Here is a 62,379-nt window from a genome sequence, read left to right as displayed (position 1 = left end):
CAGTACAGAGTGTTACCCTCACATATAAACATAAAACATGAAAGAGGAAAATGAAAGCGCTTTAAAGGCGGAAACAAGAGTGAGAAGGTTGACGCTGCCCCCTCACCTGAATCATCGGCAGCTTGTCTCATTGAATGTTGAATGTTAGTCTTTGAATGTTGAAGATTGTTTTTGATCTCATAATTCTGTAATTTGTTCTTTGTTTTATGTCTGGAACCGTGTTATTTGTGCTGCTGCCTGTCTTGGCCAGGACACTCTTGAAGTCAGAACATGTATCCTTGGTGTTTGCTCTGACTCCATGACTCGTGCCTTAAAGTGCCACTAAACTTTATCAGAACTGCTTGTCGGATGGTTGAACAGCTTCAGAAACCCCCCTCCCACACAACTTTACTTCAAGCATGCATGAACAGATTCATGTGATGACAGCGGAAAAGTACATTTGAAACTAGTCGGTTGATCACACACAGTTTTCCCTCTGAGCTCCACTGCCGTAACGGATGACACATAAACCTCTAAAAATGTGAAACATCATGAGTCATCAGCGATGAAGTCTCTCTTTTCTTTGCATTACTGCTTCCTTCAAGCACTGTTGACTTTGTTATTTGGTATCTGTGTCATCTTTGTTTTGTCTTATGGGCAGAAATTCATTCTCACAGCCTTGACACGGAAACACAATAGTTCGTGACTATTGTCGGAGATAAATAGAGACGTAGCAGCTGAAAACTTAAAGTTAATCAAAAAGTACTTACAGCTCACTGTCGATCTTACTGGGTGCTTCTCGTGAAGAGAAGTGAGCTGAGATAGTAAAGCCTACATGAGTGTTGGGATGTTTGGAGACTTTGTTTTAGGATTATGGGACAGCCGAGCAGCTCCCACGGGTTACATAGCTTTTGTTCTTCACTGTAAGACGGACGTAACTTCAGCTTTTAACTGTAAAGAGTCACAATAAAATAAACTTAGATATAATAAACACAGATGTGTGATTTAGACTAAATAACCTAAAGTTCTCTACAGCACAGTACAATACAGTCCAGTCTTTACAACCTTATCTCCTCAGACAGCGCCTCCCCAGACTACCGACACCCACAAACTGTAGTGTGAAGTGTGAAGTACAGTAGTTAAATTCTCCCAAAGCTGAACCTGCTAAATGTTCAAACATTGATTTCAGTTAACTTACTGTGATTGTACTTGAAAAAGTAAAACATCCTTATTATTGCTCACTTCTAGACCTAAAGAGACTCTAGGGGAAGTTGTTCTGCCGTCTTTCTTACATCAATAATTCACTGATAATAATCAGCCCGCTGTGTTCAGCCTCACAGAGCTGCTGGCAGGGCCGTGGTGTTGAATTTAAAGGCCCTGTACGTCTCCACAGGTGCTTTTAGAGCTGCTCAGGTGAAGGTGGGCAGAGCTGTGCTGGGATGTATGTGACGTAACCAGATTCCTTTAACTCATAAGAATCATAAATATTGAATTAGTCTCACACAAACAGATGCAACAACGCTACCAGGAGACTGAGGGAAGTCTGTAAACCATCAGCAGACATACATGAAATCACAACCAGGTGAGGCGTGTGGGGCCTTTAAGAAAGTAGAACTTTATTATTTTATTATTATTATACTATATCATATTATTATTTATCTATTTTGAATTTTTCTTCTTTAATGTATTATTCGCCCCTTCCCTGCATCTCAACTCCACCTCCACCTCATCACGCAAAAAACAAACAAACAAACAAACAAACAAAATATAATAAGAAACTATCCCTCCCCACGTGAACAGGCTCTCTGGGTCGGGGGGGGCAGGATGTGACCTCCAGCTTCCTCTCAAGGGCCTGTGAGCAGCTCCGAAAGGGAAACCTCTGAGTAGAGTAAGGATAAGAATATCATACCATGACTGGCCACCCTCCAATGTTTTTATTTTCTTTCATTAAACCACTCCCCCCTACTGCTCCCCCTACTGTTTCAATTCATTTTCAGTCCCCACCGTTTTCTTGATGTCTGCACTCAGTGCTCCTGTGACTCAGTTCCTCTGCAGATTTTTGGTCTTTTCTTCTCTCTGTGGCTAAAAAAAACCCCAAAGTGGACTCAAGAATCGTTCATAAAGTGAAGGTTTATTAAAACAAACTGGAACAAACCGCCTTGTTCTCCGTCTCACAGCTCTGCAAACATCTTTGGTTGAACACCAGACCTCAGATAAACTCCATATTACAAGAGGAGTCTTGGCTTATTATGTGATGTCATGAGATCAAACTGCTAACAAACAGTTTATATTTAACATCCGGTCATTCGGTCATAGGCACAATGTGACAACACAAAACTACATACAACATCAGAATGCCTCTGTGTGTGTTGTGCACATAGACTGTATCTAATATAATAACATATCTTTATATACAGTCTATGGTCGTGCAGTGTTGTAGAGAACAGTAACAGCACACAGTATACAGCACATGGAGGGTATTACACATGATGAAACCCACGTTTTTAATACTAGAACATTTATTATTTAAGAATGAAAGTGTCGGGAAACTATTAAAAGGGTATATAAAATAAGAACCTGAACTCACAGTAAAATATGTATGAGATGAAAATTATGAAAAAAAAAAAAAAAAATATGCAGCATATAACAAATAAGAAACATTTGGCACTGCATCTATTCAACATCACTGATACTGCAATGTAATTTGTGAGGTGATTCTGAGCTCTAAACTGTCTCCAGATCAGATTTGGGGAGGACCAGTCAGCCATGTGTCTCCTAACTAAGTTCTGGATCTGTATCAAAGCCTGAAACATCTTCTTCCTCTGTGCCATAGAGCTCCATTGCCCCAGATGTTTCCTCATCCACCCGGGGAGAAACCTGTTATGATCACAATGATATTGTTGTCAAATAGTGTTCATATCATATTGTCAACGAAACCCATGAAAAGTCCAAAACGAACACAATACCAAGAAGTATTAGTGCAGAGCCTGAAACTATGTATATGGGAGGTGTGTTTTCAGTAGGAACCAATGGGCTGCGAGCTGAGACACACAGACAGGAAGAAGAACTGAAGAGTCAGGAAGACTCGTTTCAAGCTGCACTAATCAATACTTCCATTTTAACAATGGATCGGATGACGTCTTGTATGTAAATGAGGTTGCTCGCAGACACAAACCAACATCAAAGTTCCTCTTAGCTGTACACGCCGTTTTACTGTCTTTTGGTCATTGTTTTGGTTTTAAAGCACTTTTACTGTTTGGATTCGATCTCAGACTCAAACTCTGATGAACTCGCTGTACACGAGCTGCTCAGCACCAAACAGTTAGAGACGAGCTGGTGAAGAGAGCGGAACACTTAGCAGCTAAAGAGACAGATGTTTAAGGCATCTGCAGTCTTATTCCTCTGTATGCTCCATCATGTCCTTCATGCTGGTTATTCAACAGTCCCTAGTTTTAACAAAGAATATTTGGGGGTACAGTCTTTGTTCATTTTGCTCAGTAACATTCTCACCTGTGTGTGTTTCTACATGTGAGGTCTCATATTTGTGTGTCTGATCCAAACTAATGATAATGTCTCTCTGCTGATGTTTTAATTGTTTTAATTGTTAACACACTTACTTAATAAGATCACATGTTGTCTTTGTAGCGTCTTCTGCTGCCCCCAAGTGGCCAAAAAATAAATAATTACAGCTTTAAACCTGCATTATTTTTATTTTACAACTTGGGGGCAGCAAACTGCAGAGTCCATGATAATCTGTCACTTGTGCGTGACATCTCTCAGATTACAAATAGCTATTTCATCAATTGATAAGGGCAGCGTAAAAAACATATCCTTTATGATCACAGCCGATGATGCATGAAAAGTCATGATGAATTTGCAGCTCTGACAAGTGAAAAAGGTGATTTCAGCACATTAAACTTTAAAAAGTTTTTATTTACACCCCATCACATGTACACACAGCAGTCACTTCTCCGTGGTGTGGCTCTTCATGTGAAGTCTCACGTACGTCTTTCGGTGGAAGCCTTTCCCGCAGACCTCACAGCGGTGTGGTTTCTCTCCGGTGTGCGTGCTGCTGTGCTGTTTCAGAGTGGAGTGGTCGCTGAAACACCTGCCGCAGATGTTGCACAGGTAGGGCTTCTCTCCCGTGTGGGTCCTAATGTGTCGCATCATGTTGTGTCGGCAGTTGAAGGATTTGCCGCACTCGCTGCAGAGAAACGGCTTCTCCCCAGTGTGGATCCTCATGTGCATCTCCAGGTTTCCCTGACTGTCAAAACACTTTCCGCACACTTCACAAACTTTCCCGTTTTTGTGAGTTTTCAGGTGAAGTTTTAAGTCTTCCTCAGAGTCAAAATGCGTCCCGCAGACGCCGCAGAGGTCTGTGGCGTGACTTTTGGCGTGATTCACCAGAGAAACCATGGAGTGAAACATTTTCCCGCACACTTCACATATGGTCCGAGTCTGCTGCTTTTTTGGTGACGATGCCTTCATCTTCTTCTCGTCGTCGTTGCCGTTTTCATTCTCGTTTGCAGATGTATTGTTTGGGTCAAGGTTCTTCTTGTGCACATGGACCAGCAGGTGGCGTTTCAGCGTGGAGTAGTCATTGAAGCATTTGCCACAGACGGTGCAAGGATACGGTTTCTCCCCTGTGTGTATCCTGATGTGTCGCATCATGTTGTGGCGACAGTTGAAGGATTTTCCACATTCGCTGCAGTTAAACGGCTTCTCTCCCGTGTGGATCCTCATGTGCGTCTCCAAAGAGCTGGAGGCCCCAAAACATTTCCCGCAAACGCTGCAGATTTCGGCTTTCACGTGTGTTTTCAGGTGAACTTGAAAGTTCTCCTCAGTCTCGAAACGTTCCCCGCACACGCCGCAGACGTCCTTGGGGTGAACTTCCATGTGATTCACCAAAGACACGTTGGCGTGAAAGGCTTTCCCACAGACTTTACAGCAGATTCGTGATTTAGATTTCTTAGTCGGGTGTAGTTTTGGGGCCATCGGCAGCCGAGGCCCCTTCATCTTCTTCCACTTGCGGTTGCTGTCGCTGTCGTCGCTCTCGGAGCCCGCGCTGCCCCTCCACTCCTCGTCGCTGTCGTCGTGTTCGGCCGCAGAACAGCTGGAGGAAGCTCCGTCATCGCCCTCAGCCTTCGTGTGGTCCTGCTCAGCTGAAGTGCTCGGCAGAGGATCTCCTTCTCCTTTAGCGCTCTGATAACCGGACTGAAGCTGGTCGAGCTCGTCCTTCACGTACGGAGGAGTGAAGATGAACCTGATGGTGCTGTCCTCCTCCAGCTCCTGAAGGTGCTCCGCCTCCTGGCTGCTGGGGAGGTCCTCCTGGCTCTTTTCAGTTTGTGGAGGCTCCTGGTCGTCCTGGTCCAGACCGGAGCTCCACTCCTGAGCACAGTGTTCCTGCTGCTGCTGCTGCTGCTGATTGGAGGGGAAGTCCTCCTCCCAGACAGAGAGAGCCAGCTGTGGTTGGTCTGCAAATAAACAGATAAAAGAAACTTTAATAAAAGAGAATATAGAAAATAGGGTGCATTTAAGAGCTACAGTATAATTTATAATCTACATACAGCCAGTAGGACTGTTGATCTCTTCCAACTGAGGCAGCTAACACTTATTTTCATTACTGGTTAATCTGCCTATTTTTCAATTAATCGTCAATTCATTTGTCAACAAAATCCATTTTTTTCTTCATATTTCTTTTTCTTTTTTCACACATCTTTTAGCACAACATCACTGTGTATTTCACTGCTCGACATTTATCTGACTAACAGCCCCAAACTCTCCTGTCCTCCTGCATTCTCTGCAACATGGGAAAAATATAGCAGTTCATTATTTTTCTGATTCGAATTTTGATCGCAATCCATGAGTAGCAGTTAGACTACATTTGACCATTATTATCTGACCAACATTTACAAACTGGCCCCAATAACACTGTAGTTAGTGAGCACTTTGTACAACATATATCAATTGGCCACCACCGCCGTCTGCTGATCATTATTATATTGGACTTGGCTGTCACACCCTTCAATGTGACAAATGAATATTACTTTATTTAACCTACCATCTAACATTGTCAGTTTAAGTCATGAAAATCAGCTTATTCCAAATCATTCGGATGAAATCTCTAATTCGGCTTAGATAAAACTTTCCAACCGACACACATTAATATATGTTTTGTGTATGCATTCACCAACGGGACAGTTGTCTTTCATCAAAATAAGTTACCGCTGGTGGTGATCAGATACAATAAAAGTTTATTTTTATCTAAATTTAGAGCTGCTTCGTGAAACACTTGTATGCCGAATGTAAAAGTATATCTTTGTAATCAACAATATATCTTAACTCGTGGCCTATCATGATATGCATTTGCAGATACATAAGCAAATATTGCTTTTTCGGATTGTCCAAAGGAGTTTGGCGTCTTGACATTCTTTCCTTTAGGCAGGTATCATCTTACCCCGGAAGGGCCTGGGTAATATGAGGCATGTTAACCTGGTAATGAACCTGCTTTAGCATTACTCAAATTTAGCCAATGTATTTATGATTGAAAGAAATTAAAGGATACCAGAGGACACAGCTAAGCTAGCTAAACTCGCTAAATACTTCTGACACCACTTATTTTCTCCAGAAAAGTGGGCGTTGACGAGGCTCATGGTGATAGCGATTCAGTGCATAGTCAGAGCCCGGCATTTGAGCAGACATGTTGAAAGAATGAATGCATGCCAATAATTCACAAACCTGAGAGTTTGTTTATCTTTATTTCAGGTTTTAAAACTGTCTGCAGCATCCTGCGCTGCCGGCGGATCTCCCGTTTGGAGAGCAGGATCTCCTCCTCGTAGCCCGCGATGGTTTTTTTAACCGCCTCGAAGATCTCTTCCGCGGCCGCAGACAGCCGCTCGTTAACGAGCACTCTGAGCAGCTGAATGCTGGACATGATGCGAGCGGACAGCCTGACAGATATTCAGTGTTTTTATTCGCTGCTTTTGTTGTGAAAAGGCAGCTCGACATGCAGCGTTGGGTTCTTGTCAAGTTCGCGCTCGTGTTCAGCTGCCACGAAGTATTTCCGGTTTGGGCTTATTCTTTTCAAAATAAAAACAATGGAGGAGTTAAAAACTGACTTCAATTTCTACTTAAAATCAAATGTTAAATATTAAAAATGAAAACACAGATTTTAGACAGGGGGAAATTACACCTTGAATTATATTTGCTGAGGTCAAATGTATGTATATTTTTATTTGTTTGCCTATATATTGATTTTTCTCATCTCTGCTTTGTTTTGATGTATTCCAGCTGTGCCTTGGTGAGAGCACTTTTCTCAATTTGTCATGTATTTGTTGAAAAATGCACAGTATACAGTTCGTCTTTCACTGCTGTATATTTTCCTCTGTAAATATAATATAGTTTCTTCCTATTACTATGTTTCTTACTTATACTACCTTTTTGTATTCTATTTGTCGTACAATTACATTTGACACGTTTGAAATAGTATGTTGAAATCCAGAGACCTGTTATTTTACACAAACAATTTAGTGTTATTAAGAATACAAAATAAAGACATTTAAATTATACATAGATACTTTACATCTGACAAGAACACTTTACTTGATATCTGCTCAAACTAGATGTTGGCTCTACTGTGGACAAACACTGGGACAGTTGTTTTGATGTTGATGAGCAACATGAGTCTTCGGTGTGTTTCTGTCGAGAAGAGAGATGAGATGTGGTGTTTCCAGTAGATGGCAGCCTTCCCACAACAACACCAAAATCCTTTAAAGCAGCAGTCCAACAAAAAGAATCAGCAGACATCTTGACTCCAACATTCAATAGTTTTATTGTGAAAAAGTCTTTCTCTTCATACGCTTGCCTTGAAACTGTACAATCAATAATTTAAAAAAAGAAACATGTTCAGCTAGGTGTTTGAAGAACATTCTCACACACACTCACACTCACACACTCGCTTCAGATTACTCAGCAGCTTTAGCCAAAAACCAGAGTAGTGTTTTACAGGTGTTTTTTTTTCTTTTTGTGTCGTCATCATTACCACAACAGTCTGCTCCTTTTTACAAACACAAACAGGCAATATCAGAGGGCATCCCTGAATCTCCCACCACCCTCTACAAACATTTCCATCTTTTAAAAATGTCCATGAAAATCCAAAATGGAACTCAGTTCAGGAGAAACATAATTTTGCAAAGGGTCAACAAACACTGAGGAAGTCAGTACAAAAACAAAGGGACACGTAGAACCAAAGCATGGAGGAAACTGGTTGTTGTCACATAACACAGAGGATGGATGTACAATATAACACAAAACAATATCATTATACCCAGTGAGGGTCATTATGCTCTGTGAGTCAGCAGCAGCAACAACAACAATAAAAGCCTTTCCCTGTTCATCAGAGAGGGAAACCTCTTCTAAAAATCTTGGCAACAAGCTTGAGTCAAATTCCTTTTCGGCTCGTTCTACAGACGACGAGGAAACTAACGCTAACACACAATACAAACTGCCTGATGTGTGTCAGCTGTATCTGAATCACTATCTCACCCTTAAACTGAGAGACACATGGAGGCTGGGCCAGGAATAAAATGGTCTACTGGTCAGGTACCAGTTCATTTTTACCCTCTTTAAAAAAGGACCAAACCGTTTCTACAGATTTACTACAAATCATATCAATCTTCATTTCTAAATGTGTTCTTCCAAACTTCTTGTAGCTAATCTGACTCTGGATCAGTGGAAATCTGCCCTAAAGCGAGGAGGCTTCACCGCGTGAGTCAAGACATCTTAAAAGTCTGGAGGCAAAGACAACTCCCTGAGATAAGACAGAAGGGGGGGGGGGTGAAGAGGACGAAGAGTCCACCAACACTCACAATAAACTATACACTGGGTTTAGGAGGGCAAACCCACTAAACACCTGAGCAGCAGGTTCATTCTTTATATGACAGAGACAGGAAACGAGACAGAAGGCAGCTGCTGAGGAGGACAAAGACGAAGAAATAAACCACGCTGAGCTTCCTATGGAGGATGAAAGAGCAGCGAGGTAGAGACGGAGTGGGGCGTACTGATGAAGCCCTACAGAGATCTATGAAAAGAGCATCTATTATTCAGCAGCTATGAATCATGGGACAGCATGCGGAGGCGGTGGTGCAGATCACAGGGAGAGAGAGAAGGAGGCATGCTGCATTCAGTCCTGTGGGAGATCCAGTCGGAGCGCTTTGGTGTTTAAAAAGCAGCGACTCTGAAGAGTTCACATGTTCGAACCTGGTTCAGCCCGATCACACATGAAGCGAGCCACTGACAAACTGGAGCCGATGTTTTCTTTAACAGCAAAACAGCAGATGTTCCCTTGTTGTTGAACAATATTTGCAACCCGTCCACCTGCGTCTGTCTTTCCCACTGGACATGAATGCAGCACAGAGTGACAACATGAGGGGGAAACATGTGGCCGCTAATATTTCAAAACCTGTAAACAGTTTTCTCATGATCGCAGTTTAATTATATTATCTCGAGGTGATTTACGAATGAAAAGTCGAGAACTAACACACAACTGTGTATCCAGAGCCTGATATATCTGTGTGTTGCAAACCAAAAACCCCAAATTATTCCATTTACTATAATTTATAATAATAAAATCTGCAAAGTGAGTTTAATTTACAATTAATTGAAAATCAAAATATTATTTCTCTGTCAATCTATTACAAATTGTTTCAGCTCTAAATTACACGGCTGACCAAAATAAAAAGGATCAAATGTTCGCTGCCAGTTTGGTCCTTTAAGTTAATACTGTGGGAAACGAGGAGCGAGTGACATTCAGAGAAAACTGATAAACAAAGGTCACTGTTTACTATCAACACCTGAAATATTCCACTTTACCTCACAACTTCTGCCTCTGCATTACACGATCCTGTCCAGCTACTCTGTTTCTGTTTACACTCATCAGGTCTTTCACCGTCGCTCTCGCCATCATCACCAGGAGCTACTCTTTCCACACAGCCTCAATATCTGAGCTTCCTTTCTCTCCAGGTTCATGCTCCTGCTCCATGTCTAACACTGAAACGAATGTATGGAAAACACATTAGTGCATACCATGGATGGGAGGGATGGGGGATCCGTGCGGACTCCACATACTATAGAAAAACTGGACCTGGGTGATCTAACAGTGTGTATTATATTTACTGGTTTTACAATTTGGCAGAGGACAGTTAAACGCTAACCCTCTGTAGGCTCAAAAGAAAAAGAAGAAAAATGTTTTATACGTCCACAGAAACGTGGATCTGTCCATCTGGATCTTTAGTCTATAAACTGTCAGAAAATAGTGAAAAATGTCCATCACAATTCTCCAGAGCCCAAAACGTCTCGTCTTCAAACAACTTGTTTTTTCCAAAAAGATATTCAGTTTAAAATAATAAAGAACAGAGAAAAGCAACAAAGCCTCACATCGGAAAAGCTAGAAACAGAAAATATTAACATTTTTCCTTGAAATTATTATTAAAACTGAATATTTGTTTGTTGACTGATTCATTCTTTTTTTTTTAATAATTAATAACAATTAGAGGTTATTTGGATCATACTTAGCGCACAGAGGGAAACTTGAATTTGAGTGGAGCATCACTGTGAGGGAGCAGACAGAGTTAAGTGTGTGTGTGTTATATAAATGAGCCTGGACTGGTGGAGGTGTGCGCATGTTCCTGCTGCATGTAACAGGTGTGACCTGACAGGTGAGGGAAATCTGGAAACATGAAGAGTAGGAGTCCCTAAACATGTGGCAGAGAGGGAAAAGAGAAAGGAAGAGGAGGAGGAAGAGGAGGAGGGAGTGCCTATAAAATGAATCTCTGCCTAGATCCAGACAGCAGCTGGATGAAGCAGATGTGAAGCTTTCCTTCTCCATCTCATCTCCAGACTACAACTCCCAGAAGCTCTTGGGCCAAAAAGAAAACATCAATATGACAAAGATCTCCAGCCTGATCTGATCCACACTCTGTTTTTACTTCACTCTTTTCTTTTTGTTTTACTTTGTTGGAAACTTTCAAGGTAACAAGTTAAAAATACATTTCACAAAAGCTGGAGAGATCTTAAATAGGCTACTATTTTTTTTGAAATAGCGTTAAGATGTATCCATGGCAACAAGCATCATTGGATCCCTTGTCAAAGTAGGTGGCAGTGTAAACCACAGAATTCTAATAAACCTAAAGCTTTGATGTATGAACTGGTTACTGGGGACTTGGACTTGTTGAAGTGGTTCATTAAGAATGCAGCATGTCTTTGCTGATGTGTACACTTTGTTTATATTGACACGAGAAACCCCTACAGGAAAACTCACAATTGACTTAGACTCAAGGCACACTAGCAAGTCTAGACCTGAGATCTGGTTCAGGTTGCGTCTTTCGGGATTTTAGGGGGTCAGGTTTGCCTGAAGACCTTCACTTCAACAACAACAAAACCAGATGGGAACCTTCACTCATCTTGTCACCAAGATTTCCCCTCAGCAAGTGTTCATCAAATAAAACATCTGAACTTCCAAAGCACAATGAGTGTTACAGCCAGCTGAGGATAAACAGAGATCAATAAAGGGCCGGCTGCTTACTAGTGTCTTGATCATTAGCTTATTGGTCATTAAAATAGCAAATAAACCGAGATGTGGACAGAAAAAGACGGCATTATAACCAGACAGACAGAAGAAAGAAAGACATGTGAGACATGAAAGTGAGTATTGATCTTGAGGTCATTTCTGTGATGCACACACACAATGAGTGGCGTGCGTCATGTAGAGTAACTAAATATGGTTGCTTGAGTTGGTGAAGGGTTTCTGTACATGTAGTTACACTCCAGCTGACAAGAGCGAATCTGGAGTCTCTTTCTCTCATTTTAGCAGTTGGTAGTAGTGAGAATCAGGTCTGTGTCGTCGTTCTCCTCTGATATCTTGAGGCACCATTCGAGCTCATATTCTTTAACATGATCTCGTGAAGGTGAGAAGGAGCGCTCACTCATCCCTTTGTCCATCATTCTTGCTCTTCAGCTCTTCAGGTTCAGGGATGTGCTCTTTTCCTCCAACTAACAACATCCTGTACATCCGTCTCCTGATCCCATGCTGTCGGTCATTCATCGTCTCCCGCGGACCCCCAAGGAAGCCCTTGATTAGGAGATTTTACAGTTGTTGCGGGTGCAGTTCTGCGGTGGGCTCTGCGGCGGACGGATGGACTTGGAGCGCTTCAAGCTGTTGCCTTTGGAGCCGCCGGCCGGGTTGGCCAGCGAGTAAGAGCGTCCGTGCATCATGACGGCGTTCATGCCGTTGGCCATGGAGAAGGACTTGAGGTGGGACTTGATGGCGACGGGCAGCGGGAGCTTGTCGATGAGGTGGACCGGCGTGCACGACACGATGGCTCTGCAGCAGAGGTCCTGGAGGGTGAACACTGCAGAGAGGGACGGAGGAGGTTAACAGTTAAAGTGAGCTCGTGACATTCTGATTTCCAGCTGTTAAAGGGGAAGCCGGACCTCAGTCTGAAGTGTTCACTTCAGTGTCAACAGGACAAGCCCCGAAGACATAAATAAAATCCAGAGCGAGCTTCGACGCAGTCAGTTCATCATTAATTCTGTGGAGGTTTGCAGGACATCACTTCCACCTGCTTTCCTGAGTAATTACAGACGAGGCAGACAAAAGGATGACGGGAGTGAGGGAGAATTAATTAGCAAATGAGGGAGTGTGTCATCCATCTGGTGACTATTTTGGTACATTAGCACAGAATGTCTCAAATTCTGCCTGCAGCACAGATTTATTACTGTGCCCTCTGGACTACTGAACATCCAATTGAAACTGAAGTGTAATTTAAACAAACAGCATACATTTTTATAAACAAATCCCTTCTATGTGTAATTTCTGTAGAAAACTACCGTAAACTGTGAACTAGTGGCCTGTACTGTACCTGTTTATACATTCAGAATAACGTACAGTTGCTCTGAGTTTTTCTTTTGAACAGTAATAATGGGTTTATTATTATTTGAATGTTGGCCTTTATATGAGAATTGACTGAAGCTTCGTGAACCCCTTTTGTCTATAAGTTACTGCACAGTGTTAAAGCATCCTTCTGTAATCACAGCAGTTGTGTTGTTCAGTTCATTCCAGGAATTGTTCTGACTGTTTTGTACCCACTGCCCCCCCCCCCGTCCACTCACCTCTGTTGGGCTTCCAGAACTTCTCCATGCCGTGCCTCATCAGGACGATGCGTGACAGCTCTGTGAAGGACTCGATGACGTTGAAGTTGCACAGAGGGCTCACCTCGAAGAAGGTCATGCCGTTCTTCTCTGCGTACGCCCTCGCCTGCTCAGTGGGAACTTGCCGTTTGAAGGCCAGATGTAGACGGTTACCAACGAGGATTCGAGGCACGCCTGGAGCATGCTGGGAAGGCAAAATCAAACAGAGGACAGAATTAAACTTGCTGATAGCTGCACAGCTAATATTTGTTGTGACATTCAGACCTGTTTTGTATCAAAACACTTATTCCTCTCTGTAACTTGAAGAGCATTCTCAATAACTGTTCTCTGCCCGTCTCTGCTTGCTCTCACTGAATTTTGTCTTTATTTATTAACTCTGTGTCTCTTGTGTCTATTATTCTACTGTAAATGTCATTACGCTGGATTTATAGTTGAAGCAAGAGGTTAACAGTTTTTTATTTATAGTTTATAGTTGATATCAGCACTCCAACACTAGGCACATGTATCGTATGTGATCAGGCTTTAACTGTATTTCCCACAGTAACTCTGTTAACATCCAGGGAACTTCTATTTTGCCTTGTTACTGAATATGAGACTACTTCCCTGCAGTCGCCATGTTTCTGTTGTTTCACTGACTGTGACAGAGAGCAGCGATTGCGGTGAGACGTCTTTGCTAAATGTGTGTTGATGTTAATGTGCAATCTCTTCCACCATTAGTAAGAGAAAACACAAGCAGCCCAAGCTGACCAATCACAGTTCTTGTTGTTCAATAAATACATTTTCATACAAACATCTTCTCAGAGGTGAGTCACAACGACTTCAAGGACAATATCAGTTGAATTTATGAGAGAAATATTGCAATATTATTGGTTTAGCAGCAGGGTTCCCAATCCACAAATATTTGGAGATGTTTAAGTAAATACAACTAGCATCTCGTTTTTTCTAAAATCATTTGAACAGGAAAGTTGTCATGCTTTGATGACATAAGAAAAACCTCAGCTATTCAGTATCAGACAGCGAATGAGAGACGTGACACTCATACAAAGTGATCAGCGGAAGCTTGTTATTAATTCAACAAGCTCAAAGGAAGCAGCGTGTATCTTGTCCTGCCGCTCGGGCTCAGGTCTCTCTAATTCATCTCCATCTGTTCTGACAAACTGAACGAACCATGATGGCAGCGAGAGGCCGACCTCTCTTCTCCTTCACTCCTCCCGACTGTCACCACTCATCAGCCCTTTCATGCTCAGAGTCTCTCCAATGAGGTCGGCCTTGTACCGGCAACAGTCACAGAGAAAACAGTAACAGCTGTAGTGGCAGTGATGGTGGTGGAAAAAGCAGTAGCAGCAAATACTGAGGGTTTCCACAGACGCCAGGATTTGTACTTTGCCAGTGGCAAGTAAGATCATTGGTGTTAAACTGCCTGATCTGTCTCACATTTTCCAGAAGAGAGCAATTTCAAAGGCTCCTCATGCTTCTGTATGGAGGGTTTGAGCGTCTACCCTTGGGATGGATTTTCAGATTACTAAAGACTACGTCTAACAGGGTGAGACAGCCCTCTGACTGTAATGCTCTCAAACCGTTCAAACGCTCAGGATGAGCCATCTGAGTAAAAGTCTAAAATTGGTGGGTGATAATGTTGTTTTAACAATTAACAATTGGATCGATAATGATGGCTTGATGATGATCTACCACTTTTCATCCCACCATCTCTACTTTAGTTCTGTCCTTAAAAGAAGCCGACCACAGCACATCTGTGGAGGTGGAGCAGGAAAGGCCAAACTGAAACATACATTCCACAGGCCAAAAATATCACCACACACACACACACACACGGACATCCTCTTTGTTTCTAAGTCAGCAGGAAGGACATGATGACAGTACCCCCCCCCCCACACACACACACGTCTTAATTCACTTAACTCCTTCTATTGACCCTTTGTCCCATCTTATAAGGGGAAACATTTCTATAATTGCTGTCCGAAGTCTGAAAGCAAAAACATGAAATCAAACTTCCCGGATCGCTGCACCATCATTACAAAACCACAAGAAATCCTGAAACATTAACATAACAAGATATCTTGCTGTGGTGCGGGTTTGCCATGCAGGTTATCATGCTGCCCCGGTTAAAAGTGAGCTCACTGTGTGATACTGCTAAACCTGAGTTAAGCCCAAAGATAGCTGGATAACCCACTAATCACAATTTGTGATACAGACCGTGGACCTCCCTCTCCAATTGTGATATTTGCCTGAGCTCAACACAACATCCATAACACCGGATCAAACTACTCACCTCATCGATCTCTCTGATCCACCTGTCGATTCCATCAAATGACCACCGGTTGGTGATGTCATAAACCAGCAGGATCCCCTGAAGAGACACACACAAAGAAAATCAACAACAAGTCTCAAGAGTATCACAGTAGTAGTTTGATTTGTCTGTAATCCCTGCGACCAAAGCTTGGACCTTTAGATGAAGTCAAGCAAGTTTACTTCATGCAGAGTGAAGGTGTTTTCAATTGAGTCTATTTAAATTGTTTGTTCCTCACCTGAGCCCCGCGGGAATATGAGCGAAAGATGGTGCAGAACCTCCCCTGTCCTGAGGTGTCCCTGAAGAGAAAAGGAAGAGGTATAAAGACAGATTAATAGTCAATTTGTTCAGCTGCCATGAAGTAAAGCTTTTTTTTTTATTTATTTTTTTTTTAAATTCAATATCTGGAAAAGTAGCAGTTTCAGCACTAGGGACAAATCACAGCCTGAAAACTTTAGACTTAGTCTTTAGACTAGACTTTTTCTTCAGGCAGCAGTGATCAAACTTTCACGTACTGACTCCAAACTGAGCACCACAAGGCCAACGCCTTGAATGAATTCACATTCATCACTAGTGTCTTTGTAGTACATTCCTATGGGTTTCATAAACTAAATATATGGGGGTCAAAATGTGCAGAGCTAGTTATATTGTCTTAAGGCAAGTTAAGGTGAATGTACTCTATGTACTTTTACTGCATGTTCATCACCCATCATCTCGTCTTGATGACTACGGGCATTTTCTGTCTCACAAGTTTCATGTCTCTCGCATGATTTTGTGGCCACTTTATAAAATCCTAATTTATTAATTTTAGAAGCCAGTTGATCTTACACATACTCTCAGCCTTGCACATCTTGTGTTTTCAGTTTTTACAAAGACAGTAACAGAGGATTAATTGGGCCTGACAAGTCAGCAATGGGAGTGTTTAGATGCTAACGTTGTGATCTGGTGCCTCTCTACACTCCCAAACCTTGTGAACAGCTATTTAAAACAGGCGTTACACAGAAATGAAAGAAAGCTTGTTTTGCATCTCAGATTTAGAAACTATTTTTGGTGGAGAGTTTGAAGAAATCTGACAACAATTTCAGACCAGCCACTATTCTTTTCCAGTCTGAAAATGAATAGCAAAGACTAATTACAGCTCAGCCAGTTGTGTGTTCATCCAGCCAGATGTTGATGTCATTTAGCTATTGTGCAGTCTACCAGAAATGATGTCCCTACTGATGAGATGATAAGTACACTTCTTAGGGCAGGTGCAGCACTGGCTTTACGAATGTCTATTAAAGAGTTGAATCATGACGTTGAATGCCGATATCAGCTTTTTCATAAAAGGTGCTATAAGCCTTAGAAGTCAACAAACCAATATGTACTTTTTGAGCCTGATGATGATTTAATGAATTGATAGTTATCATTTCTATGCCATCACCTGGTCAAAGACTAGCTAAGAGGAGTTGCCCTGGTGGCCTAGGGCTTTAAGGTCCATCTCTCACTCACCTAATTTCCTGTGATCTCACTGTCCCTCTAATAAAGGCCTATGATGGTCAAAAGACTAAATTAAAGAGAAGCATAACTTGGTCGGTTCCTCATCTGAAGTGACCAATTGGTGACTGGCCAACAGTCAGTGGTGAGTGTGGTGACAAAACAAATCCCACCACAGATTAGGTCAGAGTATTCAAAATGATTGTACCTGCAGTTTAAAGAAGAAGGCAGGCGATATCCTTTACTTTTGTTATTGTCAACAAATCCCATGTAAAGACCAAAACTAACAACATGTTAGTCCGTCTCTCACTATTGTCTGACTTCCTGTCTGTGGCTCTATGCCCATTGGTTCCTACTGAAGACGTAAATCTTTAAAAACAATATAAACTACTAATCAAAATAAACTACAGTGTGTGTGTGTTCATGGGAATGAATATGTCACCCAGATCACCATGGTGACTGATTGATGTGTTTTTAATAGTTTTTGGACAACAATGGAGCTCTATGACTCAGAGGATGAAGATATTTCAGGCTTTGGGTACACAGGCAATACTTTAGTTTCTGCAGTTTTTCTCCTTTGCCTTTGAGACTGAGTCATGAGACACAGACAAACACAGATGGCAACAGAGACAGAAATGGAAAGGAAGCAGGGGATGAGGAAAAGAGTTTGAGCGAGAAGAAAAGAAAAACATCTAGTAAAAAAACAACGAGACAGTGAGGAGAGGGTGAAAGACTGAGGCAGCAAAAATAAAGAAGATTTTGCATCATGAGCCTGCCTTTAAACTTCTCTCTCCACAGGGAAGACAAGGCGTTGCTTCTCCCCGGAGTAGTTGAATTCCTTGGCCTACTTCCACCAAACAGGCCTCGCCTAGCACTGCAGTGTGTCTAACTGACAATTAAACTCATCTGCTGCACCTCTACTGATGCAAGATTATTAGTGAGGCATGTAACAATATGCACTAAATGAAGACTTGCACCCACAACACTGGCAGTAGGCGCCTTGCAGCTGGGTATGGTTCCTTTTCTCTATCATGAAAGTATAAGGTGTCTAACGTATTGGTTTAGACAGGTGCTATAAAATCCTGAAAGGTAAACATTTGATATAAAACACTGTGACCAGGATACCTTTAATTTAAGATAGATAGATTGTTTGCTGCCTGTCATCCAATTTGGTGAAACACTCTCATGCCAAAACATATTTTCCTCTGTGAGATCTTTTTGCAAATATGTTTCGTACGCAACCATTATATAAACCTTCCTGCTTAGTGTATTTTTGTTTTGCTCTTTTCCCTCTTATAAAATGTGATGTGTATTATGTAAATGAACCCCCTTGACATACAGTATTCCTCTTTTCCTTTGAGTAGCTTTCAATGTCTGACAGTACCAGATATACTCTGTCTCATGTTGTTCCAATTCTTCATTGAAGCACTATGATGTTTATACTGAGTGAAATATTCAGAGCCAAAACTTCATGTCTTTTACGGCTGCACCATTCCATCAAACAGAATTACTCAAGATGTATTGTGCATCATTTTATTCACATTTGCCCAAAATTCAGTCTGACATACTCTTCTTCTTTGGTAACTTTAGGATCTCCACTAGACTTTCAAATTAAGTTTTGTGGGTTTGAACACTGTTTGGGTACACAGCATGAGACTACAACGACTGACCCACCGGCAGGTCAGTGAGATTTAAGAAGTTAAAGGGTTGGTTCACCCAATTTACAACCGGTGGGTGAGATTGCGAGATTGCATACAAAGTCAATGAAAAGATACGAGTGGGCACAGCTTGACATGAATTTGCCCAGGGCGGCATCCTGGAGCTTTCATGAAAGTACAGAGACAAAAAAGAAAAGAGACTGGAGGGTTCCAGTCATTGTCTGAGTGGTCACACAAACACAGCACAGGCACACTCCCACACACACAATGTGTCAGTGCTTACAGCTAACGTCTGAACAAGCAGTACTCAGACACAATTTGGTTGAACAAACCATGAAGGTCTAGGGGGTCTAGAACGGTTCTGTATTGAGGAATTCAAGAGTGCATGCCAGAAAAAGAGCAGCTGTCACTCTCTATTGTACAGACAACAACAGGTTATTCCAGCAGTGATGTGCGCTTACCAAAGCTCCAGCTTCACTCTCCTCCCGTCCAGAAGAATGGTGGTGGTTTTATAGTCAATACCTGGACAGAGGGAGACAGGGCAGACAGAGACAGGCATTAGGCAAATGGATGCATCAAGACGGTCAGCATCAATCAAGATCATAATACCGCAGTCAGAGACAAGCTGACTCTCGACAAAATAGCTCATCATCTATTTGAATCAAATTGTAAAATTACCCACAACACACTACAGAGAACTGTGATTAGCTTAAAGAAATATGACAACCGTGTGGCAACACGAAAGATATCACAGATCTTTCAGCTTGTTCTGATCTGAACATAACATTCTTTATCATGTCAATGTTTTTGACTGGTTTCATCAAGGGTACAATTAGACTGAGTCTGCTCCCATTCCTGGTTTGAGCTGAATGCTAACATCAGCATGCTAACATGCTCACAATGACAATGCTAACATGCTGATGTTAAGCAGGTATAATGTTTACCATGTTCAACATCTTAGTTTAGCATTAAACACAAAGCAGGTATTTGGTCACACATCAAAGTATTGGACAAACTGATGAAAAGTTGATCACCAAAATTAGTACAATTCATTGTGAGGGGAACATGAAAGTCTGAACCAAATTTCAAGCTCCAATAGTTGTTGAGATATTTAAGTCTGGACCAAAGTGGTGAACTAACAGACCAACATTAACACCCCTAAAGTCACGCAGCTACTGTGCTAAAAGCACTTTTTAATTACTAACATTAAAAACATGTTTTAAACTTTCACTTTTGAATTTTAATGAGTGTTACAAGAACCATTCTTACTGTTTAACCGTCAGGACGGAGGCAGCCGAGTACAACCTCAGGCAGCTAACAAATCTCTCTGTTCTGGCTGGTTGTTTAGCTCATTTCTGACAAACCTGTCTGACTGCTACACCTGTCGCCATGCTGCCCCATGTCTCCACACGTTCACCCGAGTCTGCTCGCCAGGTTCCTGTCGTTGCCACTGAGTCTTGTACCACCTGAGGCCAAACAGGTGAACCACTGAATAATCAGTATTTTCCCCCTCCTGGAAGATGTTTATCTTTTTACACTACAGTTTTATGTGCAATTGCAAAGAACTCGCCCTGTCCCAACATGCTAACCAGCTAAATGCTGTTTCAATTACAGTTCCACAAGACAAGAGTTAAACTGTTCAGGGCATGCTAAATCTTTATTTAAAACCTTGTTTTTTACTAGCTTTTTCAAGAACAATGCTGGTCGTTTTCTATATATTTTTAATTGTCAGTAAATTCCATGAAAAGAGCCAAACCAATCAATCTACTAACAAGTATTGTGTGCATGAAATACATATATCATATATATATGTGCCTGATATATCTTATTCCTCTGCGCTATAGAGCTCCATTGCTCAACAAACCCTTTGCACCACCACCATGCGGATATATGTTTGAATATATACCACTTTTAACTGGAAACCGTCTTCAACATTAAACATTAAGACTCCTGGGAATAAAAGACATTAACAAAACAGTAATGTTTGAAAAACAGCATAGCCAAAGAGCAAGCCTTCCCAGTTCCCAGACTCTCTCACACATGACTGCATCAGCCTCTGGCAGGTAGCAGCTGCTGGCTAACGACATTAGCAATATCTTCCAATTTTCCAGGCAACATAAAACTGCTGCTGAGCTAAAGTGCTGAGCTCAGGCTAGCCTAATTGAATTGGAGTGAGTGCAGGGCTTTGTACCAAGTGCTTCCTCTCCTCTCGTTGCCAGGGCTCACTTAGATATCCCAGATAATCAATAGCTTCTCTGGTGTCTCCAATGTCTTAGCTGAATACTGCTGCTTCTATTCTGGGAGTCGGCTGACTTTGTTTGTTCTTTGAATGTACTCAAAGCTGTGTGAAGCTTATCGTATTCAGCTTTTGTTGTTCAGAGTGTGTCAGAGAGGCGTTGATTTAACTCTATGGTAATGTTTGACATGATGCTTTTTGCCACTGTATAAAACAATGTAGTAAGCCTAGGAGTGGGCAACATGGCTAAAATCCTCACTCACAGTATTTGTAATTACCTATTATTGGTACATTTTCCAGAAAGTCAATTGAGAAACTGTTTATGAAATCACTGACCAGACAGGTATGGCTGCCATCGCTACATCAGTAGGAATGGTACTACAAAATTCAGATAGTAGACACATTTTCGTATATTACCTCCCAGTATATAATGTCATATTGTCCAACGGCATATAAGAAAGGTTTCCCACAAGCCATCTTTTCTACTCGCGCTCTTCCAGAGGAGTTAAATAAAACAGGTAGACACACTAATACATCTATCAGACTGGGTGCAGCCTTACTTTGCACTGTGTAGCTATATCCTGTAGGACCATATAACACCTGGAACAGAACCCAGAACAGCAAAGACTAATGTAAACGTGTGTTGTAACCATGGAATACCAGTAAATATGAAATAAATGACATCTGCAGGTGTAAATAACATGTTGAGGTTGAGAAGGAAGGAATGAAATAGGGAAGAAAGGAAAATCCGAGGCTGCATTTACAGCTAAGCTCTGTGGAAATATTTAACGGTCGGCATGTTGGTCTGTGCATCTTTCAAGAGGATTAGACCAGTTGGGCTTTTCATTTACCGACCAACACTCTCCCCTCTCTCCTTCAGGAGGGCAGTATAGGGGGTTATCTCTGAGCTGGCCTGCATCCAGCGATAACTGCGTCTATGGATATGCCACTGTCAAAACAGCCGGTCCATGGCTACAGACAAACAATGGACCGCCGTGCCTGCATGACCCCTGGGGAATATTCCATTGTTCGTGTGTGCTGAATGAAAAAAAGATTTAAGAGTCTCGCAGCTGCACTGAAAAGTGTCTTTTCAAGCTGCTTTTGCATTTTAATTGGCTTCACCGCTCCAAGGCTGGTGTTATCTGCTGGCTAACATCAACCGACTGTGAAATTCAAAACCTTATCGTAGTGTGAAAATTAATCTTGACATTCCCCCAGAATGATTTGTAACCCCACCACACCGATGCTTTAGTGTCAGCGCTGCACAACTACACTGAAAAAAACCCCAGAGGGCCAAAAACTATGACAAAGTCATCAAAAAAAACAAAAACAACCTTCACCAACAGACATCTTTAATAGGGACAATGTATAATGCATTTGCCAATTTGACTGGTCACTATTCTGATTACTAGTCACAAAATTTCTGATCAATAAGGCACACAATCACTGATCACGGAGGAGGAAATGTGACTGTGCGGTCTATTAACTGGCTGCCCCAAATCAGGAACCAATCATAGCCTGAGGACAATGACGTCCAATTAAAATCCACTCTTTTGTCCTGATTTTCTCCTTTTAAAATATTTAGGTTCCTCTCAAGCATTCCCCTTCCCTCCATGCTAACCTCTCTGTGCCAGAGGGATGGAAATCAATAGCAGAGCTTCTGTCTGCACAAATATCCCAGCTGACGTGTGTTCAGCTGCGTTCCACTCTGCCCTCCATATTTAATGAAGCCGTTTGAAGGCTTTTGATCTCTCTCGCATCAATTAGGACATCTTCCTCTTTTAGAGACTCTTTCGAATCTGCCGGGCTCACATTTTGGAAAAAAAAAAGAGTTTGTCTTTAGAAGAATGACAGGTTCTCTGTGGGCTTGATGTTCAGAAACCTCACGTCAGAGGTGACGTACACTCATCTTGAGGTGAACTCACTGATGTGGAGACATTTGAAAATGCTGTTTATGTGTCAAATACAGTTTTATCTAGGGCTGGGCAGTAAAGTGGTATTACAGTCTAAGGCTGCAAACCTTATTGATTGAAGTGCAAGTTTCTCTGATTAATTGATTAATTATTTGGTTTTTAAATGACAGAAAATAGTGAAAAATGGCCGTCACAATTGCCTAAAGTAAGGTAAAGTCTTTAAACGCTTTGCTTTCCAAAAACTCAAAGTTAATCAAATCCTTATATTTACGGGTTAGGGTAAGCATAAAACCTTGTGGCTTCACGCCAGTGCATACATGTACAGTAAATGCAATTAAAGCCACCAAAAATCTATCAGAATCACAATACTTATGCAATATCAACTCTTTTGCTGGAGACTTTTATTTGTAATGATGACCTCCCTCTTTAAATCGCCTTCACCTGCTGAAATGAAACGGTTTGGCCTTCAGTTAATGTGGGTGTCTGAAAACAAACATGACCTGGGAAGGTCTTCACATTGCCAACAGGCGGCACCCCCCTTTGGCAGAATTCATTAGATAAGCACTGGCGAAAAGGGGTCATTCTGCTGACTGATGTATTTTTCATGAACAGTTGCTTTCATCCTAAGGGAAGGAGATGCAAATCTTCTTCACCTAAAAAATGAAATGGATACTGACGGAATCATCTATAAGAGCATCTCTGATAAGGATTTTTTGCTGGAGCAAATATCTTAACAAATGTAGTTCACATGCATGTTTTACCTTTAAGAAATAAGTAATTGAGCAGCTTATATTCCTAGATCAGTGCTTTAAAGTGGAGAAGAGAGTCTAACTAGGCTGCTGCATGTGATGGATGAACTCTCTTCCTTTCTCTCCTGCTGTGCACCTCATAACTGTTCCTCGACAAACTCATACAACCCATTTTAGCATCATCAGAGTGATTCTAGTGATACAGGATTCATTCACTACATGTTAGCATAGCAGGAGTAACCCTGGGATATTTAAGCCACACCACACTGTGAGTTTTTGCATGTTTAAACTAATTTACAAAACTTGCATATTATTTAAATTACTGTTGACTATTTTCCGAAGCATACTGCAGCATTTAAGTGCTTTAAATTTGAGTTTTTTTCCCGCCTTGCATGTTGCTAGTTTCATCTCATTCCAGTACACTATTAAAATTAATTAAAGATATTTGAAAGGTGCCTGCATTGAGATAATCCATCACAGTGAAAATCATTTATTGTTGGCATTGTAGTGCAGCTTTCAGTACAGAGTGATTTGCACTACATAACCAACAAATATAACAGGATGCTTATTGTGATAAAGTGATTTCCATATGAAGAATTAATTTGGGCGACCCACCCAAATGGATTTACTCCCACACACAAGGCTTTACATTTGTTATTTGTTCCTTTCCTTTGGGGAAATGCAGTCAAAGCTGGCAATTATTTGAAGAAACAAGGTAAAATAGTACAACAACAAAGCAAACTTCAGACACTCACATGTATAGGAGCAGGAGCAATGTGGTATTTATAATGATAAGGCCATTACCATATCACAAGTTAGTTTGTGAATGCAATGCTGTGCAAAGGGCCAAACTGATTCTCAACCTGTGGGAAACACTGGTAAACTGGAAGAAACACAGGCCCTGTTTACACCTGGCATTAACATGCGTCTTTGGTGATACGATCATAAGTGGACAGCTCTAAGTACGTCAGTTCACACCTGGCATTATAATGCGTCTTGAGTGACCACTTGTGATTGGATCTCACTTCCCACTCTATATGTAAATAAACACATACATCATTTCTGTTTGCAAAGACCAAATGTGTTGTTGTTTTTAACTGACGGGAGGCAGCAATGCACTTCCCGTGCCTAGGCTGCCGGAAATTAAAGGAAGAAAAAGAAGAGGTTGGCGAAGAGTTTGGCAAAGACATTGGCGCACGGGCGAAATCAAAATAATACAGATCGGGTCTATGTATTGGCATGTTCCAGGCAAACCAAATTGCCCAAGATGTTTGACCCACTCATAACATATCTTTGCACGAATGAGTATGTACTTTGGTTTACGCAGATAACTTCAGTTATCAGAGTAGAGGGTCCTTCAGTGTGGCCCAGGACACATTTGCGTACACACTGCTAAAAGAATGTGGCCATATGCCGCCCAGACCTCCTCCAAATGTGGTCTGGGATCTCAATGCGTCTTGGGTGCATTTACACCTGTACTTAGAGCTGTCGCCTTGTAATCGGATCACCCAAAACGCATGTTAATGCCAGGTGCAAAAGTCTCTAATCTAAAACGCAATGGAACAGCTTGCAAATGGTTAATGCTATTGTGTGTATGATTTATATGAAATGGACTAAAACATACAAAACACTAGTATGGTCTGTTCTATGCTCTTCTTCTAAGGCTTCCTGTTGGTAGGAGTGGGAGTGTGTGAGTATGCGTGTACAGCAACCACGGACAAACAGCTTACTGCAGCAGCAGGCAGTGATCAGATAGTGGCTGTCAGCCCTGGAGCAATAACACTAAGAGAGCCAGGTGATCTGAGCTCCTACACCCAGGGAGGGATCATCTGACTGGGCACAGCTCCATCTGCCTTCCCTCCACAGCATAGTGGATCAAACCTTCAGAAGATTTCTTATAGGTCTGGACAGCATAATTACAGAAATGGCTGAGCAGCCTCCAATCAGCTCAAATACATGTATATACAAGTACCATAGCATATTGCTATAGTTGGGTTGGTAGCTTCCTTTATTTTATATAGTTGGAAACCACTGAAGCTGTTAAGGGAAAAACAACTAACCACCATCATACTGGAGAGGATGTAGACTGGAAAATATTCTGTGTTTAATGTATAGCTCTAAAACCTATTGTTTTGTTATTAGACTGAGGTCATGAAAACTATTATTCAGCAAGTGAAATTATACACTAACTCGACAACAATGCACGTACAGTCATGACTGTCTGACTTGCTTCCATGTGAATGCTCTGTGTTATAAGCATCAGAGAGCTCATTGTGTATTCTCCACAGCCCACACAGCAAAATGCGCTGCTAGTATGTTTAGGACTTTTGTGATGAGCAAGCATGACACAACACAAGGAGCTCATCATCTGAGAGGGCAAAACTGAGCCAACAGGTCCCAATCAGCTGAGATTAAAGTGACTCACCACTACTGTAAGCGTACGGGGACTCGGCCGATCCATCCTGCAGGCTGTCCAGGATCTCTCCTTTGCCCACATCGCTGTCACCGACCAGAAGGAACTTGAGCAGGTAGTCATAGCTTTTCACTGGGCTGCCCTGGCTACCCATTGTGTCTCACATCTGAGCCAAGGGGCAGCGGAGGCTGAAGATGAGTGACTGTAATCTTCCGCCGTCTACACAAGGATGGGTAATCAACCAGCCCCCTTGTGTGTTATACTACTCACTTGACCAAACCAAAGGCAATGTTTGTTATCCCATGAACTTGCTGAATGGGGGTCCACCAGCTTTAAGTCCCTCTTTTGCCTGGTCTTCCAAATTGTGTGCAAGTAAGTAATATTCAGACTGAAATAGGACCAACAGAGTCTCACAGGAATGTCCTACTTGAAAAACAAGGAGGGTGCCAAAAATGTGGTTCAGAAAAGCAAAACATCCTTTTTGCTAAAGTTAAAGATAAGAAAAATAATAGTCTGGCCACAGGTTGTGCTCAGTGGGGGGAAAAACCTCACCTAATGTAAACAACTGGTACTGTCTTTCAAACTGATGACTGACAAGTTATAAATAGGTGAGACTAAAGTTCCTTCTTGAACCTTGGATCTTAGTCACAGATTAACATCTATCAAAGAGTAAGAGCACAGACATTCAAAGGGTAACTAAAGCTGTATCCGGATGGGATGGCTCTTGTAGGTTTGCTGGCAAAAGTCTATGCAGGGAAGAAAAACATGCTTATTGTCTGGAATGGGAATTATAATAAGATAGGTGGCTATTACCACTTTTCAAATTTTATGAGCAAATCTCTGCTGAGATTTATTTTCCAGTAAGAAAACAAACTACAAAGCTGGAGGGTATAACTCTGACTTTTTTTGTTCCCAATTAAGAGAAGCTTGCTGGCTAAGTTAGCAGGGGAACAACAAGCTAGCCCTGCCAGAGTGCTAGCCAGCTAGCTTAGCTATTATGACTAGTGCGAACGTTACCAAAGCAGTCATAAGACACGATAGTTATTTAAAGACACTGTCACTGGTTATGTGTTACGCCACGCTATACATAGCCCCATATAACCTTGCGTCACCCTTTATGAACCTACTTCCCACTGGATAAAAAAGACTGTTAGTATTTCACAGCAAGCTAAATGCTAACTGAGCTAGCGCAGCCCGCAGCTCAACTTCAACCGACGTCCGTGTAATTTCAGGCCCCCTTGTCTTTCTTTAGTCCGGGATGACAAAGATTCCTGTAACTTCACTGCGTTATATCCAGAAAATACCGATATCTGCAGTGGGATCAGAAGGCTGTGGCATTTTTACGTCCAGTCCAAATCTCTGTAGGTGTACTCAGTAATCTCAGTCCGTGATCTTTCCATTTTTCTCCATTATGTTCAATCATAATTACAGCTGTGACTCCTCAGTACCGCACAACAACACTGAATGTGCCGCTGACAGATCGGCTGCTCGCTACAGTACGCTGCCGTCTCCTCTCTGTTCCCGCCCTCTCACTCCAAGCCCCGCCTCCCCACCCAACGATTGGACGCTGACCGCACGGTGACATACGCAGTGGCATACATTGGTTAAACAAAACGTCCATCAACGTTTGCTGTCAACAACACGCAGATGGTGAGGGGAATCAGGACAACAAAGATGATTCCTATCTCACTGAATACGTACAGAACAATGGAAAAGCATCGTATCATGTGGATAAAACATGATTAAACTAAAGCTCTGAACCGTCATTGTTTCTCTGAGTGAAATTCTGACTCTCTTAGATGGCCTTAAGATAAATTAAAGACACAATTTTGGGCGATTTTAGGAAATCTAATTTGCCTTCTTACAGTCAATACAAGAACATCATATCAGTTTAATCTCTGTGGGATAAACTGATCTAACAGAAAATGAGAATTTATAGGCCAATCAACCCTTCCATCTGACTCACCAAACAGTATTTCCTGAAATGTAGGACTGTTCACTTAAAATTCAGGTTTTGTTTTGGTACAAACGTTTGTATTGTGATACTGATAGGAATGAACGTTCCTGAAATCAGAGTTGAACATGTTACATTCAGTGTGATTTGCTCTTTTAAAACACTGTAATAAAACAGATTTGAGAGAGAGAAAAAATGTGATTTTCTAGCCATCTCTCCCTGTAGTTTGACATGAATAATATTATGAAATGTGATGTGCAGAAGAAGGCTGAGTGTGTGTTTGATGCTATCTGTGTTAGATCTGTTTGTGTAACATCATGACTCATCTCTGTTTAGATATGCCAGAACAATCTCCTGAGGATGAACACCTACACACACATAATGAATGAAGCATGATGACTTGTACTGGCAACAACGGCTTGAATGAGATCATTAAAGATAATAGGATGAGTAAAGCACATTTAGAGTGGCACCAGGTTTGGAGTATATTGTAATTTCTACAAAATCCTTTAATCCCTTTGGAGCTCACTACTGTACTTGAAAATAAGCATTAATTGATTGACTAGGTTAAATGTGGATTTATTAGTGGTCTTCAGAGGTAGTTATTACCCATAACATGATAATATCCTTCAGTAACAGATCTACTTTAAGTTTTACTGTTAAACGTTTAAGGATATAATGTAAACTATGTGTTTAGATCTAACTAGACTTTAGACCTTAACTATTTAAAGGTAATAAAAAAAATTCACAGCACAATGTTGGAGATACTATTTTTTAAAGGACAGGAAGTGACTAAGATTAAAACCTTACTACTTTTGTAGTAAATGAATCCTGAATCTGAAACTTTGAGTTAAGTAAATCCACATTTTGAGTAAACCTGATGCAGCACAGGCTGTGCAAATTTTGGCTATTATTTTGTTCTAGCTAAGTGCTTTTATTCTGAAAAGCTTCAGATTGGTTATTAAAAGGTAGTGCTTTCCCCTTAATTGCTTTCTGGGCCATTATGAGAACAAGTACATTAAAGCCTTAAAAAAATAATAATTATTTGTACCATAAAACATTTATATGCACACACAAGAAGCAGGAAGAGGAATAAACCCACAAGCATTACAAATCATACACAAGTCATTCTGTGAAATTACTGCTACATAAATAACAACAACAACAACAACAACACCACCACATAATTAATTAATTATAAAATAATTTTTAGGAACTTTAGGAACTGTGGTCATCAGTCTCTGGAAATGTTATTTTCCAGGTGTAGATGAGATTTAGCTTCTGTAATAAATGAAAATGTGAACAAAATGCCTCCATCTTTAACATTATAATGCAGTGCTTCCATCATAAAACCACTAATGAACTACTGCTACTCATCTGTAGATCATGTAGTACTACAAGTACTACTTCTATGATCTACAGATGAGTTTGGATTTATAATAATATTGTGAATATAAAAAGACCAATCACAGGATTACTGTAAGACTGGATACGTGCATGCTGCAGCAGTACCCAGGTTTATGATTCAGTGCGGTTAAATAAATCCCATTAAATCTAAGCGCATACATTCTGTTTGGCATTAATTATTAATGAAGCAGCTCTGAATTGTCCCTTATTTGACATTGCAGATTAGATTAAATCATGTACTGTGATGATTTATATTCCAGTTCATTTATTAGCGGTTTAACAGATAAGATCAGATCATCTGAAAAGAAGAGACATCATTATATTAAACATGTATGAATTTTATTAAATGACAATAGAACATTTAGAACAGATCAACAGGGGATGATAAAATAAAAGATTAACGAAAATACTAATGCAAATTTATCCGTTTAACTGTAACAAATGACACATTGATGCTCAGGAGGCTAAAGAACAGAGTGTAAAGATTTAGGTTAAATAAAACAGCAATAATTCACATTAAAGAAACAGAAATGTTGGGAAATCATCTTGCTTTCTTCTTAAAGTGAAAATCAGTTTCATCTTCAAAAAGCAGTCTTATGTATCTTTCACCTACAGTTTGTGCTGGACAAGACAGACAACAAGCCAAACACCCCAAACTGTTGTTTGTTTCTTTTAAGGAGAGCTGGTTCAGGTTGATTGTTGCAAAGAATTCAAGGACAACATTTAATTAAAAACAACATGAATAGGCACATAAATTAAAAAAAATGACAAATGCTGACAAACTGACCCTGAGCAGAATCAGACATATAAGGATTTGCTTTATACCACAACAGTATTACATGACTGCTCATCTCCCTCTGTAACCGACTCTCAGGAGACAAACTCATTTGTCAGAGCCAAACAGTTCCAGTTTATGCAGGAAATATGACAACAAATGAACCTAAAATAAAACACTAGTAATTTAATTTTGAATACAACTCTTAAAGATTAAAAAAAAATTGTATTTAATAGACATTAAAAAAATCATTTTGTCCAGTTAGTATCTTTCAAAGTAGACGGTAACAAAAAAAATCTAAAAGGTTACAACTATCTACACAATCAGTGCAGTTAATACATAAACACCTGATTTATAAGTGGACTTCTGCCCATTTGTTAGTGGACACAGGCTTTAATAAAAAGCTATGGAGTGGATCTCGGTTTAAGATTTCTTTCTTTCAAACAACTTATTCTAAGGTCAAATTGAATTTTCATGCTAAATACTGAGCCAGTTCACTGATTTGATGATTTTTTTATTTGCTACATTTTAGTATTCAGCATTATCCCATGATATCCTTTGACCTCTGGGGAGCATAAATATGTTATGAGACATCTTGTATAAAGAAGTTGCTGTGTGTTACAAGAAAGCACTTTACTCTCTGGGGAGCATGAATGTGCTCAGTGAAGCAGAATGAAAAGTTGATGCCATTTTTGTTATAGTGGCTGTACGTTGATGAGCGGCATGTAACTTGATTTATTGGTATGCTGCTGCTGTTCTATTGGCTTATGGCACGTCACTCATGTCATCCACTGTCATTCACCACCTACCACCAACATATACCGATTCTTAATGACATACGTATGTTGTCATATGCCAGTGGGGAGTGATATATGGTGTTTCCATGTGGTATATGTCAGTTGAACGGCAGCAATATATCTCTAGTTGATGTGGTGTACCACTAAGACTCAGCTTAAAACAGTAGTGGCACACCGGTGGTGAAAAGTGGTGTCTGCCAGTGAAGTAGGAGTGGCATGTCAGCAAGAATCTATATAATGACAATGGGAAGTGGCATCTTGGAAGAGTGATGTACTATTTATGTGCCATAAGCCAGTGGAACAGCAGCATCATACCACACATCAACAGTGACATACAATACATAAGTATTGCTGATTACACTGAGGTGAGAGCTTCAACGTCCAGTGTTTGAACGACAGTACATGAACTAACTCGTGTATGGTTGCTGGTCATCCAAGCAATGAAGATTTCACTGACATGAAGGGGAAAAACAAGGTCAGTAGGCCTTTAAAATGTAATAATAATAATATTGTCAAAGTGTGGGGTCATTTTCAAACACACATAAAACATTTGTTTTGGTCCTTTAGTGCCGTTTCACTCTGGGAAACACAGTGGGTATAAGTACATTTCTGTTCACTTCACCTTTCAGCTGCTTCTGCTTCATGATGGAGTCTCATATTTCATATTTCATTTAATTTCTGACCTCAACAACAAAAGAAAACACCTGATGTCAACACAAGGGAAGGACATTTCTCTTAATAAAATTAGGGAAAAAAGGATTTCTACTGAAAGTCAGTTTATGATCACAGTTATTTCAACAGCAGGACGTGACTACTTGCTGGTTTTTAGGTTTGTGGCTGACATTTTTATGTTCTTTGTGCTCTAAAACATTGACTTTGTTGTTCTTCTTCAAGCTGATCAGATAAAAAGTGTGATAACTTGGCAGCTTCAAAAACACGCTTTCTTTGACGTTCTTCATTCATCTAACAAGAAACTCAAAAGGTCTTCGTACAGAATTCACCCTAGTTTCCCCATTTCTCCTCCATGTCTGTTTCCATCTCATTATTTATTCAGTCACTTCCCTTTCCTCTGTTCCCTCATCTCTCCTTTTCCTTCTCACTCTCTCTTACATTTCTGGCTGATGTCTCTCAGTCAGTCTTGGTGGTTTTGTGTCTCCAGGGGTAAATCAGTTCCCCAACAAACAGTTTCTTGACCAGGGCAGCCCACGAGTCTTTGGGGTAACAGCTGTAAGTTGGGGTGCGGTAGGTCTGAACCACTGTGCTGCACTTCAGAGGGTTAATCTGAGGAAGATAACAGATACTATGAACAAATACCGACAAAGACAAAAATAACAAATGCTGAAATAATTTGTATGTGTGGTTTTACTTCAATAAAACTACAGTGAAGAGTACTCCATTAGACTGAGCCGAGGAGGAACAGATTTTAAATGGCAGAAAGAAAGAAAAAAAATCTGCTTTTGCATTCTCAGTAAAACTTTTATTTGTGTCCCACCAGCAATAATAACAATCCTTCAGAATAAAAGCATTAACTGACCAGAATCCTTAAATTCCACTCCAGACGTGTATACTGTGTTAGTTGCAAATATTTTTTTTCTTCCTAAGTTTAACTAACTAAATTGCATACTGGACCGAAACTAGTTGAGATGTCACAAAATCATCTTGTACGTCCAGGTGTTAAAATTGAGATTTAAGATGCAGATGAACATCCAAGTGAGGTAACAACATGCACAGAAAACTGATCAATGCCAACTTCTAGGAGGATACAGTAGTCAAGGTGACAGGGAATAAAAGACGAGTTCTCTTCAGATTAGGGGGTGAGTGGAAGGACTTGATTTTGGAAATTGTCCTCAACTTAAAGTTCATTTAAGATCTTTAATCAGAAACAAAACGTGACTTCTTACCTCCATCAGCAGGTGAAGGGCCGTCCCAGGCTCCTCACACAGCACCCTGAACTTTACGCCCTCTGAAAAGTACATGACACACACATCAATAAGAGGATAAGTCCAGACTCAACTGCGTATGATTTTGAATCATGTCATCCATCTGTTCTACTACATTGCTTTAAATTATCCTAAATAAGCAAAATTTAAGCAGCAAAGTAGGTTAACCAGATCATCCAGTCTACAGGGAGAACCTGTGGTGTTAGTTTCTGTTTGATCCGGATTCTGTATTTAACTCTGTTGAACAGTATCACACAATGAAAGTGGAGCGATGATAAAAGGTGATGTACCTGCCAGTCTGTAGGACCGACAGATGCGGAGGCCCATAGCGAACAGAGGGAAGGAGTTAATGAAGTCCACACTGAGGTGGAGGACCCCCTGGAACAGCACCACCACCAGCCGCAACTGCACAACACAGGGACACACAAGGGTTAAAAACGAACCCATCCCACTGGAGATAATTAGGGCTGGAGTCACATATTAAGCTTGTCCTGAAAATCTGTTAAAAAATAGAAATGGACCCCACAGTGTTGGTAAAAAACACAAGAAGGTTTTCCATCTAAAAATCTATTATTTGGAACAAGTTGAAGCACACATTTCACAATTCATTTAAAAAGGAATACCACACCCAGAATCTATTTATAACTAAGATTTTAAAAGGTGGTTGTTTAGTTTGTGGGGCCTCTTCACAGAGATAGACGGCCGTCAGTTATAAGGGACTCCAACCGAGACAAACTGTCACAGTGAACAAAAAGTATAAAAATGTCCACAGAAACTTGTCAAATCACTCCTGCAGCATGACCTATTTCTCCTTTGCCCACCTTCCACCATCGACATAGAAACGGTGTTATCTGTTGGCTGAACGTTTGTCATGTTGGTCAAAGAAATATGTCAATTTAGGAGTTGTTACTTCTGCAAGTCTACTTACAACAACCTGTACAGCTGTGTCGATTTTACTTGCAATTCCTGGCTTTGTCACAGGTGCATGACGTCCTCATTCACAATTTTGTCTTCAAAATGGTTATGAAGGGGTACTTTGATTCATGACTCAGTATTTCTAGAATCCTGTCTACAGCTATAGATGTGGGCGGTGTCCTGAACAACGTTAGCACAGAAGTGGATTACGCTGCAGAAGTAGTTTGACAACTTTCTATGAACATTTTCTTCTGCTGTTGTGACTGACATGAACTCAAACTGAGCTGCTGTGCTCAGTAAAGCGTCTTCACTTGTGATTCATCTTACCAGAGTGAAGACCAGGTAGTAGAGCGCCGTGGTGGGCAGCAGGAACAGCAGGATGGTGAACAGCAGCGTTCCAATGAAGAGCTGAAGCACCACAAACACATTCACACTCACTGCAAACATCTGTATCTCTGTGATGGTGACAAAGAGATATATGTGTGTGTGTGTGTGTGTGTGTGTGTGTGTGTTACCTGGTCCAGGTCATAGGAGCAGGAGTCCACCCTCTGCCGCAGGACGTTCCACTTCTTCCCTCTGAAGAGCCTCCAGAGAGATGAGAGGCCGTAGATCTTCAGACAGTACAACCTGACAGAGACACAGACACAACCGATAACATCCAAAATAATATAACACCCGCTAAATGACTGTTACTGAGCTCCACAGCAGGTGAAAGAAAAGAGGAGAAAGCTGAATATGAGAATTCAGTTTATGTACTGAGAGAATTGATCCAAGTGGCTGATCAGACAGTTAATATTGATCAGCAGTAGGAAGTCAGTAGTGTGGATTTCAGTGGACAATTATTTTCCACCATCAATTCTTAGAATATGGACAGAGGAATGTCAACAGGACATCCCACTAACTATGATTTCTATATTTGCTCACAGAACAGTCTGTTCTGACAACTACATCAGCAAAGAAAATAAATACAAAGGGTTAATAAAAAGTAGGAAGATCTTCTCAGAACATCTAACCTAGACAGTCATCACATTGGATCCATTATAATTTCCTCTTCCAGCGCTGTGGCACACGTTTAGGGCACATTTTGATCAATTATGCAGCCAAGCAACATAAACAAACAAACAAAGGTTATCTCACCTAACCTTTAAAATGTAAATAAAATCTGGAAAAAAAATGGGAAACAAAACAATGAAAGAAGACAAACAGAGCTATGTACATAGACGTGGAAGAAAAGGGAAAAAGTTACATAATTGTGTTTCATGAACAGTCTTGTCTTTGGATTGTAACGTACTCAGTCCATAGTTCATTTCATTTTGATAATAATAAGATTGAGCCCCTGGGGGGGGGGGGGAGCACTGGGTTTAGTAACTGGGGAAAAATAAGATTTAAAAAGTTACTGATGTTCACATTCTAGGTATAACGTCCTACATTATCCTCCCTAAAGAGACAGACAGAGGCTTTCTAAAGCTAGTTCTGAAGTACAAGTATAGATATAATTCATGTTCTCCAATGTAGAAACTGAATTGTGATCGCAACAGGAGATATTTTTAGGTACACACACACACACACACACACACACACACACACACACACACACACACACACACACACACACACACACACACACACACACACACACACACACACACACACACACACACACACACACACACACACACACACACACACACACACACACACACACAGAGCTGTTGAAGCATAAATATGTAACAAGGAAAGTGGGTAATATTTCATTATGCATCACGGACGAGGGAGCCAAGCTATCTTTAGAGCAAATGCATAATTTAGTCAATCCTCTCTCCTCCAACATCCAAGACTATTATCACAGTGTTCAGCCTTCCATCACACCACGCACCAGACTCAACAGGGATCTTCAGCCATTAGTCCTCCTGGCTTAAAATGACTCTGAATGGAAATCAAAAGGAGGTGAGTGCACCTGAGAGTCCACCAGTTACCAGCCATGATTTAAGAATATTAAGAATTAGAATATCACCACACTTATCCTTTACTCCTCACACAGGACTTACCAGTGGTGACATGTTACGGCATGGCTTTACATGCCCCGACATGTTATCAAGTTAAAGAAGATTAACTAACAACACTTTTCTTTCAAATCTGAAACTCAAAAAACATTAAGCTGACAACAAGAGTACTCAGTGACATAGTTTAAACTATATTTAGATCGGAGTCTAATGATGCATTTACATTTCATATTCTTTGATGCAGCAAAGACAGTTTTTGAGCTGTTCTACCAGACTACACTGGAAATGTTCCACAATTTAAGATAAAAACAAGACTACAGCCATGCTAGCTAGCGGCTCTGTGAGGCTGTGCTTAGGCACGTCAGTTCTTTGAGCTAAAAGCTAATGTTAGCATTCTAACATGCTCACAGTAACAATACTAACATGCTGCTGCACATGTTCACCATCTTAGTTCAGCATGTTAGGCTGAAGGACAATCCATCCAATAGTTGTTGAGATATTTCACTTAAAAACCACAAATGTCAACCTCATGGTGGCGCTAGAAGAAAAGTCAGAGGGATTCATTTTCTGGGGATGATGACTGTTTGTACAATATTTCATGGCACTCCATCTAATAGTCATCAAATATTTCAGTCTGGGCCAGTGGTGGACTGACTAACCGACCAACAGGCGGACATTGCCATTGCTAGAGCCATGTTCCTAGCATGGCTAAAAATAAACAACTTTGAAAAGGTGAAATTATAAACATAAAGGATGCAGGGACATTGTTAAAATTATCATTAGGTCCAATATGAACCAGGACATGTTTAAATGCCACACTCTTAGTCGTCCAGATAGCAGATGTTTCACAGTTACAGGAGATAAATTCTTTGCCATCACGGCTCCCACAGTTTGGATCATCCTGTTTGAGTCCAGGCAACTATATCTTACTAATGATTTCCTATCTCTTATCATCGACAATTGTATTGTCCTGAAAAGCACAGGGAAAGCAAACATCTTGAGCAAACTGTCTAGAAGGGAGGAGTAGAAGAGCACAGTGTGTCCCAACTGAGGCAGACTGAAGGAAACAACTTCAAGCACTAAATTATTTCATACAACTATCTGACCCAGTTATGCAACAGTGACGTAAAACAAAACATCCTGTTCTGCAAGTCGGATTCAGGTGATTTATGAGTCGTCGTACCAGTTATAATTAAAAAGGATACAAATAATGGTATTTCACTTTCTCTTTCACATGCATTTGCATCTAGCGGGTGTGCTGCTGCAAAAATAGGCTTCTTCTGCTGTTGTTTATTCTTTGGCCTTTCCTAAACCACACATCTGTTTTCTGTTTTCCTAGTGAACAGTATCATTGCATATTTTAAGACAAAGTTGCTCAGGTCTAAAATTACAATTCAAGTCTCTCATACTTTAGAATATTCTTAATTTTAACCGAAATAATCATCAACACTTCATTGTATTAACAGCGGGGCCCAAAGATGGCAATAAAGTTGGTCCGTCCTTCCATTACTTTGGTCCACAGAAAGACATCTCAATAACTCGTCAGACGCCATGACATTTAGTATCGACAGTCATCATCCTCAGAAAATACTTCCTAACGTTTTTTCAAGATCTCCCGAGTGTTAGTGTAGCACCTCAGAGAGGAAAAATATAAAAATCTTAAAGGAGGATGATAATTTTCCATTTTGGACAGTTACTCTCCTGGTGCAGATGGAGGCACTGTAAGGATCGCTTTGTGCTCCCACCTCCACTCAACCCCCACAGTGACATTCACAAAGCTAACACCAAGACTCAAATGAACGAGTCAATAAGGAACTGGAATGAAAAGGTCTTCAGAGGAAGAAAAGGAAAAAATACGCCCCCTGTGTCCCAATTCAATACTACATACTGATTTTAAGCATTTTGAGAATGTAGTGTGTTCACAGAAAGCAAATTAGTCAGTATGCACACTAAAAACACTTGATTTCTCAGTGTGCTGTTGATGAACACTATTGTTCCATACACAATAAATGAAAAAAGTGGTACTCATCACTGCAAAACATTACAATAAATTGTGGATGGTGGTGAGAGAACTCCAGAAAGATCAAGTATCAAATCTTTGGAAAAACATTTTGCCATCTAAGTTTAATTTGCAGTTTTAACTGTCAAACAAACTGCAACACTTATAAAATATACTCGAGACAAGAGAGGGACATGGGTGTTGTGATGTAGTCTGTAATATGACCTACGCACGAGTTCATCAGGGGCACCTTCCACCAAATTTGCAAAATGAAAATGAGATCATTTCCTCTAGTGATAAAAAAAAAAGACATTTCACTGATCAAAACAAACACCACACTAGTGAGCCATGCATGCATGATTCATCAACATTTTGAGAGTAACAATCAATTACGAAGCAAGATACTGTCACTACGTGTGATCTGCTTTCAAAACACTTTTGTGAAAGCTGCATTCTCCCAACTATAGTAACTTTACACCACCAGACTGCTTCTGTTAGCTCATCAGGTAGATACAGACCAGCCCTACCCGTCAAAATACTCTGGACTGAATGTGAAGTGACACACATGAAGCTCTGAGTAATTAAACCTCTCAAGTCTTTGACCCGATTATGAGTTAGCAGCAGATTCAGTCTTCAGAGGATAAATCTACATGGACAATACTTCTTAAACCAAAACCTTTCAAGTCCAAAAATTATGACATTCCTCTCATATTTTTTTTCCAACATAGCCTCTGGTTCTTTGTTTCATAGCAGTGAAACAACTGAACATCAACTCATAGCAGCAGGTCTCACCTGGCTCCGTAGACGTAGAAGCAGTAGATGTGGAAGGTGAGCAGGGCGACCATGTCAGAGAGCAGCGAGAGGGCAAAGGTCAGGCCCAGGCAGGCCGACAGGCCTCCGTACCACAGGATCCCCTCGATGAAGGGAGACATCAGGTGGATGTAGCCTGGATGGAAGGTGAAAGTCTGACCAGAGTAACGACCTTTGAAGCCTCTAGAGGCCATGAGCAGAGCTTTTAGTCCTGTTGTCTGTATTTTCTTAGCATGAAAATGGTAAACAAACGTAGAGAATATCCGGACAACATAAAGCCCTGAGTGTGTGTGTGCCTTTTGTGCTGTGACTCACTGATCCAGAGGTGAATGTGGTAGAGGAAGAAGCGACCCAGAACCTGGTCCAGGGCTCGGTTCATCTTCAGCCCAGCAGGAGCTCCCATCAGCCACTGCAGCAGCTCCTCCAGCTCTTTGGCCACATGCTGAGGAAGAATCAGAGTTTAACGGTAGGACAAAGAAATCTCACAGCAACATTTAATTACAACAGCAGCTGTAGTTTGCTCAGTTGTCTCTGTGCTAAGAATTATTTTAATCAAACTACTATTTCCAAGGGAAATAAGGAAGCATCAAGGTCAATATTTACTTGACTACAGTAACCAAATTACATTTCTAAACCTAAACTTTCTTGCCATAACTTGCAAAAGCCAATTCACAGCACAGCATCCTTTAATTTGTGGCATCTTTTGAAAGGAAGCCAAAAGTGGCAATAATATGTTAGACCACAACTTAAATATCTCATTGTCTTGAGATAATAAATTATAGTTTTGTTTCACTAATATCATATTTTGAGGCTGTTGTCCTGAGAGATTGACTTGACTCATTTTATTACATCAATATTCTGTTATTTGGTCAGTTGTAAAAGGTTTGAAAAATGGGGTAGGATGCGCCAGAACTCTTTTTTTTTAATGTTTATTTGACAGTTGACAGTGTAGCGACTGACAGGAAAAGAAAAAAGGGGAAAGAGAAAGAAGAACAAACAGAACTGGTGACGTGACATGCGCCTTAACCATTAGATATGTCCCCATAACAGAGTAATTATATGTCAATGTATATTCACACACACTGCCTGATAATGGCCCAACAACATGACAAGCAAAACAAAAATGACCGATCTGACACAGTGACCATCTAGAAAGACTAAAATATTGTGTAGTCTGATCTCAGTAGCACACTTACATCAGCTGCAGGCACCAGTGTGTTGGCTAACATGGTGATGTGGTTGTCTCTGTAGAGCCACCAGATGAGCAACATACCGAGAGCCACATCCACCAGGAACGACACCAAGATGTTGGCTTTCCTACAGACAGACATAAAGGTAACAACAGGTAATTCAATTAGAATAATTAAAATAAGATTAAATAAAATATATATAGAGATGGTCCAGCTCTGCTTCGACAGGCATGTTCATCTTATCAAAAGCTTGAAACTGAGGAAACACAGAAAAGTCCACACCATCAGGGAGTTTCTTGGTTGCTTTGACAAACAAAGAATCACCTCATGAACTGTGTGTGTCCAGTGGCTGGTTTCACTGAGCTGAGCGCCCTCATGTGTTCGGTTCTGTAGCTGAGCTGGACACAGGTGGACAGCTTGCTAAACAGGAAGCGCAGCGGGTAAAGACTGAAGATCCTAAAGAAGGAAAATTACGATAGTTTTTAAAGTGAATGCCTGAGTGAGTGTCTGGATTTGAGTAAAAATACAAATCAGATATGGGTCAGTCATTCTCATCGGCGACGATACAATTTAGTTATACATCTATTGTAAAACTGATCAACGCTACATCTGGATTTAACACAACTACAACAGAACATCATCATTATTCATTCAGTTTCTAGAACACTTTCATTATACATGTATATGTTTCTTTAAAATGAAAATGGTCAAATTCATAGATACTGAAATGAGCCACAGACAGGAAGTCAGAAAATACAGACAGACAGAGTAACACAATAAGAGAAATATAGAATATGAGCAGCCTCATCCATTAAATGTCCTTCCTTCTCACCGGATGTTACAGATCCAGGTCCATATGGAGAGCAGCCAGCCGATGAGCAGGCAGAGCGGTACGGAGGCCTGTTTGAGCAGCTCCACGATGATGCTGGCCTCTCGACCTTCAGACTGCCAGTGTGTCGACTTCAGCGGCCCGTCGTCGTACTTGTCCAGGAAAAACAGAGGCTGGTTGTGGGCCACCGTGTGGAACATCTGGACCAGAGGAGAGGAGGAGCATGTTAGGGATACAAAGATTGCTCTGGACCTAGGACACAAACTGAACAGGAACAGGAAGTTTATTTGACACATGTATTTTCTTCGTAAAATAAATCTAATACAATAACTAAAATGATTGTGGATGCATATAACCGGGGTAGAACTCATCTCAGCCTTTCACCAGGCCGCATGGGAAAGCAGAGAAAGCTCAATGCCATACAATAAAATGGGAATCAGTGCAAAATATTCCCATTTTTAATGAAAAAGGCTATAAAATGTGTGTAACACAAATACTGCCACTAACTCACAAGTATGGACAATATTTGGCTGGAAGAATCAAACCCCCCAGCTAACCAATCAGTGACCACGCTGGAGGCTCTGTGGTGACCTGGAGGTAAACCAGACTCAAGGTTTCTGGAGTTGCACTAAACTAAAGCCTTTGTCAGACAATTTGAATGCAACCATAAGGGACATTATGGGATATGCCATTCCAAAGAAGTGACAGATACCTGAGGACAAAAAGCTGTAAGAAGAATTAAAGAATTCATGTAAAGCTGATCCCTCCAGGAAACGGGCGACTGCTTGATGTTGAACAAAAACAAAATCAGAAAATTGCACCTTACCAGCAGAGTTCAAAGAAAACAAATCAACCTCCCATGTCAGCCCAAATGTTCAACTTTCCTTCATGTTACTTACATGATAAAAATCAGCAATCATGAATTAAAATGAGAACCAGCACTTTTTTCAAGTGTCACCTCTGTTTTGTACCTGTCTGAGCTCAGATGGTGGCTCAGTTTTGGGGTCGGGAACGCCGTTCTCAATGGGGTGAAGCTGCGACAACATCACCTTCCTCTGCTCGTAGTGGACGAAGATCACCTTCTCCTCCTCCTCCTCCTGCTCCTGCTGCTGCTGCTGCTCTTCTTCATCACCTCCAGCCTCTCCATCACCCTCCTCAGCCTTCTCATTCTTCTTCTTAGTCTCCCACTGAGCTGCTCTTCCATCTGGCCACGACAAAGATAAATTCATCATCAACTCCTGACAGTTTTCTGTCTGTGAACAGAAAGTCCTCCTGAAGTGTATTTCGTATTCGCCACAGATAATAAACTGATTTATTCTAATGAAATGAAATAAAGGAAATATATGGAAACTGTGCTTTTGTACAATTGGCTAATATTTTAAAATCCACCCCAAAATGCGCAAATTATTAAAGTACTTAAAATGATTCTTTCCAAGTTGGAAAAGCCTTTACAATGGGACATAAACTAAAAATGGTAGTGAAAGTAGGGATGAGAATTTTAATATCTGATACGTCTGTCTGTCCCAAACTCAGCCAGCAGAAACCTCCAGTACTACTGTATAAACCCAGTGATACCCAGACTGAGGGTCTTACTCTGGTCCCGGTTGAGGATCTGGCAGGTGAAGCCTGTCTTGCCCATCTCGCGGTTGATCTGCAGCCAGCGTTTTTGGGGGAAGATGGTGCTGAGGTCTCGGAGGAAGCTCTCCATGCCCTCCTGACCATCTTTGGGTAAACTCCACGAGCCCAGGACCGACAGTTCCACCCCACTCTGGGCCTGCATCTGGGTGAAACAGATGGAGGAGTGAAGGATGAGAGACTAATCAAGACTTCTGTACCTTAATGAAGCATGTGACTTAAGTGTCATAACAATACATGAGAGGCACAAACTGGGGCTAAATTTAATCTTAATCCTGATTTGAGAGGACACGGAGGTCTGTCTGGTGCTGCACTGACCTGCTGGATGTACTGTTTGACCTGCCCGGGGATGAATGGGTAGTGGATGACCGCCAACACCACGGCAGAGTCGTGGCCGGAGATCCAGCGGCCGACCAGCAGTCCGCTGTCTGCCCGGTTACAGCACTGCGGGAAGAAGATCTTCAGCACCATGACTTCACTGCAGCTCAGTGTTCAGCCTCCAGCAGCTCTGATGATCTGATGATGATCTGAGAAAGAGAGGAAAAAACAACCAGGTCAGGTGATTTCTACCTCTGCTGAACAGAATGAAGGGCTAGCTGGTGCTGTTCTATATTTCTCTTTATTGTCCACCAATAAAGCCATGAAAAGACCAAAACCAACAATATCTTAGCCCATATTTCAATATAGAATATCACCAAAGTTATCCTGTAAAGCACACAGGGGGCCGGCAGTTTCATCATCCTAAAATTTTTAATTGGAATGGAACATAAAACAACTGCTGAGCCATCAGAAACTATGCACATCAAAAATAGTTTAGGGTGTAAGACACTGCCTTATGTAAATTAAAGTAACGTGTCTTTTTAGAGTTTTAGGAGATAACCTGAAAAAGGTTTAAATGTGAGATACAAGAATTTGGTATAAAGCTGATCCGGCAGATCCTGTGTTATGTTGCATTTGTGCCACTGTCACGTTCCCAGATGTGAAACCTTCAAGTATATATAGAAATGAATTGTAATAAAATAGGAATTACCTGGTGTATGCCGAATCGAGAAGTGGATCCTTATTTTTCATGAAAGAGCGACGGCAGACAAAATGTTAAATTTCCTGATTTTTGTAAGGAGTTTGGTTAAAAAACGGAACGCATAGGGACTAGACCGTTGGCCTCATTTTATGCCCTTCAATATTGAGTTTGGAGTGTGTTGTGGCAACATATCAAGCCCGGGGCAGGATTGCCATTGATGTCAGTGACCGTCATGTCAATTAGCAAGCTACCGCAGGAAAGTAGGTTAGCTGTAGTGTTAGCTAGAGAGACACAAACGAGGGGAATTACCGACAGAATAAGACGAAATCACTTAACACTTATAACAAAAAGAGTTAACGCCGGTTTATTCTGTCCTCAAGCTTACACATTTCGGCTCCAAGTTCACCACAGTCCTTTCACTAAAAGTGTTCAAAATGAAACTTAACTATGTGAATGAAGCTACATCTTACAGCGGAGAGGTTAAACTGTGTAACGGCTTTGTGGACACAAGATGCGAGAGTAGAAAATACATTATGTACCTTCCTTAACTCCAACACAAGCTTTCACCTTCCATCTGTAACGTCGAGTCGAGTTTAACTAAGTAGAGCGCGGCGCCATATTCTTTGTTGACAGTCCAGTGCATAAAATGCTCCGGTGAGAAACACACGTTCACGTGTGTTCCTTTTATCACGGTGTCCCTCCGCTCGAGTTGTTTTTAACATTTTACGATTTAAGATGGAAACCATTCAGACGGAAAACCAATTATGAAAGGCTCTCAACGATTTTTGAATTTTGTTTATTTGAAAACAATATTTTTGTCGACTTTGTCAAATGTGTTTCGGATTGCTTCAGTTTGGTCACCGGAAGTTGTATGCAAGTATTTAACAGGTTCTACACCGTAAAACTGTTAAAACTGTCACCAGTACTGTTAGTGATGTTTGCCGTAATAATGAGTAAAAGAAAAACAAGTACAGTAATATTATATTAACACTGTGTGTTAGCCACTAATATAAACGTCGCCTTGCAGTTCCTCCCGGTGACCACTGGGGGCAGTGAACACTCACGATTCTAAATACACTCATGTCAACTGGCAACTCCACCAGTGTCAAGGTCAACACGATGTATGTGTTTATCCCACTGTAGTTATTTGATCCGTATTGTATAGTACATGATAAATATATTATTTATTTATTAATGTATGTTTTGCAATTGATTTTAAAGCAATTTAGTTTCACAGCAGTGACTAAATGGAGTAACAAACTAGGTAATCATAGATAATTATAGGTAATATGTCTTCTTATATTGGACACCACTATGACAACAGACCGACCTTCATGTCTGATATGCAAAAGTCTAAGAATCATGAAGTTTGTTGTTTTCTGTTTTTCTAATGAAAAATTAAAGTAAAAAACTGAATTAACAGTAATATTCATTTACTACTTTATTGTCATTATTAATTTCTGGTTATGTCCATTCTGGGTTTGTAATCACTAATTCATCATGTTTCAACTATTAAAGGTGCAATTGTGGAACCCTAATCATCAAAGAAATTAATAATTTTAATACAGTAGGAGAATAAAATAAAATAAATAATAATAATAACAATTATATGCTTGTTACTCACCAGTTAATAACAGGTGTGTGTGCTGCTGCTGTCAGAGTTGTTGGTGAATGAGGAGTTGGCCCAACTGTAAAGAGATTTATCTCCTCCTGCAGTGACACAGCAAGAAAAGAGCGGGATGAAAACCTCCAGCAGACTAAAAATAACGAAAATATTCTTGACAGATTATCACATCAAACGCTTTAAGGTTGAAATGTCTTGCCACAATGACAGATAGTGCTGGGAGATAAAAAACAGCTTGTGTATCTTTTGTGTGTTAAAACAAAACACGAATAATATTTCCTTCCTCATGAAAAGTTACTCTCCTTTTAATGTCCTCACTCTGGCTGCCAGTGTGTTTTAGAACTGATTTTAAAATCACACTCATTATTTTTAAAGAACTTCATGATTTTTTTGTTTTTGTTTATTTTATTATTATTTTATTATAAATGTGAATATTTGAGGGTTACTCCAACGTTTTCAGCGTTTCAAAATATAAATCTTTAAGAAAGTTTTCAAGTTTTTAAAGTTTATTCTTATTAATCTTAATATTTGATTTGTTTATTTATATTTCTAGTTTCTTATTTAATGGGTTACTACTTTCTATAAATTGTATTCTTATACATTATTCTTTTCTTGTGTTCGTTTACTCATTGATTTTTTTTCTTGTATATATTTATTCTTTTATGGGTTAATGCTGCTTAAACTATTTCCTGCATGTTTTATTCAGATGTAAAGTCTGTATGTTAGTTTTCGTATATTGACCAATAAACTAATTTAAATTAAGAAACTACACTACCCAGCAGGTCTAGCGAGAAACGATCGCGATGCCTTGTGGGTAAGCGGGAAGTAAACAGAAACACGTTGAAGATGGAGCCCTCAGAACAGAACCAAACTACAGACAAGAAAAGAGTAAATAAGATGGATATTTTACGGGATTTTCAAGTGTCTTTTTTCGCCATGACTCGTCTGGTTTCATTTCCCTGGACAGTGAGTATGACTGGGTGCTACAAGAGTTTTTATCCCGCCTCCATTCAGCACATGCGAACGTCACGCCAAACTCCGTTCAAAAATGTGTATATCCGTGCTTCCTTTGCTCAGCGGAAAACATGCTTAGTGTCAGAATATGACTGAAATTATTTCACAAATCAGCGGACTCTTCTGCATTATCCGGCACACATATGATCCACCAGCAGGTCGGAATTAAAACAAATAATCTCAAATTTCTTCATTTCAGACAACTGTTCTGGACCTGGAAGACGTTTTTCTTTTTTCATAATAAAATATAACAGGAGACCCAAGGTTGACTTTTAAAATCTGAAATGAGAATGGCTTAAATGTGCATTTGAAAAAGGTAAAAGTCAAATTTTTATTTTTTAATTAAAATAGTATATTTGTCACATAAACAATGTGTGCAATGGGTTGTGCAGGCTGTACTAAAAATAGTGTGAAATGATTCATAATAATAAGAATACGTGTAAAAAAAAAGAATTAATAAATGTAAAGGGTAAATATTAAAAGATGAAAAGTTGTAAATTCAATATTATATATGTAAAAAAAGTATATAATTTAAGAATTCTTAAAGTAATTTTTACTTAAAAATTTAAGTCAAAATGCTGATCGGAAAGTAGTGATACTAAATCCATAAATCTCAGAAAAATACTGAATTCTAAATCAAAATGTAATATTACTTATTTATATTTGCAAATGCACACTATTAAAGGTTTGAAACCTCTTCATAATTTCTAAATGATCATTTCTACTTTTCAGTTTCTAGAGAAAGACCTCGAAAGCAACAAATCATCAGACTTGATTTCAGACATCCTGAAACAGGTAAGTAGTCCTGCACACAAACATTTCATGGCCTCATAATCACGAAAACATCCTGAATTATCAATAATATGAACAATAAAGTATCTTTTCTGTTTCTGGCAGACGTGTCTTCACTCTCTGTGCCGGAAGTTTCCACCGTCAGTCAGATTCAGGAGGCTGTTCCTCTCTGAGCTCATCAGACGGGTTGGTGGTCCCTCAGTCTGTCTCTGAACAATATCATAGAAACCGTACTGTACCGTTATCTTATTTCCTAATAATGTCCTAATGAAGTTTCTAGGAAATAACGTGTAATAATTACAAACGGCCTGCAAGTATTTTTTTAATGCCGTTATCTTGTGCTAATGCTAGCATGTCAGCCTGCCATGTTAGCATTAATCTTCATTAATCATTAATCACAGCTGAGGCTGATGGGTATTTCAACATTATTTTGGAGGCATCCTGGTTTTATGTGGGACAAGTGGAGACTTTGACCTATAGATGGATGAAAAGTCTGGAAACCACCAAAGCCAGTAGGATTCCTCCTCAGGGGACCATGAATGTTTCATGGCGATCCGTCTGATATTTGAAGTGTTGGGGGCGACATTACAACATACAGTAACAGTTCCTGACGTGTTGTTCGTCCGCAGCAGGAGGCTGCAGGCTGTGATCCTCTGGACGAGCTGTACGATGCTCTGGCTGAGGTGGTGGGAGCTGAGGAGACGGCCGAGTGCTACAAGAGCTACTTACTGGTACCAAACCTGCTGCAAACACTCGTTCACTGACTCACAGCCGGTCCCCGAGGTGTCGATGAGCGTCGACACAGATTAAAGCTGTAACATGATACTGATCCCTTTTGTTATATAACTAAAATGCCTTTATTTTTGGTAGAATTCAACAACTACAGCTCCCATGAGGCTTAGATGGAGCCTTATTTTGCAGAGGTTAGCTAGTAGAGGGGCTTCAGCCGCCTGTAACCTCGGGCCTTGTTTAGAACTGTTGCCAACACACAAAATGGGACCTGAAAGATTCGTCCGCCGCGCCTTTTTCATCTTTTGTGCACACATAACTTTTCGTTTGGATCCTACGAACAGTTTTATAAAACCTGGACCTCCCTGATTCAATTCAGGCCGAGGATCAAACATTTCATAGAGACAGTTTGAGTCCCTCCTGACATCTTTAACATTTTGGTGTTTTTTGTCCTGCAGCCTGGTGGTGATGCTGTCAGCCTGTTGGAAAACGTGGCTCTAATCTCAGAGGGGACCACCGGCCTGGTGACCTGGGAGGCCGCTCTCTACCTGGCAGAGTGGGCTCTGGATCACCGGCAGCTCTTCACCGGCAGGTATCCAACCCTTACAACTTCCACGAGAACAATGTCAGTTATGAGAGGAAAAATTGTATTCAGTGAAAAAGGCCTGGATGCTCCAAGATTCAAATTTACATTTTTTATGACCTCATCCTTTAACTCTAATGGGAGTTGGGGATCCCAGGTTTCCATCACACTGGTCCTTTTCCTGTCTGCAGGACGGTTCTGGAGCTGGGCAGCGGTGTGGGGTTGACCGGTATCACCATCTGTCGCTCCTGCAGCCCGAACAGATACGTCTTCAGCGACTGTCACCACAGCGTCCTGCAGAAACTGAGAAACAACGTCCAGCTGAACGGTCTGAGCGAGACTGCTACAGTCGGTGTGGAGGAGATGGACTGGACGGCAGCGACGGAGGAACAGTTGGAGCAGATCGGGGCCGACACCGTCATCGCTGCAGGTCAGAGTTCAGTCTTATTAGTCTTATTATGTTCAGTCTTAATATCAATTTATACACCGTGTTGGCCACTTGGGGGCAGCAGAAACAAGCTGTAAACACAACACATTCATGACATATTATCACCTTATAAATGCTTGTAAACAGTTTCTGTTTACTCATCCAGCAGACACACAGCAACCAGTCCAGTCTACACGTTCCCATCAGCTCTGGTTTGGTCTCCTGAGAAGAACATCTGGCTCTTTAGCTGCTAAATGCTCCACTTTCTCATTAGCGATTAATCTGCTTTTTATTTTATTTTTTTACATTTTCAGTCGCAAGATGACAAAAGACAAAGTAAAAGCAGCAGTTACAATGTAGTAGCTTGAACTAGTGGATGTTTGGCATTTTCACTTAAAGAATTACTTTAAAGAATATCGATGATCACACTATAAATCTAATACTGTTGATTGACGTATCGATTAATCAGCAGACACCTCCCTCTCTCTCCTGTTGGTTTTGAACAACTTCATTATTCTGTTCTTAAGAACATGGAGTTTGGTGACCTCAGTGACCTCCACGCAGAGCACACATTCAGCCGTGTGAACGGTGAATCCAGATGTTTCTTCCCGGTGATGCAGATGTGGTGTATGACCCTGACGTCGTGGGAAGTCTGGTGAAGCTGCTGTCTAAGATCCTGAGGTGTCCGTCTCCTGAGGTCCCCCCTGAGGTCCTCGTCTGTTCCACCATAAGAAACCCGGAGACTTACAGCGGCTTTAAGCAGCAGCTCGGTAAGAAACTGCTGATGGATGTTTTGTTCTGACTGACTGCACAAAGAGCTGTTGGACTAAAACACATGAGCCAACCTACCTCGCCTGTCTTTATGGGTAAGGCTGGTGGTATTTTACTTGAACTTGATTCTAATTTATTCTAAGTAAAATCAGCCTGATGTGGCATACAGGGTCCCACATGTCCTCAGCTGGACTCTGAAGAGATGTCCTCTGTATTTCTTCTAGGACTTTGAAGGGTTCAACAACCTAGAAGGAGTTTACATTCAACAATTAAAACATATAGCACATATGGTGGATGTTTTATGGGCTTCCTGTTTATTTATATTTCACTTTTACTTTTTAGGCCAACAAAAAGAGAAATTAAGAATTCAGTTTGTGGCGGCCCGGCAGCTTTATTTATGATTTACGTTCTTGTTGGACTTTTCTGCAGGTCACGATTTACGTCCACTGCCAGTGGAAGAAGTAGTGTTTCCTTTATATATAATGAGGTGGGAGGTGGGAGGTGGGGGTGGAGGGTGAGTGTGTAGATGGTCAGACACTAATGTGGGAGATCTGAGTTTGCGTCTGGTCAGACCATCGCCACCATCATTGGATTTAAAAGAGCCGTACTGTTACATTTAGGGTGACATATACATCTTCGGGAGGAGACATGATGCGTTCAATCTTCTCTATGATATGATGCAAAATTAGTTTTAAATTTAGTGTGTTTATTGTGATGTGCGTGCATGCGTGTGTTTACCAAACACAGTTTTCCACCTTCATGGACAATAAAGTTGTATTCTGTTCAGTTCTATTCTACATTTGACAAATCCACCTTGAGATTTTGTGAATTTCCACATTACTCATTGAAACCTTCTGGATGCCGTTAACCGTTTTGTTGCTGACTGAAATTGTTTTGTTTTGACAGAAAAGGCAGGAATCAGCCATCACGTGATCCCGGGACCCGTCAGCCACGTGTTTCCTTACAACAGAGTCTCCGATATAGAAATGATTCAGCTGTACAGATGACACAACTGTAGCACAATAAAGATTTTATTTACAAATGTACATCGTATCAAAGCATCCGTTATACATTCAGGTGCTCTGAAGTAGGAATGAAAGGTGTTTTACGGGTGGAGACGAGCCGCCATCGCACCTGTGTTACAGCTGCATTTCATTTCTAAAAGTTCAATGGGCTCAAAGGTCATTGTCATCATCATCATCATCATCACCACCACCCTGTCTGCACTAACAGAGTCTTCTACCTTCCTGCTACAAGACATTAAAACTAAAGACGTCCCTTCTGTCAGGCAAACGTTGGTGTCAGATGGTTAAAATGAGACTTTGCTGCCAAGAATGAAGTTAAAAGTGAGACTTTAGATCCACTGGTCATTAAAGATCACTCTGGTCTAAACCTGGAGTCCATCAGGACGCAGTGATCAGAGGCAGGACGTTCTGGTCCCAGTTGTCATCCCAGCGCTGCCCTCTGCTGGTCCGGAGGTTCCTCCTGAACACACCCAGTCTGCCGTCTGACCTGAGGAACTCCGACAGGAGAGACTGAAAACACACGAAGACAAATCAGCATCAGTCATTTACAGACGAGTAACAGCAGAACTCTGCAATAACCAGTGATGAACATACAGTGTTGTGATGCTCCGATAAACTTCATATTATTTGATTTCATTCGATGTTTGTAAAGTTTTAGGGCTCATAAGCAGCTATAAAATACTGTGATATGTCTGAACTCCAGACAGCTCCACTCTGATCGATGGTGAGTTCAACATGAAGCTGCTCTGATTCACTTTGTTGGGTTCAATTACAGAGTAACTTCACACCCCCTGATAATCGTGCATTTGCTGACATCCAGGTGTTGAACGTGCTGCGGTGATGCACAGGTGCACTCAGGACCTGGTGACACTGCTGATGTGAAACAGGCTTGAAACTTTCAGAGAGGGCAGTGAAATACTGCTTTTCAGCCAGCTGTCAACTGACTCTGTAACTGTATCTGTGTTGAAAACTCTGAATTGAATTCTGTCCAGAAGGGAGCCACTGAATCTTTGTATCCTCCCTTAACATGAGCCGTCAGCAGCGTCTTCATGTATCTGTGTTTTGGGCACGTTTACAGGTTTTCCTCTCACCTTGAGCTGCTCAGCGAGCTCCAGAGAGTCTCTGAAGACCAGACCGTTCTCCTCGTGCTTCACCAGCTCCTGTAAACTGGAGAAAAACAGTCGTGTTGGCTTTGATACACAAACAGATGAATTCGTTTTCAAAGTTCAGTTTGAGTCTGATTTTAAAAGTCAACGCAGATCCGTCACTAAACACAGAACAAGTCACTCATCATGTACTGAGAATGAGTTGCTCACCAGTTGAAGTGGATGGCGCAGACGGGCAGGCAGCAGCCGAACATGTCCACCACCTTCATGGGCAGATCCAGACCGCTGGACGACTTGTGGAGACAGACACCGAGGTCTGCCGAGCCTGACGAGACAAACACAGACATGTACAGACTTCATCTCTGTGTGTATTTAACCCCCTGCTGCCTCAGTCTTTACGCTAATCTGACGGCATTCAGTTCAGACTTGAGTCGTGTTTTACAGAAATGTCCGACTGCTGCGACTTGGCCTCTTATTCAAACATGAGACCAATTTGTTAAATAGTAAATCACATTTAACGACGGCTGAACACAAGCACACACAGTAAATTACTTATAATAATAATTAATCTCACCTAATAAAACAGGATAGTCTTCTGCCTCCAACCAGGGAGTGCAGATCCTCACATGCTCTAAACGCAGAGAGTCGATCAGCTTCCTGTAGTGTTCCTTCTGAGGACCTTTACCTGCACACACACACACACACACACGAATAAAAACTGAAACTCTTTGTAAGAAGACATTTTGACAGCGAGGCAGAGGATTGATTACCTGTGATCACGCAGACTAAAGAAGGTAAGGAAGCTCCTCCTTCAATGAAACCTTCGTACTCTGTCGGGAAACAAAGAAGTGATGAAACACACATCATGTTTTACTGTGAATCTTTTAAATTAGTTTAAAACCTGTCGTACCTTCAAGAGCCTTCAGTAAGATGGAGAAATCTTCATCCTCTGTGGAGAGAAGGTCAGTGTGTTTGATTAGAAACATGCAGTGTTGAGATGGATCACTGTCTGATTCAGTTCAGATTGGATATTGAGTCTACAAACAAAACCTGACACCATCAAAATGATTTTAAAGATGCAATAATCACATAAAAAACATACACAGAGGGGCTTTATAATAGAGCAAAATGTAAAGTGCACATACAAAAATCCTTCATGCAAGGAACCCAAAGGTGAAGGCTGACTGGAAGTGAACAAATCACTCGACGTCACCTCCCCTCGCGAGCTAATGAGCAGCTCGCTCGTTAGCAAAAACTGTAAATAAGCAACTTCTGATGTTCTCCAACAATTTCTGTGACTTTGTGCAAAGCAGCACTTTTGATTTTTGTTCGTTGGAGGCAGGAGACCATAAAAACAAGGACCTCAGAAACTACAATAATGATCTTCTTTTATTGCAATTTTACTGCAACTAACTGATTTTTTCATCAATTAGTGAGAATAGCTTTGTTTATTTGTCTGCAGAGCAAAGTTTCATTGTTGCAGCTCCAGTAAAGACTAAACTTTCTGCTCCACCACAGCATCACTGATCCACTGTCAGTTTCACTACGAAGCCAGCAAACTATTTCTCTGTTTCACAAAGCTCTTCGTCAGCCTCACTGTGTCGTCTTTACCAAACATCTACGTCAAAGGTCTTAAACCCCCCTGCCGTCAGTCACGATGGAGAATCTCAGTGGGCGTGTCTACAGTTAAAAATGATCTTATATAAAATACTGAACTAACAACACAACAATCCATCTGTAGCGCATCACTATGTCTCTTCCTCTCACCCGTCCAGCTGGTGCTGCTGAGCAGCAGCGCCGGTCGCTCCGCCCTCAAGGTCACCGTGTCATCAGTGAGGTCACGCACTGAGAAAACTGTCCTCTCCACCTCCTCCACCTCCTCCACCTCCTCAGACCTGGAAAACACACGGCAGGTCAGTCAAGGCCGTGTGTGTACTTCAGTGTTCCGGTCTTTGGAAACTTTAAATAAAGATCTGTGGCTTTAAACGATTTGTTTGTTGTGATGGAGCCACATACGTCCAGCACTGAAGAATATAAACAAAGAGAAAATGATGGGATGCACAAAGCTGAAGTAATGTTGGTACGTTTTTACAGGACAGTTTGTGGCTGAAATGCTTCACTGCCACAACGCCTGACTGTTATGAACACATAACGTCCTGCAGCGTTTCTCACTCTTTGCTCTGGAACTGAGGATGAGTGTTGGCCAGTCTCATGAAGAGCTCGTGCTGCAGCTTCAGCGGAGTCTCTCTGAAGATGGAGGCTGGTCTGTCGTACAGCGTCGTCGCCCTGCAAACGTCAAACAGTCAAAACTGTCTCTCCAGCTCTTCACACGCCTTCATGTCATCAAATAAGACAAACGGCCTGAGACCCCATGAATTTTCTATTAGTGCCAACATCATTGCAAACCTTCTTTTTTTAGCTCCACTCCTGGCGAGAATAGCTAGATTGTGGATGTTTACTAAGTCCATCAGTGAGATATCTGATTGTATCTGATTCCCCGTGTTGTTTCTTTAATGCTTCACTTTCATACTGTCAGGCGTGACGAACATTACAGCCTCTAGACTGCTAGCGAGGCTTCAGAATACTTATATTATATCATATATATATAACGTGACATGTGCAAAACAATCATACTTGATGCCCCAGTTTCTCTGCAAGTCGTCCTTCATTGCGTTGGTAACACACAGGTTGTAAGTAGCCAGAGGCCCGAAGAAGTGTTCGTACCTGGAAGAAGACAGGAACAGAAATAATACATATCTGAACCTCATCACTACCAGGAATGAAAGAGTATTTAGTGACTCTTTTGGGTCTCATTAACACATTAGAAACAGAAATGATACAACATTTTGTTTTTCTTGTAGCTCGAGCACCACAAATCATTTATCACAGCAGAGCACAGATAATGTTGACTTCTATTATTAAAGAAGCTCAGTACGGACCACTTTGCCAGTTGGACCACCGGGTGTGTCTGGCCGTGGCTCAGGGCCATGATGGTGTAGCCGTAGTTGTGCCAGTCGATGATGAACCGGCTGCCTCGCAGGACGCACACCAGCCAAGCCACTGCAATGCTGGGCAAGCCCGGGGGATTCTGGGAAACAAACACAGTCATTTACATCAGTCGGAGGGGCAGGACGTGGCCCTCCACTGTCAGGTCCGTCACCTTTAATCTTGAATCTAATACCTGCAGCAGTATGTGAGACTGTGTCTCCGTCTTCAGCAGCACATGAAGAAGCTGCAGACACTGAAAGATCACCTTCGTCACATATGTGAGGATTTTTGGTCCCACTGAAAAAACAACAAAACAACTTTGTGTGAACGACATCATCACACACAAAAATCCCCAAACAGACGGAGAGTCAAACATAAAACAACAGAACACAACGCGGGTCCAGTTACCTCGAACACCCTTCACTTCTGTTATGGGGACGACCGTTATGTTCTCCTCTCTCAGCACGTCTTCATGAGGTTTGGTGTCTAACATGAGAACATTTCAGAGAAGAAATCCGTCACGTTTACAACTCAACTGATGTGAGATTTCTGTGGACTTTTGCATTGACAATGTCTTTTATTATTTCTGTATTTGTGTTCACTACTTCTTCTTCACCCCACAACTTTCATTTATATGAAACATACAGATAGGAGGCCCTCCATGTTTTGATTTTGAAAATGTCTTCAGATTCGTGCTTAGTGGTCACTACATCGCTTTTTACGCGCTTTCATTTCCACATAATTCCCTTTCATCATATGGCAAAGTTATGTTTACGTTCCTCCCTTTGCTGCTGTGACCCTGTAGTCAATAAAGTTTACCTCATCTCGACTCGTGAACAACATCAGGTAAAGCTTCTGGGAGCCGACAGACACCCTGACATGAGGGAAACAGATGAATGCATCAGTCTTACCCAAAAACCCCACAAAAGTCACATTATATCCGTGTTTGCTGAGGGACAAGGCGTGATACTGCATCCGAGGGCTGCGACCGATGTCCCCCAGCACCAGCACACACACCCGCCGGCCAGTCCCACCGTCCCGCTGCCTCAACCTCCGCACCCACAGCGACACCAGGGAGGTTATAACCGTCAGAGACACAACCGGCCATGTTACATTTGACCCAGCTGCATGAAACAGCATCAAAAGCACCGCAATCAGCGCAAATACAGTCAGAGAAGCGCAGCCGGTACAGCGCGTCGCCATGTTTGTTTGTGATTCGTGGTGACGTGTCTCAGTGGAGGAGGAGGAGCTTCACATTTAAAGGGACCGCAGACTTTATGATGCGTTCATGACCAGCAAAGGAAAAAGTACGGACGTTACGCCGAAATACGTCAATAATAATAATAATAATAATAATAATAATAATAATAATAATAATAATAATAACATAAAGGAGATTTCCATTAAATTCATCAATAGGTTTTATTCTTCTTGTCGCTATTTGACGAGATTAGCCAAACCCCTTTATTTATTCATTATTTTTGTCTTAAATTTGATAAAATTCAATTCAACTCAATTCAGTATTATTTATATAGCGCCAAATCACAACAAAAGTCATCTCATGACTCTACAAAATATAGAGCAAATACTACATCTCTACTATTTATCAGAATCAGAAATACTTTATTGATCCCCCGGGATAAAATTACACAACAGGAACGATATATATATATATATATATATATATATATATATATATATATATATATATATATACATATATAACAACTGAAAAAGTTTAAAGGGAGAAATCACTCTTTGGTGGAATTGCTCACAAACTGTAAACATGTAACCTGTTTGGGTCTACTTGCAGGGGGACAAATATCCAAAAACAGAAGAAGAACAAGCTGGTTTATTAGACAAATTTCACTTCGCATTATTGTTATTATTATTTGTCAATGTTTTGTTAATAGCCTATAAAACGTGTATTACGACAAACTTAAAGCTCTGATGAAACACAGACGCTTCCTCACCCTTCCATTCATCAGATAAAAACACACACTTCTTCCTCTAACTTCTTTTTTCTACTGTCACTTTTTCATCATCATTATTGCAACAACTGCTTTGTTGCAAAACCGGCAGCGAGTCCACACATGTGATCTGATATTTGACAGTTTGGTGACTTGTGATGACAGTTTTGGTCACTACAACATACTATGTAAACTCTGCAATATGTGTCTGTTGCACAAACGTATTGTCGCACAAACATTCAAATGATGTGTCCCACAAATAATAAAGGTTATACTTTTTTCACCATGTTAAGTTTGGATTTCGTAATGACAGCCTTTCTGACGTCACGGCTGTTTCCTCCCCCAGCCTCCTCACTTTCCTCCCCCTATTAGAGGAGAGAGAGACAGCCCGTCCTCCCTGCCCCCGTCTCTCTGTTTCTGTCGGAGAAAACTGTCCCGGAGCCTTCAGACCGAGATTATCCGAGTGAGATCATGCGGGCAGCGGGGCACCTGCTGGCCGCAGCGCTGGCTCTGTTTGCCGCAGTGTCCGGGTCGCGGGCGGAGGTGATCGATGACATCCTGAGCAGCCTCTCCAGGGGAGCATCCTTCCTGGAGCGGCAACATGAGCACATCAACCTGGACGGGGTGGTCGGGTTCGTCATGCTGCAGGGTGCGTAAACAAGTCCTGAGCTAGAAAACAGGATGCAGAGAGTCTCCTCTCTGAAAACAGACGTGTCCTTTCAGCTGCACCAAATATCTGGGAAATATCTGCAGCTTCTTTTTGGGAAGACTCTGCTTATGATGGAAATGTTTGAGGGGAATTATGTGTTTAAAAGTTAAAGACTCTCAAACTAAACAGACTTTCCCCCTTATTTGAGTTTTTAAGGTTTAGTGGGACAGCTGTCTGTTAAAGTGGGACACTATCTATCTATCTATCTATCTTCTCATTACTCTCTAGAGGTTACATGGTTTGACAACATGTCAGGGAGTTGCTGATGCTGATGAATGTCATTAGTTCTGCAGGTATTTGGTCGTAAACCAAAGTATTGGACACCCTAACATGTCGACCTGATGATGGCGCTACAACAAAGTTATTACAGTTCATCCTGAGGGGAACATGAATGTTTGTACAGACAGACTGACACTTCTCTCCATAGAGCCACGCTGCTAACATGGCTAAAACACACACACACACATACACACACACACACACACACACCACCTGGGTGTAATCATTCTTGAGTGTTGAGTTTTAGTAAATTGTCTGCAGTTTCCTCCTGCATATAACCTCTCACACAGATTAACATGATTTGATCTTTGACCCCCTGATCCTGACTCCTCGTGTCTCAGCTGAACTGAAGGAGGCAGTTCGGACGTGGCCTCACACCGACACGGTCAGCTGGGCTCAGAGAACCTCCGCCGTCGCTCTGGTCAAACGCCTCGACCAAAGCTTAGACAAGGCCGTCGCTGCCCTGCAGCAGAACGACCCCAAATACTACAGAGGTGAGAGAGACTGCGTTTCCCAGAAATCCTGTGGTGTGCAGTTGGAAAAGTACACAAACCTTTTACTCAAATAAAATACCTGCATTTAAAACTTTACTTTTACTAAGTAAACACATGTTAGCAGTAACTGTCAGGCATGAAAAGCCCCCAAAATGGAAACACAAGGTTTTCGATAAAAAACAAAACGAATGGTTAATAATAAGTGTGAATGAGCATTAGTAAATGGTAACAATGATTATGAAAACTCACATCTGTTTTTGCAGTCGTACAATGTCAACATTATTTTAAAATGTAATGATATCTTTTTTTTTTTATTATTGAAAGACAGTAAAAAGATCTTTGTGGAAATGAAACGTTCCTGTTGGCTGTAATCCTTCAAACAAAGCCATATCTCCCCGTGAGCCTTCTTCACAGGTTCTACAAGTTATGATCAATTAAGTGAAAAAGTGATTTTCACAAAAAGAGAAGCAAAGATTGGAGAAAAGTCTAAAACATACAAACTGTGTATCAGAATTATTTTGTATTTAATTAAATAGATTTTTTTTTCTTAGCAACCTTATAAAATATATTGATAAGCTTCCTTTCTTTAAAACCGTTTGTCATCTGTAAATAAAGTGACTTCTCGTCATAGAGTGCGACGCTCCTCTGTCATTATTAGTCGACAGATAACGAACTCAAAGGAGAATACAGGAGAGATTTACAGAGCAAATACACGGCAGCAGAAAAAAACATGCAGTTTAATTTCAGTTGGACTGTTAATTATCATTAATAAATGGTTAATACCTTGATGAGAACTCTCTGGTGTCTTTTTCCTGGTGACTTTCAACAGTTTCTTCCGTCCTTCCTCTCCCGTGTGTCATGCAGAGTTTGAGCCCCTTCTGTCGTGGAGTTTCTGGTTGATTCCTCAGGAGTGGAGCTCCACAGATCCCAGCCTGGTGTATCCCTCCACCATGACCACCGAGTGTTACGACGAGCAGCTCAGTGACAAGTGTCTGACCCTGCTGCTGGGAACCTGGTACGAACACACACCAACGACAACACGCCACGTAGCATGACTTTATTTCACCTCAAGAAATCTCAGGGAGGAGGGATGACGGAGGTTCACGTCACGTCTGCTAACAACAGTCAAAGTCGGTGTCTTTTGTCCCTATTTTTGTCCTCCAGCTTTTACAGTATTACTTTGATTTACTCACTATTGTCTCTCTGAACCGTCTTCTAACTGTCCAGCTGCCGAAATCTGAGAAAATGCTCTGATCTGGGCTGCCTTCAGTTAGTACTGTGCCCTCAGAGTGATTCAGTGTGAGGGAACTCACCTGTCTGCCTCACCTGTCTGCCTCACCTGTCTGTCTCACCTGTCTGTCTGTCTGAGCAGGAAGATGAACGGGACGCCCTGCATCGTCACCAAGCCCTGTCGGGACACCATGACTCGGTTCGGCTGTCCACACTACTCTCTGTCCCACCAGCTGCTCTACTTCATGATCGGAAAAATGGTGAGATGTGTAACTAAATCATCCAAAACGATTCACTGAAAAACTTTTATAACCTCAGATTTAGGAAAAGTCAGTAGTTTTCAAGATCGCCCTCCTTACAGACCAGAGAGGAACTGACGGCATCCTACGTTAACCAGCATACAGTACTGCGATACAGTAGTACTAGTAGTACTACTACTGGTTTGTGTTTCCTTCTCAGAGAGGCTGCACCAACCTGCTGAAAGGCGACACTCGAGCGTCCCGAGCCAACATGACTGAACGCAGCTACGAGAAGATCTTCTGCTCCAACATGATGAAGACCAACCGGGACATCATCGGAGACGGGCTGACCGGACAGACGGTGGACATCTTCATTGAGAACAGTGAGTGCTTTCTGACACGTAATGTGAGCATCAGTAAATCTACATAAATCGTTTTCTTCATATTCTCATTATTGTTGATTAACCTTCCAGTTATAGTATCGATTAATCAATGAATCGTTTTGTCTATAAAATGTCAAAATTTCCCAGTTTCTCTCTGCTGTATTAGTGTTTTAATGGGATTATTCATGACTATTGGCTGAAATCAGCCAGTGGGACAAAATAATTGGAGGAATTTCCAATAGAAATTGACTGAAGACATCAAGAAGGTCAACAACAGTAAATGGTGATGCATGATTTTCTCATTTTAAGTTTTGTTTTTGTGAATATTGTTGTTGTATCAGTTGTGTCTTTTCGTGACATGTCTGTTTTCTATGCAAATGTTATGAACTGGACGAGGTTCAGCGGGAGATTCAGCAGAACTGTGGACAATTGAAGGTGTTCCTAAATGTCCCACAGTGTGTTGACTGACTTGAGTTCCTCTGCTCTCTGTCAACAGTCCTGATCTGTGGATTGGCTGGTTTCTCTGACTTCTACAAAGCCGATTGGCTGCAGCACATCCTCAGGCTGCAGGATGAGGAAGTGGGCTGCTTTGGGAGAGACAGTGAGTGTTTGAACAGCATTATAATAATCATAACCAGTTAAACGAGACTAGCATAAGGCTGGACCGCGTGTGGTCAATGTGCTATATTGCTGCCAAACATGAGGATAGTCAGTGGTTGTTTCTATAATGTGAATTCCTCCTGTTCCTGTCACATATATTTATACATAAATGAGCTCCCAAACAGATTTAAAAATATCAGGTTACTTACAGGTCATTTTTCACTTAGCAGGTGTCAACAGCCTGAACCGGACAGAGGTCATTAGCTGAGGTGCTCCATGCAGGAGCTGGACAGATGGATTAACAGTTTACCTTCCTTCTCTCAGAGAGCATCATCTCTCAGATCATTGGAGACGAGCTGCTGGAACAGCTGCAGCCTCACAGGAGAGTGAAGAGGAGGGAGAAAATACTTCCAGGTCAGTTTGTGACTGACGCATCTAATAAATCATTACTCATAAAAGTACCCGGGGGTGCATATGAACAACGCACTTGTTGACTATGTCTGTTCCAAATTGTAGGAACGTAATTATTTCCTGTGCAGATTGAGGCTACACCGAGTTTACGTACTGTTCTACTCCGTAGTATCAGTGAGAATCATTAGATATGGAACTACTGGTATTATCAGTAAAGCTGAGAGTTCATGTCATTCGTCTGGTGCAGTCTGCTCTGACAGTCATGGGTGTTAAGAAGCTCTTCTCTTCAGATGATCGACAGACGGCACAGATTCAGCTCATGTTGTCGACCCTCTGGCAGAAGAAAGTATAAATGTAGATTCAAACAAACTTTATACCTCCATGTGTTGGTACCTTAAATTTAATCGCAGATTGTACTTTTTATCTCTCGTTCCAGCTCTCTTTTTCCCAAATTCATAACTATCTGTATTTTTGAAATCTGGACAGCAGAGTTTGTAGATTGTATATTGTATGTATTGTTTCAAGACAAACATCCCTACAGAGACACATTAAATATATGTTTCTTTCCTCCAACTGACCTGCAAACATGAAAATCCCCCAAAGCTGTTTTTTACTTCTTAATCTTGTACTTTTGAATCACAGGTAATTTTGCTGCTAATATTTGTTGACTTTCATGTAAAATGTAAAAATTTGAATGAGGGACTTCGAGGATGAGAGGTCATAAAATGCTTCAATACACTCAAGTCAAACTCATTCCTTCTGTTTCTGTCAGATGGCTGCTCCAGTCACATGACAGCAGTGGCTGTGGGTGCTCTGGGCGGATACCTGAACTACTACCTGACAGAACAGGACATAACGAAGAGGCCGCTCTCCTGAACGCCCCCCCCCCTCCCCGTTCACACGAGCAAAACGTAGGTCATCAGGTAGAGGTGCTCTTCACGGCTGGAGACTCCCGACACAATATGTTGCTTTATGAACATAGTCGTAAGATGATGAAAACGCTTAATAAAACGCTGGGATGTGGCTGTTTGACACAACATGGAAACAGAAGAGATTTTTTTTTCTACCTTTATTTTGTTCATATTGTATTTTATTATAATGAGGAAGATGCTTTTCCCCACATCCTGAATCTGATTACAGCTACAGCTATAGATCTAATTAATAATGAATTAAGTAGTGATGCTCCAATCCTACAGGCTGTTACTCTCTACAAATAACTCGAAAAAGGGTAAATGTGATCTTCAGCAGACTATCGAGGCCGTGCATGTTCCTGTCCGTGTGGAGCTGGACTTGCTGATGGTCTCCAGGCACAGGCAGTGTCTTCAGGCTGTCATTTGGCCTGTGATTGCTGGCGGCCTGTGATGCAACGAGCTAGCTGAAGAATTATTTATTTTTTTCTCAATGAAATCAGGGTTTTTGGAGGATTGTTTTATTGATTATATTTCAGTTTCACATTTCCACAACGTGTCAGGTGCTTTTTTCCACACAGCCTTTTAACCAGTTATTGTCGAATGAATAGATAGTGACAACGGTGATCATGACGTCATCTCCTGGTTGGTAGTTTTTGTCTGAATTTGATGTTAAAATGTCAAAATAATTTGATATTGCAGGCTGCTCTGTGAGAACAGAATTTAGGTGAAAAAGACACCTGCTGATTCTGGAGGATGTATAAGAACATAACAAGATGTAATGAATTAAAGGAAAATTATTCTATGTTTTAACCTTAAACCATAATTGTGGTCATTCTGATTATGAGGGGGGGGGGGGGGTTCAGATGCTGTTTGATGATCTG

At 41.2% G+C, this 62,379-nt stretch overlaps 6 protein-coding genes across 8 annotated transcripts; 2 read left to right on the top strand and 4 right to left on the bottom strand.

Annotated features, from left to right (window-relative positions):
- Window positions 1-3,925: 3,925 nt before the first annotated feature.
- Window positions 3,926-6,913, bottom strand: LOC139300049 (oocyte zinc finger protein XlCOF6-like). Its single transcript, XM_070923024.1, has 2 exons — window positions 6,718-6,913; window positions 3,926-5,453 (listed from the first exon to the last, which is right to left on the bottom strand). The coding sequence occupies exons 1-2, from the start codon at window positions 6,911-6,913 to the stop codon at window positions 3,943-3,945; spliced, it is 1,707 nt and encodes a 568-aa protein (XP_070779125.1). The 3' UTR covers window positions 3,926-3,942.
- Window positions 6,914-12,065: 5,152 nt separating this feature from the next.
- On the bottom strand, window positions 12,066-26,509 carry rab40c (RAB40c, member RAS oncogene family). Of its 2 annotated transcripts, none has more exons than XM_070923138.1 (6): window positions 25,951-26,509; window positions 19,089-19,149; window positions 15,732-15,792; window positions 15,476-15,553; window positions 13,147-13,369; window positions 12,066-12,386 (listed from the first exon to the last, which is right to left on the bottom strand). In XM_070923138.1, exons 1-6 carry the CDS (start codon window positions 26,090-26,092, stop codon window positions 12,112-12,114), a joined length of 840 nt encoding a protein of 279 aa, XP_070779239.1. In that variant the 5' UTR covers window positions 26,093-26,509; the 3' UTR covers window positions 12,066-12,111. The 2 variants fall into 2 exon arrangements, with proteins under 2 accessions (XP_070779239.1, XP_070779240.1); XM_070923139.1 differs by having other exon boundaries at window positions 13,147-13,305; window positions 15,469-15,553; window positions 25,951-26,104.
- A 5,395-nt stretch (window positions 26,510-31,904) lies between these two features.
- pigq (phosphatidylinositol glycan anchor biosynthesis, class Q) lies at window positions 31,905-43,819 on the bottom strand. Its single transcript, XM_070922870.1, is given in 15 exon segments — window positions 31,905-32,152; window positions 32,773-32,834; window positions 33,102-33,216; window positions 34,054-34,134; window positions 34,242-34,353; window positions 38,521-38,674; window positions 38,854-38,980; window positions 39,735-39,855; window positions 40,053-40,184; window positions 40,561-40,803; window positions 41,551-41,648; window positions 41,650-41,672; window positions 42,151-42,337; window positions 42,511-42,719; window positions 43,753-43,819. Coding segments are annotated over 14 exon segments (1,761 nt in total). The 5' UTR covers window positions 42,664-42,719; window positions 43,753-43,819; the 3' UTR covers window positions 31,905-31,999.
- On the top strand, window positions 42,952-50,199 carry eef2kmt (eukaryotic elongation factor 2 lysine methyltransferase). Of its 2 annotated transcripts, none has more exons than XM_070922874.1 (9): window positions 42,952-42,969; window positions 45,735-45,803; window positions 46,584-46,646; window positions 46,749-46,829; window positions 47,273-47,374; window positions 47,831-47,964; window positions 48,210-48,385; window positions 49,003-49,152; window positions 50,060-50,199. In XM_070922874.1, exons 1-9 carry the CDS (start codon window positions 42,952-42,954, stop codon window positions 50,158-50,160), a joined length of 894 nt encoding a protein of 297 aa, XP_070778975.1. In that variant the 3' UTR covers window positions 50,161-50,199. The 2 variants fall into 2 exon arrangements, with proteins under 2 accessions (XP_070778975.1, XP_070778974.1); XM_070922873.1 differs by having other exon boundaries at window positions 48,147-48,385.
- On the bottom strand, window positions 50,175-55,475 carry alg1 (ALG1 chitobiosyldiphosphodolichol beta-mannosyltransferase). The gene is made up of 13 exons (XM_070922872.1): window positions 55,184-55,475; window positions 54,681-54,758; window positions 54,466-54,569; window positions 54,224-54,372; window positions 53,919-54,008; window positions 53,457-53,570; window positions 53,052-53,179; window positions 52,195-52,233; window positions 52,055-52,114; window positions 51,859-51,969; window positions 51,495-51,609; window positions 51,270-51,345; window positions 50,175-50,688 (listed from the first exon to the last, which is right to left on the bottom strand). The coding sequence occupies exons 1-13, from the start codon at window positions 55,473-55,475 to the stop codon at window positions 50,557-50,559; spliced, it is 1,488 nt and encodes a 495-aa protein (XP_070778973.1). The 3' UTR covers window positions 50,175-50,556.
- Window positions 55,476-56,713: 1,238 nt separating this feature from the next.
- Window positions 56,714-61,463, top strand: c17h16orf89 (chromosome 17 C16orf89 homolog). Its single transcript, XM_070923919.1, has 8 exons — window positions 56,714-56,891; window positions 57,572-57,724; window positions 58,589-58,739; window positions 59,097-59,214; window positions 59,414-59,576; window positions 60,073-60,177; window positions 60,501-60,590; window positions 61,360-61,463. The coding sequence occupies exons 1-8, from the start codon at window positions 56,714-56,716 to the stop codon at window positions 61,461-61,463; spliced, it is 1,062 nt and encodes a 353-aa protein (XP_070780020.1).
- The last annotated feature ends 916 nt before the right edge of the window (window positions 61,464-62,379 follow it).

Source organism: Enoplosus armatus, chromosome 17 (assembly GCF_043641665.1).
Source record: "Enoplosus armatus isolate fEnoArm2 chromosome 17, fEnoArm2.hap1, whole genome shotgun sequence".
Taxonomy (NCBI): Eukaryota; Metazoa; Chordata; class Actinopteri; order Centrarchiformes; family Enoplosidae; genus Enoplosus; species Enoplosus armatus.
The sequence above is the reverse complement of the archived record's forward strand: the minus strand, read 5'-3'. Positions and strand labels throughout refer to the sequence as shown.

What these genes read in the sequence shown, in the direction of transcription:
- LOC139300049 (XM_070923024.1), bottom strand. Translation starts at nt 6,913, where the DNA reads ATGTCCAGCATTCAGCTGCTCAGAGTGCTCGTTAACGAGCGGCTGTCT. An exon ending in AAAGATAAACAAACTCTCAG is followed by an intron (nt 5,454 to 6,717) that starts GTTTGTGAATTA and finishes GTTTATTTGCAG; the next exon opens with ACCAACCACAGCTGGCTCTC.
- rab40c (XM_070923138.1), bottom strand. Translation starts at nt 26,092, where the DNA reads ATGGGTAGCCAGGGCAGCCCAGTGAAAAGCTATGACTACCTGCTCAAG. An exon ending in AGAGTGAAGCTGGAGCTTTG is followed by an intron (nt 15,793 to 19,088) that starts GTAAGCGCACAT and finishes TTTTCTCTTCAG; the next exon opens with GGACACCTCAGGACAGGGGA. An exon ending in CATATTCCCGCGGGGCTCAG is followed by an intron (nt 15,554 to 15,731) that starts GTGAGGAACAAA and finishes GTGTCTCTTCAG; the next exon opens with GGGATCCTGCTGGTTTATGA.
- eef2kmt (XM_070922873.1), top strand. An exon ending in GCTACAAGAGCTACTTACTG is followed by an intron (nt 47,375 to 47,830) that starts GTACCAAACCTG and finishes TTTGTCCTGCAG; the next exon opens with CCTGGTGGTGATGCTGTCAG. An exon ending in CGGCAGCTCTTCACCGGCAG is followed by an intron (nt 47,965 to 48,146) that starts GTATCCAACCCT and finishes TCCTGTCTGCAG; the next exon opens with GACGGTTCTGGAGCTGGGCA.
- alg1 (XM_070922872.1), bottom strand. Translation starts at nt 55,475, where the DNA reads ATGGCGACGCGCTGTACCGGCTGCGCTTCTCTGACTGTATTTGCGCTG. An exon ending in CCTCAGTTCCAGAGCAAAGA is followed by an intron (nt 53,180 to 53,456) that starts GTGAGAAACGCT and finishes TGTGTTTTCCAG; the next exon opens with GTCTGAGGAGGTGGAGGAGG. An exon ending in CTTACTGAAGGCTCTTGAAG is followed by an intron (nt 52,115 to 52,194) that starts GTACGACAGGTT and finishes GTTTCCCGACAG; the next exon opens with AGTACGAAGGTTTCATTGAA.
- c17h16orf89 (XM_070923919.1), top strand. Translation starts at nt 56,714, where the DNA reads ATGCGGGCAGCGGGGCACCTGCTGGCCGCAGCGCTGGCTCTGTTTGCC. An exon ending in GGACATCTTCATTGAGAACA is followed by an intron (nt 59,577 to 60,072) that starts GTGAGTGCTTTC and finishes CTCTGTCAACAG; the next exon opens with TCCTGATCTGTGGATTGGCT. An exon ending in GGGCTGCTTTGGGAGAGACA is followed by an intron (nt 60,178 to 60,500) that starts GTGAGTGTTTGA and finishes TCCTTCTCTCAG; the next exon opens with AGAGCATCATCTCTCAGATC.